The 60,948-nt window shown below is 37.7% G+C and overlaps 2 protein-coding genes across 2 annotated transcripts; both read left to right on the forward strand.

Annotated features, from left to right (window-relative positions):
• The first annotated feature begins 26,599 nt into the window (after positions 1–26,599).
• On the forward strand, positions 26,600–42,566 carry LOC140142283 (E-selectin-like). The gene is made up of 11 exons (XM_072164252.1): positions 26,600–26,822; positions 28,503–28,541; positions 29,729–29,911; positions 32,234–32,328; positions 33,265–33,421; positions 34,829–35,029; positions 36,853–37,044; positions 37,914–38,017; positions 39,971–40,148; positions 41,103–41,306; positions 42,346–42,566. Exons 1-11 carry the CDS (start codon positions 26,729–26,731, stop codon positions 42,564–42,566), a joined length of 1,668 nt encoding a protein of 555 aa, XP_072020353.1. The 5' UTR covers positions 26,600–26,728.
• A 265-nt stretch (positions 42,567–42,831) lies between these two features.
• LOC140142681 (CUB and sushi domain-containing protein 3-like) lies at positions 42,832–59,835 on the forward strand. The gene is made up of 19 exons (XM_072164676.1): positions 42,832–42,927; positions 43,074–43,242; positions 43,736–43,948; positions 44,485–44,685; positions 44,823–44,923; positions 45,258–45,432; positions 45,952–46,152; positions 47,242–47,439; positions 48,956–49,141; positions 49,358–49,588; positions 50,014–50,244; positions 50,516–50,716; positions 51,941–52,141; positions 54,852–55,109; positions 55,630–55,866; positions 56,365–56,532; positions 56,686–57,162; positions 58,594–58,736; positions 59,538–59,835. The coding sequence occupies exons 1-18, from the start codon at positions 42,925–42,927 to the stop codon at positions 58,710–58,712; spliced, it is 3,570 nt and encodes a 1,189-aa protein (XP_072020777.1). The 5' UTR covers positions 42,832–42,924; the 3' UTR covers positions 58,713–58,736; positions 59,538–59,835.
• The last annotated feature ends 1,113 nt before the right edge of the window (positions 59,836–60,948 follow it).

Consider the following 60,948-nt stretch of genomic DNA (forward strand, 5'->3'; position numbering starts at 1 on the left):
TGATAGGATATACAGCTTATAGAACATGGATAACCTCTATTCCTGTCCCATATAAATCAATGGTTAAGAAGAAACTTGGCGATTATTTGACCCGTGATTCGGGCTGAAATGTTCTTTTTCAAGTTCTTCACTTTGTAGGTTGCGCACATTATACAGGGTTTTTTTTGGGGGGAGGTGGCCATCGTTTCATTTTATCATTAGGCCTCAGTTATTATTATTTGTTTTACAATAATATAAAAATGTATGACGCCGCTATTTTGCATGCTTCGAATAAACTAGGAATTCAAGAAGTTACCCGCCAACAGACGAAGGGAGTTACAAGTTTTCGCCAGCCCATTCGGGGCTGGTACCTGTTTCAGGTTTGGGGTCAGTTTACTCAAGAGATTATATTTTAGTGGTATTGGAATGATTTTTTTTTTACTTTTTGTGGTTAAATTTTTAAAAAAATATTTTAATTCGATTTGTTAGGAAAAGTAAGTATGTTTTGCCGTTTCAACGAACAAAAACGAGTGAGTATTACTAAAGTTATGTTTGAACTAATTAATTATGACTTTAAAAGTTTAAAGGCCTAAATGTAACAATAATAGTTAATATATATAGCATCATATGGTCAGCAGAAGAAAATCTGACATCACCTATGATGTCATATCAGTGTCCTTGACCGGGGTCCTTACTCCTTGACCACTGAACAGCGTGATATCATGTTGATAACAGATCTATCGAATCAAAATATTCATCCTATCCCCGGATCATATCACAGATTCTCAACAATCTGTGATCATATGGACCATATTGATGTGAAAGTAGTTATCTATCATATCCTGTGTCGTTTTATGGATAAAAATGACTCAAAATGTTATTGATGAAATGGTTGCTATCATAAACATCAGTTTTGTCTTTTCAACAGGAAAAATCCGATGCAAAATAAAGTTTTTAGGGCCTAGCTATAATATGGGCATAATTTATGCATATAGTATTGAACAATGTACCCCATTTGACATGCACTTATAGATAAATAAATTGTCTTACTTTATTAATTTAATAACTTCTTTATTATAAATAAAATGACACATAACTATTTGATTCATAAAATTACATTCAACAAAATGATTGAAGAGAAAACACACAAGGCACTAGGCAGACTGTTATAGAATGGAGTATGTAAGATGCCATGTCCATAGCTTCGCAGGAGTTTCCGACTAGCAATCAACATGATCAGCACATTCAGAAAAACACAGTTTAAGAGTGAAGATTGTAGTGAGTAACCAGTCCTTTATAAATGTGCTGGCCACTATCTATTATAATATAGTAGGCTTAAACTATACATTGCGAATTAATTAAGTTATTTTAAAATAAAATGTACATGTAAGTTAACTCAAACCGGCAGTGTATAATATCGAAAGCAGTGAAATCGGACATTCCTAAGCGAAGATATTGAGTTCGTAAGTTCTGGTATATACAAAATTGGAAATTGAGATATCGTGGGTAAAAAGCTGAAAAGACAAAAAAAACCAACGACAACAACAACAACAACAACAACAAAACAAACAGACCAGAACAATTTGGAGTACATGTAATGAATTAAAAGAGTTGACATGAGATTAGGAATTAATGTTTTCTGCTGTTTCAGTGTGCATGTTCTCATCGTTGATGGTTTGGTGGACTGTCATGTAGATGTAAGCGTGATCCTAAAAATGCCTTTCACATTGACCAAAACTAATTACAAGACCTCTTCTACATTGAGGCTGGCTTTCCCTTTTAAAGGGAATTTTTATTTACATGGACATGGTTTTCGACAGGATATGGAAAGAGCTTTATTTTCCAGTCAGCGCCAATTTGTGTTAAGTTTCTTTAAAATGTCGACATCGCCATAAAATGTAGTCATTTACTTGATTTGCAGTTTAGTCCTATTCCTATTAAAGTGAAGTAGGCCTATTCACTTTCTTTACTAACACAATATTTCAAGAGTTTGTTTGCATTAGTTCAATAGCTGCCTTGTGTAACATTTTGCTGGATGGAATATTTTTACATTCTAAAGTTTAAATGACATTTAACGATTGGAATGGATATGTTTGCACATCTGGCTTTTTCTCTTTCAATAATAGATTTGTCCCCTAAAATTGTCCAATCCAAGGTTTTAAAATGGCCGCCATTGCACTTGATGCATTTTTCTTCTTCGTACGTGGGAAGTTAAAGAGATTTGCAATTATTTGCCAAAATTGTTATAACTATATATTCTACTACGCCAATGTTATTAGAGTGGCAAGGTTACTGCTACTCAATATTTTCAAATAAAAAATCCCACAAAACAGTCTTTGGACTTAATGCCTTTTTGGAACCAAACTCTTCATTTAATGATGTTCAAATATTCTCCATTATTTTAGGACCCTGGAATAAGGCAATAAAAAAGAACATCGCTTAATTCAATACATTTAATTTATGGGTAAAAACGGCACTTTTTGGTGATTTTTGTTCAGTTTTGATCAAAAGAACAAATTTTTATATGGGAATTTTTTTGAAAATTGACATATACATCTTGCAAAGTGTATCAGTTTACTAAGATGGATGTTTGGATCAAAAACGTCAATCATAACATTTTTCTGCGACCTATGGTTTTTGATCTATGACCCCTTGGAATTCATAAGTAGGCCTAAAACGGGTGTTTTTAGGGATTTGGGTGTGGGGTAAAAAAAATTTTGGTGTATACAAAAAATGGTCCAAAAAGTTTTGAATCCATAAAAAAAAAGTGGTTCTAAAAGTTTAACATACAGACAGGGGGGTCAAAAAAGTTTTGACATACCAAAATCAAAATTTTCCAGCCCCCAAGTATTGATGAACGTTCCCTTAGCTCTTTAAGTACTGTATCTCTACCAAATATGGCAAATTAGGCTGACAGACGGCTGACAAAAATTGAAAAACGATGAAAGCAGTGCACTTTTTAAAATTTTGTCTTGTTTGTAACTTTGAAATAAAACAAAGACCAGGAAAGGATTACTATCAACGGAGCGGAGAGCCGTTGCCTCAGCTCCGTCCGTGAATGACGTAGTTAAAAGTGGTGAATCCCATGCCCCTCGGTTAAAACGAGAAGACCATGTTGTTTTTTAAAGATTTGATATTTAAAAAGTTTAAATCAAAACCCTAAATTCAAATAGTAATCACAGGCCCTTTCATGCCTTCGGGATTAAAGAAATATAGGCCTACTGTGATTTTTCCGTTCCTTTTTTTTTCACATGCATTTGAAATATCAACAGTGCTTGCTGTTCAATTTAGAGAATAAAGCCCGGGGGGGCACTCACATGTTAAGGTGGTACAGGTATGTGCGGCGCTCAAGGGTCCCTTTTTCATGCTCTCCGGCAGTTCCTTAAGCCCCACATTTGGATCTGCTCCAGTTCTTTGAGCCTCAAACTCTGACAATTGTAGCTCTTTAAGCTCAAATTTGGAAATAATTTAGAAATTTTCAGCTCAACAGCCTATAATTTGGCCCTAATTTCAGTTCTTCAAGACCCTATTTTGCCCGAAAATCAGTTCTTAGTTCCCAAAGTTCGGCGCTCCGCGCCGCACACCCGTACCAAAATTTAAGTTGAGTGCCCCCCCCCGGGGAATAAAGGTATTGTTTTTAACCACTGTCGTGCAACTATCATCTCATATAACATGGAGAACATCATTATTTTATTATCATCGTAAAACAACTTATAGCAGATGCTAACAATACCTTTATTCTCATTCAATTAAAATATTTATTATAAGTATATCAAATTAAATCCTACATACCAAAAATTATCATCTATTCCAGTTCCAGTGACACCTCGTTAATTTCCCTGGACCTTTGGATGCAGTGAACTAGGTATTTTACTTTGAAATATCAATACAAAAGGACTGCAGTGTTAGTTTTCATGCCCCTCCAGCTCCAGTGAACATATGCCTAATCCTACCCAAGAAAACCCGGGGGGGGGGGGCACTCCAACTTTGGAGGTGACGCGTATGTAGGGCTGTTAAGACCCCCTTTTCAGCATCGCTGTCACCCAAAGACCCCATTTTTTTTTCAACCACTGCTCCGCGATCTGTCACCCGAAGACCCCCTATTTTTCCATTTGATCTGTCACCCAAAGACCCTTACAAGTTCAATTTGAACATCAACTTTCATTTATCACTGATTTTGTTACTTATTTTGAAAAAATAAAGAAATTTGAAGCCATTTAGAAATAGAAATTCGATTTTCGAGGTTTTTGTGGCGCTGTTTTGGTTCTCACCCAAAGATTCCATTTAAAAAAAGGTCATGTTCTCACCCAATGACCCCATATTTTTTACATTTTGCTCTCACCGAATGCCAAAAATCATGCTCTCACCCAATGACCCCATATTTTTTACATGTTGCTCTCACCGAATGCCCCTTAGTGCGAAAGCGCCAGCCCTACACCTATATCCATTTCAAATTGAAGTGTCCCCCCGGAAGAAAACGTGCATGACATGTCACTGGAATTGGAACAGAATCAACAGATACTACCTGGGGCTTGGAATCAATCTGTCCCGTCACTGCTATGAGGCTCCGATTGGTTCAAATACTGTGTACGCGTATGGTGTCGACATGCATGAGCCGAACCATGTTATATCGTGTCATATAACTTGGCTAAGAACCAATATTATAAGATTGCAGGAACTTTCGCAAGTGATTAAGAATTGTTAATATCATTTATATGAGATGTGTCCATATCATGATGTCTCAAGATTAAATTAAATTTTAAAATAAATTAACGGCGCTTTCTATTTTGCCTCTTTTAGGTGAACCTCATTGAAAATAAAGTTATATATCAATGGAAAGCTTATGATGTCAGGATATTAAAATTATTTTTTCCGATTTTTTTGATGGCCAATAAAGCTGAAAAATTAAAAAAATTATTGAATTTTTGGTCTTTTTTAAGGCGCCCAAAAAGCACCCAAATCAATCGTCTATGACCTTGGGAATGCTCGTGACGTAAGCTCAGGGTTCGCAGTCACGTGATCTTACTCGGAAACGTGTAAACAAGACTTGCTTCCTGTACTTTGGAAGCTGCCCGGCAAGTCTGATTTTCACAATAAAGCTTGAAATTAGAGGAATCTTCAAGTTGCTGGTTCCTTCTATTATATGTACCAAAAACGTTTCAAAACGTAAAAAGCGGCCAAAGTTTAAAAATCTTTCCTGTGTGGCTTTTCACCCTTTTTAAACTTGGTCCCATTTATGAAAGTTTTAAAGACCCATACGAAGTCATCTATAGGCTACTTGTTGGTTTTCTTACTTGTCAATGTTTATTTTGTAGAGCAAATGAATTAATGTTCGTGCGTAATTGAAGTTTTGTTCCGTATAGACGTTATAATGTATTTTGTAGCAAATACTCACTTTGTTAAATTCTTCATCGTCATGTGCGATTCTGCGCCTTATGTACAGATGTAGGGCCTGTATGTAGCAGGTTGACACACAGTCAATTTGCTAAGTATATATAATACTCTACTACTCTTTATGATCACGCAATATAATAAAACATAAACCTTGAAATGTTTTTGATAATACATACGGTAGCCTACGTCATATTGCACCGCTTTCGAACAGTCTTAAACCTATAAGAGTACATTGTTGCATGTAAAAATTAGGACTCATTCTTCATGTTAATACTACTTTACTAAATGGGACCAAGTTTAAAAAAGGGTGAAAAGCCACACAGGAAAGATTTTTTAAACTTTGGCCGCTTTTTACGTTTTGAAACGTTTTTGGTACATATTAATTCTTTTTTGAGGTAAAAAAATATTGCGCGCTAAGTGGTTCTTTGTAGCCATGCGAGGTGAACTAGTTGGATATCCATATTTCGCGGTTAGCGGTTCTTTGTAGCCCTGCGGGGCAAACTAGTTGGATATCCATATTTCGCGGTTAGTGGTTTTAACGACCCGTAAACACCCCAATCAGCTGCATACCGCATCCAGCTATTTTATTTATCAAAATACTAGTTTTTTAATGCTATGGGGTTAACAGAATTAAAAAAAAATTAATAGCTGAACCCAATAGTTCAGCCAAGGACTGGAAACGACATATTGATGACTTTATATAGAGTGTATTCAATAAACCCAAGGCGGAACGAGAGTTGCTAAGTAACCGCTATCCGAACCATAAACACACATGCATGATCAGACAACGAGTATTCAATTTCCTCATAGCATCCCACGTTGTTCACACGTCAGTCGAATTTGGCGGTGTTGGTTTGTTAGCCCTCCAAGTTATAACATCGTTCACTTTGTGTTGAACATTGTATGTGAGCCTCGCTGTAATAACATAAAGATCAGTCTGATCAGTGTGATATCACAGAGCAGACCCTTGAGAGGGCACTTGGCTCATTTGCATGGCAGTCGGACTCTCCATTGTATTTGATCATTTGTGTATGGAGTGCAATGGCGACCCGTCATTGTATTTGTTCATGTGTGTATGGAGAGCCACTCTTGGAGCCCATGGGACTTAGGCTAGGTCCTCAGGTAGAGTCAGACGCTGTATGTACTAGAAACGCCCATTCTTGATTCTGCGTTCATTCAATGTTAGCATTAAATTTGTATTGCCCGGCGGCCCCGCGTAATGGAAAAACCTGAATTTGTTACATAAAAAGAAATGAAAATTAAAAAGGCAAGGTTCCACCTGAGTACATATTAAATGGGTTTAGAATTTTTTTTCAAATATATATATGAATTTAGACAAACATACGGGATATAATGAACCTTTGACATGACGCCATGATGACATGATTTTATTAGTCGTTTTATATATCACCTATACCGTGTATCATAATACCAGTATTTGTAATTTTATATTATATAGAACTAATATTTTGCATCATAAATGCGCAGTTCATATGCACAGACGATTACTAATCTTCACGACTTCAAAATAACATGTTACAAAGCAGGTAATAGGTGCTGGCCTTGTCCTATTGTACTTGTTCATTTGTGTATGGAAAGCTCACTGACCTGTTAATAGAGGTCAATATGGAATAGCTTCTTTATGGGGCACCTCTCCATCGGTTTCAGGGCGCAGTTCATTGAACTCAGCGGGATTCTATTGCAAGTGCTTTTATATTATTACAAAACGGATCGTGGTTATTGCCTTGACAAACCGAATAAATAATTCATACCAGGGATGAATAAATCCAGGGGTGCGGACATTTCATTGGTCGCAAACCACCGGGATTCGATACAAGTTTGCGTTGTAAATGAATGCTTGAATAAGAGTGTCATCCCCTTGGCGCGATATTTGATTTCTGAATATACTCAAGTTGCCGTTGAAAATGCCTAAAAATCATCAAGATATTGCAATACTGTCTAAAGTGATGTAAAATTGTGGCAAATTTGTATGATTTATCGCACATAATTTCTGCGTAGCGTGGAGAATCATTTACATAGGATTTTGGAGAAAAAATGTGATAATTTTAGGGAAATATAGAATGGCGGAAGAAAGAAATAAAACATTTTCCTGGAATGTGTAGACCATACTCTTTCTGTTCCTATTGATTTCTATACTGAAATAATTCTTAAAATGAAGTTGTTGGATGATTTTAGTTGGCATTTCTAGAACGTAAACATGTAGGCAGATAGTAGAGAGGGCACTCTATTCACGAGATTTCTTTTCCAACGCCAAAATAGCACGAATTTTGGTGGGTTGCGAGTGAAGAGTGTCCGCACTATCGATGGACTATGTAACTGGTTTTTTTTGTGTAAATGAGCTAGTATTAGTGGGTAAGCTGTACATCTCTTTTGCATTGTTAAGATAACCACGCTAGGTTTTTCGATCAACGTACTATGCGTGTTTGGTCAAGCGAGGATAATTTGTAAAGCAGCAAGTAATGGTGAGGATGTTGCCCTTTTTAACTACTTATGACTTTTGATTTAGCCCAAAATGAATCAATAAAATCGTGTATAAGATATTTGTGGGGATATTTGGGCGCTATTACAACAATTTAAATAAATGGGCACTTCTGGGTTGGATATATTATAGACTCTATAGAATTTAAGTATGATATATTTTCGATGGTAAATATATTTTCACTTTCAAAGTTTGTAGTTTTCATAATTGCAATTTCTTAATATTATATAAAAGGTGAGAATAAGACTATAAATGTAAGAGTATGGGATAATTTTGATTGTTAATAAATGCGAAACGCCGGCGGTAGACATCAGCAATATCAGGGATTGCCGCGATTCTTGCAGTAGCTTTTATGAATAGAATACAATAGTGGATACAATAGCGAATACAATAGCGGAACAATAGAGCTCTCTTACGGGCAAATAAACCTCGTCGCGTTTTGCTAAATTTCACTTCTTCTTTTTCATGAACTAACCGTTATTTTTTTAAACTTGTGGCAAAACTTCGACCGAAGTTTTTAATTCTATATATATTAGAAATAATAGAATTATTGTCAACACATAAATTGTCCGTAAATTTTTGACAAAATCAGTCATCACTGGCTGGGTATAACTGGGTAATTGAGTTTGAATTTCGCGCTGGGATCAGTCCCATGCGCAAATGCTTGCTGCTACCGTTCATGTCATGGACTGAATAAACATGATCGAATAACAAACTAAATACTTGTTTGTGACATTCCCTATATATTCTTGATTCATTGTAAAATGTCTGATTAAAAAAATATCTTCTTGCAGTAATCCAAAAATAAATGAAAAACCGCCAATTTCATCAAATCCAGTCCATATAAAGGTTTTCATATTTAGCGTATTGCGGTAATACATTCTTTCCACACAATCGCGATTGAAAGAAACAGATACTCGGGCAGATACTTTATTATAAAATAAATACAATTTAGGCTTAGTAGACCCTTATTTTATGGAATTCTGAAATCTGAATAAAATTAAAATATTGTCACTTGTGTCATGATTCTTTAATGATAGTACAATCAGTGTACGGTACTGAAAAAGTGAAACATTCATGTTTTATGGATTACCGAACACGATGCGTAAATTGCTGCTGAAGTGCAGGGACGGATATGCACAAACACAGCGACTCGCATCGGGGCTTCGTCCTCCGTGTTTCATGGGGTGTTTCAGCAAATTTGATCAATCGTTCCCTTATATTTGAAACATTTACAGGAATAAATTTTGCTGATGAAGTAGCAATAAGTTGGAAATATCAGAATGTGAATATCAAATTGGTCATTTTGTCTGCAAGTACAGTACAGTCGCGGATACTGAACACTCGGCGTAGTGAGACTCAGTCAGTCACTGAGCTCATCCAGTATGTATCTATATACGAGTTCGCCTATCATACATGACCGGTTGTAAAGCTAAGAAATAATTAAAAAAATCCTGTACATGTACCTTATTCTATTCCTTCATTTTCTCATTGTGATAAGTTCATCTCAACTTGGTGTGACGATCTGAACTGGTAGCACTAGCAGTTATTTTTTTGTAATCTGTTTTCATTCCGGTTCTTCGGCGAATCTTCGCTCTTCGTGCTTTACTGTAATATTCCCTATGCATATCGTGGATGGCTTGGCCTATCCCAAATCACCCCGGCCAGCACTTTTCCCATTTTTAAATCCACACACTTTATTCAGGAACTTCATTCTTAATTTGATCATGATATTTCCTTCATTTTATTGAAGATATTTTTCATGTAAATTAAGTTGACAATGACGGAATTCGTGCATTGGCCCCATGCATGCCACAGTAATACACGGACATTGTGTTTACAATCAAACCCGGAAGTAACTGTGTGTCCCTGGGCTGACGTCATCAACGAAAGCGCCCAATTTGAACGATTTCGTTTTGTAATTTAGGGGGTGCCAATATCCAATCTTTGCATGGAGATTATGTCTAGCCTGGTACGCTATGCAAATAAAAAATATTCTTTTCTGCTTCCTGACATCATAAGCTTTCCATTGATATATAACTTTATTTTCAATGAGGTTCACCTTTAATTTAATTGGGCTATTCCAGTTAGAATCCATACACCCCCTATGAAAGACATGACCTTAATCGTCTACACAATGAGTGTGAATTTCTATTGGAGTCACCGTATAATGGGCAACTCCTTTTTGAAATATACACTCCCTTGGGCAGGATGAGATTAAGGTCATGTCTTCTATATGGGGTGTACAAAGTACATGTACTTTGGATTTCAACTAGAATACCGTAGTGCATTGCCAGAACCCAAAATTTCTTGTCAAATCCTACTCAAATCATCAGAAACTTTTGTGGATACTTTTGGGGGAAATATTTGGGTACTTTAATAACCAAATAAAAACTAAATAGTGACGTGGTTGAATAATAAAACATCTATCACATACTTTTTTAAATTTTGACAATTGACCGCTCCATTTGGGCTATTCCAGAAAATAAGTGCACACCCCCTATAGAGGAGTAAATTTTCAATCAAAGAAATGTCTGGATTTCCAAGTCTGCTCTCTGAAAACGACTGAAATTCCAGTTGCCAATGTCACTTGAAAAAGCTTGGAAATCCAATTAAATGAAAGAAAAATCACGGAAATGTCCAAAATGAGGTCTCAAATTGAGGATTTCTGATTATGAACTATTTTTCTGCCAGATTTTTTTGCCTTTAGACACTTTAAAAGTCTGGATTTCCAACAGTCATGATTGGACAAAAAGTCCGGAAATCCGAACTCCTCTATAGGGGGTGTGCATCTATTTTCTGGAATAGCCCTTTTTCTTGAAATATAAGAATTGTATGAAAATGCCTCATTTTGAATCTGCTCCAAGGATTCAAATATGACAAAAGATGCCTGATGCGGATTGACTGGTACTCAAGTTTGATATGCAGGCCATTGATTAACATTTGAATCTTTAGAACGGTTTAAAACTGAGGCATTATAACATTTTTGTATTTCAAGAACGGAGTGATCAAATGTCAAAATTCAAAATGGAATAGCTGTTTTATTCCTCAATCAGAACTATTTAATTTTGTTTGTTTCGTGCATTAAAATACCCAAAACTGACAGTTTCCGACGATATAGTTCTATCAGGGACACCCTTAATATTATCAAAGATGAGTAGTTCAATTTTATCACATGATGTTCTCTACCTTACCGTCACCAAGACATTCTTATTCTCCAGTTTGGATATAAGAAGCAACTAGAGCGGTTACCGCGCCACAGCTGAACCATGGTGCTTTAACAGTATGGTATACCACTGTCACCCGGGGTCGTACATTCGTGGAAAATCTAAATATGAAAAGGACCCAAAATAGGAATATTAACCCGAGTCTTATGAGGAGTGTCTCCCCTGGTAATTATTTTTATTATATTCTTTCTTTTTTCACTTTCATTTGACGCCACTCGGGTGGGGGTCATACCTTCTTGCTTCTTGACATTTTAAGATAGGAAAAGGACCCAAAATAGGAATATTGTCCCGCATCTTATGAGGAGTGTCACCCCCGGTGTGGAAAATAATTTTAATACATTCTTTACTTCTTTAGCTCTTTCATTTGAAACTACTCTGGAGGTTATACATTGTACCTTCTTGGCATTTCGAGATATGAAAAGGACCCAAAATATGAATATTGACCCAGGTCTTAAAAGGAGTGTCACCCCCAGTGGGGAAAATAATTTTAATACATTCTTAGGGGCTATGTAATAATTAGGATCCCCCGGGGGTAAAATTTCCAAACGGCTCGCCAAAAATCGCTTGCCCCCCATCTCGGCCCGCCAAAATCGCTTTCCCCCCTCTTGGCCCGCCAAAAATGCTTTGCCCCCCCCCCCCTTGTGCGTGCCAAATTTGCATATTTAAACGTTTCCGTACTGTTTTCCTATTCCTTTTAGAGCGTTTTATTTAAAAGGCGACCCATGAATGTGTGCCAGAAATCGTTTGCCCCCCCCTCTCGGCTTGCCAAAATTGCTTGCCCCCCCTTTTTGGCTTTCTTGGCACCCCCCCCCTTTTTATTTTCCCCAGGGCTCATAATTATTGCACAGCCCCTTAACTTCTTGCTGTTTCATTTGACACCACTCGGGGCTCATACCTCCTTGGCATTTCGAGATATGAAAACCACCTAGGTGCAATGCGGAGTGTTACCCTCGGTGGGAAAATAATTTGTATTATATTTTATTACTTTACTCTCTTTTATTTGATGCCACTTGGGGTCATACCTTCTTGACATTTTGAGATATGACAAGGACCATATGAATTTTGACCCAGGTCTTATGATCAGTCCCACCCCGGGTGGGGAAATATTTTTATTATATTCTTTACTTTTTTCTCTTTAATTTGACACCACTCGGGGGTCATACCTTTGTGGCATTTCGAGATATGTCCATTTTAGACCAAAAGGTTAGTCAGTCTGTAAGGAAGTAAGATACAAAATCCTTGTCACAGAATTGGAGAAGTGATCCTAGTGGTAGTCCATATCTCAATTTTTAGATATTCGTTATTTCGCAGAATTTCGATCTATAAACCGCTTTTCTACACCGATCACGTGTCCTTGAGTCAGGGGCTATTTTAGCGTGTCTCCTGGCACGTTCGTGTAGTGAGATTAAAAATCCGTGCAGTGACAATTAAAAATCCGTGCTTAAAATATGTAGTTGAGATGCTTGGCCTTTCTTACGATTACCAATGGTTAATTACTGCCAGGCAAAATGTTAATTTTCCGCGCACTTTGAGCGCACTTAACACTTCAGCATCCCTTTCCTTATAAACCTCATTTCATTGAAACCTCATTTCATTGGGATCGATGTATATAGAAAAAATAAAAGAAGAAGAAGACAAAAACGGTGAAAATGGGAAAGGAGACAGATAATAGAAAAGGGTATCCAGGTTTTTGAAATGGGGAGCAGGGTGACATATAACAGGTAAACTGGATGGGCAAAATAAATCATTTTGCCCACCCAGTAATTAAATACCTTCACACTGCCCCAAGAGTATGCACCCAGTAAATAATTGTGACCAAGCAAATATTGGCACCATAAGATAATCATTAAATTATAGTATATATATCATTATGATCTCTTGAAATCAACTGTTGCTGTTATCTTTTCATAACATTTGCCATATTTATTTCAACTTCGAAGCAAGGATAAACACGGTACCCAATGGTTAGGAGGCTAGAATTATTCAAATTATTTTGAGAAATTTCCACACAATACCTGTAAAAATTCATGGAACCTATAACTATTGCTTTAATATCTAAAATGAAGTCCTTTAGTGAAAAGCAAGTACAAGAAACGTATGTTTTGCCTTATATTATCAGAAATTAAGTCCGGTTCAGAGAACATCTTATATGACGCAGGTAGCTACGAAATTAAATATTAAATTTAATACTGTTATACACTATACAGATAAAAGCTAGAGTTTGATTCTTTCTTCAATGGAAACCCAGTACAAATAAATAATTTGGCTAAATTTTGCCTATATTATCTGAAATTAAGTCCAGTTCAGAGCACATCTTACGGCTCATCCCGGGGGCTCATCTCATGTAGCTATAAAATTAATATAATTTTGCAATTGTTACCTTTACAGATAAAGCTTTTAGAGCTAATTGGTTCCTTCTTTAGTGAAACATGAACTAAACATCGTCATGTGCGAATGACAATAACGTATCCCTATCCGCATACAACCATATACACCTTCTGGAAGTTCTGGTATAATTATAATCATTTATATGAAAATCCTGTTTTGTGAGTGTATACAAGTTAAAAGTTAGGGGGGTAAATTTTTAATATAGCGTTCTGAAAGAAACCATCTTGTGTGAGGCATATTGTAAGAGTTTCTTCATAATGATAATGTTATGTGAGCCCTATCCTAGAATATAATCATGATTTTTCTGTCTTAAATATTCATTTTAAAAGGCTAAGCTATAATGAAGAACCTTGATTAAAATTTAGGTGCGTAAAAAATAGGTATTATATACAAAATGGAAGCTAAAGCTCGATATGAATGTTTTATTTTATATCACAAAAATAAATTATGTTCATGGAATTCATCTGATATACTTTACTGGTGCTAAATATATATCTCAAAATTCATGAGATTGTCCATCAAGCGATCAATATTGATGAATTTTAATCACAAATTTCTTGACGTATAAAAGATTTGTGCATACCTTGTGTAAAGTGCTTAAAAATACTACATGTAATTTTTAAGATCGGCATTTCTTAAAGGTGTCAATTTTTGTAATTCAGACTCTGTGGCGCAAGCGCGAAGACATGGTCGCCCTAGATCCGCCCTGTCCACCCCCCCCCCCCACCCACCCACAACGCTTTGCTAACGACAGCGTTTACAAAGTCTGCCGGAAGCTTTCCATTTGCTGGCGTGCAGTGACTTTTCATGCGCGTATTTTTTTTGGGGGGGGGGGCTTTGGGGCGCCAGCCCCCCGGGGTCACCCAGACAAACAAGTACAAGTATGTCTATGCGGGGTCAAAGCAGGGGCCGGCAAAATCGATGGGGCGGCGGGAAGAAGAAGGGCGGCAAAAAGAGGGGCGGCGGAAGAAGAAGGGGCGTCAAAAAAATTAGTAAAGAAAAAAGGGCGGAAAATGTGAAAAAAATGGTACTGTGCAGGGTTATCACTGGTTATGAGTTAGGTACCAAGTAAGGGGTGATCGGGGTAAAGATTAGGATTACGGGTTCGGGTATGAGTAGGCCTATGGGCTGGCCCCGGTACATCAAAATTAGCGGGAACATAATTATTATTATCATAACCAGATGAGGAGGCATGAAGACATTCAAGGTGGAAGTTACAGATTTTAAATTCAGGAACTATTTTAAAATAAAATGTTATCATAGAGAGTGAATTATAGGTAAGCATTGGAATGTGGGGGTGGGGGTGTGGGGTGGTGTGGGGTGTATTTGCAGTTTAGTATGGAGTTTGTGTATCTGTTGGTATATTAATTAACATGTTACTTGCTTAACTTATATTTTATAATGCTCATTGTATGTATAGAGGAAATAAGTTAAATTTGGCGGCCATTTTGAATTTTTGGCGGCCATTTTGAATATCGTTAATAAAATTAAATCGTCAATATTAGTGCATACATGTCATAAATAATATCCAAGGCCTAAAACAATTGCTATTGTATCAATAAATTCACAATGGGATGGGTCAGTTTGAAATATATTGGAAAATTATTGAAAAAATGGCCGCCATTTTGAAAAACAAGATGGCCACCATCTGCTGCATTTAGCCTGAGTCCCTCGGCCCCGACCTCGAAACAATTCAAAATGGCGGAATAAAATGGCAGTTTCTCGTTCTCCCTCATGCATCGTACCGTCAGGTGCAGGCATTATACTTGCCGTAGTCTACGGCTACGCATACACACATTAGTCTAAGACTGGGCCTATATGTACATTGTATCGTTATGTATGGTGTTACACGTGCTGTAGTGTAGTCTACAGCCGTGGGCCTACTCCTATCCTACTGTTATTAGGACGTAAGTTGCGTAACATTGTGACGTAAGTTGCGTAACATTGTGAGTTGCGTAACATTGTGTGACGTATGTTGCGTGACGTAACTTACATTACGCAACGTAAATTGTGCAACATAAGTTGACGCAATGTAAGTTACGCAATGTAAGTTATGTTGGGTAACTTAACGCAATGCAACTTATGTTACGCAACGTAAGTTGTGCAAAGCAACGTAAGTTACGTTGCGTAACATAAGTTATGTTGCGTAAATTAACAATGCAACGCAACGTAAGTTACGCAACGTAACGTAAGTTACGTTGCATAAATTAACAACGCAATGCAACGTAAGTTGCGCAAAGCAATGCAAGTTACGTTGCGCAACGTAAGTTACGTTGCGTAAATTAACAATGCAACGTAAGTTACGCAACGAAACGTAAGTTACGTTGCATAAATTAACAACGCAACGTAAGTTACGTTGCGTAACTTAACAACGCAATGCAACGTAAGTTACGCAACGTAAGTTACGCAACATAAGTTGCGCAAAGCAATGTAAGTTACGTTGCGTAATGTAAGTTATGTTGCGTAAATTAACAATGCAATGCAACGTAAGTTACGTAATGTTAGTTACGTCACATAAGTTGTGTGACGTAAGTTGCGTAACATTGTGACTACCGTACCGTAACACTATACTGACTACCAATCCCGTACCGTAGTCCTAGGCCAACTTTGTTAGGCCCCCCTATCGCAGGCTTACTTTTTTCCGGCCCCCCCCCCCTTAGGGGCTGTGCAATAATTATGACCCGGGGGGGGGGTAAATTTCCAAATGGCTCGCCAAAATTCGCTTCCCACCCCCCTCTCGGCCCTCCAAAAAATCTTTGCCCCCTCCCTTGAACATGCCAAAATTTTGGGATCCCAATTTGCAAACCTTAAATGGACTAGATGTATGTTGCGAGCGCAGCAAGCAGGAAAATTTGCATAATTATTTAAGCGTTTCCGTGCTGTTTTCCTAAGCCTTTTTAGAGCGTTTTATTAAAAAGGCGCCCCATGAATGTGTGCCAAAAATTGCTTGCCCCCCTCTCGGCTTGCCAAAATTTTTTCCCCACCCCTTTTTGGCTTGCCAAAAAATTCTTGCCCCCCCCCCAAATTTTACCCTCCCCCAGGGCTCATAATTATTGCACAGCCCCTTTTCTCGAGTCGAAAAGTTTTATGACAATGCATATTTTGCGAGTCAAAGAGCATGGGGAGACGAGTGACAACTCAAAAATGCCTGGAAAACGGGCTGGAAAATGATGTGAAATTAGAATTAATAAATATTCAGGCAGTACAATTTTTTTTTATTTATAATTTCATGTCAAATGTCATGATTGTATAAACATGTAGTAAAAATGCAAATATTTCATTCATAATAAAGTATTACATCCTTAAAAGGAGATGCTGTGACCACGTGATAAGAACTAATTAATTATTCATGAGCTTATAAATGCTCCAATTTTCGAACGCAATCGTTACCAGTCCTCACCTGCAAGCACAACCCGATGACCGTGCGTAAGCAGTTGAAGGACTGGTGGATCAAGTCTACTACTGCATCTGGATTTTTGTAAACATGTATAAATATGTAACTTGGGACCCAAACAACATGTTAGGATAGATGGTACATTGTCTTCAAAAAAAGGCCACGGAATTTAGTTTGCTGCTTGACTAAGCCAAGCCACTAAGCAGTCAAAGTTTCAGCATCACCCGATAATGAGGGCCGATTGTTCCATGAAATGCGACAGGCAAAACGGTTACGCACTTACCGCGTATTTTTACGGTCTTTCGCGTAAACGCGAAGACACGCAAAGCTCTATCGCGTATACGCGAAGGCACACAACGCTGGCGTGATTGTTGATCGAATGATCGGCCCTCATGAATATGCGAGCATTCACAGCATACAATGCACGTAGACTATAGTAGTCTGTGAGATTAAGTACACTGTAGCGTTAAGCGTAATCATTGAATTAGCACAGTTTTCGGACTTTATTCTCCCTAGTACAAACATCCTCGTAGTTACCATTCTCCCAAAACTTTATTGGTTTACAACGCGGTTAGCGCTGATTGTTATTCTCGCTACAAACATCCTCGTACAAACAACGCTGCTCTTGAAACAATTAGTTTAGTTACCGTTAGGGTAATAAGTTTTCTGACTTTTTCTCCGGAGCTTCAAACATCCTCGTACTTTATTCATTCTCCAATTCTCCAAAATCAAAAGTTGCAATTTAAACGAGTTTCAATGCATGCGCGTATTTTGGGTGGCTTTGGGGGCGCCGGCCCCCGGGGAAAAGTAGGGGCGGCAAAAACGAAGGGGTGGCGGAAGGCGAAGGGGCGGCAAACGAAGGGGCGGCGGAAGAAGAAGGGGCGGCAAAAAGAATTAGTAAAGAAAAAGGGCGGAAAAATTTGAAACAAATTGTACTATACATCAAAATATGTTGCTTTTTTAGGGCGCTAGCGCCTATAATCCTTTTTTTTTGCTCTTCACTTTTTCAAACCACCAAAAAAGAAAATTGGGTCAACCTTTTCGGGCTGTTGAGGAAGGGGCGGCAAAATTGAATTTTCTTTAGCCTCCCCCCCCCAGGGTAGGAGCGGCCACGGTCATGACGGTACGCCACTGCATTGGAACGCATATCGCTGTATTGCACACAAGCACCACGGCCAATCACAGGTTTGGAGGCGCATATCTTGGTCAATCCTTGCTCGATTTTCACGAACAGGGTGTCAAATGAGAAAGCAAAGTCCAATTAACCAAATGAATATATGAATACAAAAGCCACCTAAGTCCATACTTTGGCCAAATTGAGTTAAGCATGGGAAATTGTTGCTATACATAGGCCTGTTATATGCATGAAAGAACAACTCAAATTCATCCTCTGTGTCTATTGGGCATGTGAAAAATAGCATGTAATGAAAGAATCACCCAATTCCATGATTTGAGTCTTGTAACACATTGATTGAAATCCAGTATGTATAAAAGTCCACTTGTAACACATTCATTGCTGGAGAATGACTTTTGAACAAAAAATGGGTTTAATAAAGGAAAGTGTGTGGTTTATATTACATGGCAGAATGCTTATCAACATTATACATACCTGTGTGCTTTATTTTGTATTATCTTACTAGTGGTAATCTCATTCTAACATTGTTGTCTTTGTATATGATTCAAAAAATTAAAATTTAAAATGAACCCCACGAAGTCCCTGAAATGCTAATCGTCATACCTAATACAGGTTAATCCACTCATTTGCACGTAAAACTTACCATATTGACCAGGTAAATCTAACTGAAGGAATTAAAATGATACACAGGTTTTTCTTTCAAAATAACTTCGCATGGACTTAGGTGGCTTTTGTATTCATGTATTCAAATGTATATTTCAGAATAATCCAAAATTATCAGGTTGTTGAACAGCAATTCCCAACTGACGAGTTTGATTTTGTGCCTGGTGTACATCTCATCTATATTTTCACATCAAATTGGTTTCGAATTCCATGTTCACAAAACAGTATCTTTCGATAAGCGTCTTTAAAATGTGCGTTCATCAAGCCGTATATGACAGAATTTAACGCGCTATTGGTGTGAGCAAGTACTCCTGCTAAACGGTAAACATGGTCAGGAACGTCGTCATCAAAATCGACAACAATCAACAGTGTATACAGTGTCCAACAAAAAACAAAAGTGGCGAACATTATGAATGCCATTTTGAGAAGTTTAATTTCTTGTTTGCTAACGAGTTCTTTCTTATCAAACGAAAAGCTGCCAGCATTTCTGAGTCTCAAAGAACTTTGTCGCAATTTCCACAATATTGCGGCGTAGCAAACAACGATCAAGATCATCGGCATCGAAATAAAGACAATCACCGTGAACAAAACATGGCTATAACTTGCCAATCTATCGTAAGAACACGCGACCAATTTTGGGTCAAAAGAATGTCCGCCCCATCTGAAAAAGTTGCTTAAGTCTGCAAGGACGCAAATAATCCAAATTGTTACAGCATAAGCGACCGTTTTCCGCCAAGTGAAAATGGTTTTATAATATTCATGCTTACATATGAAAACATAGCGATTGATCGTTATGGCTCCAATGTTCCAAAGAGAACAAGTACAACTTATGAAACACATACTAGCAATTGTAGAACACAATCCTGGTCTTTTGGAGTACAGTTTCCAGTCTACCAAAATCGCATAAGCAGATACGGGCTCATGAAATGCCGTAATGCATATATCAGCAAAGGCGAGAGACAGAACAAATGTATTTGCAGGAGTGTGAAGATTTCTCGTCGTTAACACAGTAATAATGACCAATGCGTTACCAGTGCTACCAGCAAAGCCGACAACCGCTCTGTAGATACCAAACACAGTTAATAGCAACGCATCTTCTTTGCTTGATGCAAATATGTGGTGAGACGACTTGGTACCATTGGTATCCTCCATGTTTAACAGTAAAACTGCAAGTATTTTTGATCATGTACACATCAAAGAATGCATGAAGAAATGGTGCTAAACTGTGACTGATAGAAATACAGTATGCGCGACTAGTGAACGATTTAAAGTCTAAGGTTATTCAATGGGGTTTTCAGGTGCTTGATTCCAGAGGGGCGTTGCTAATAACAGAAACAGCGTGCAGAAAAGATTGAACTCGGAACGTACATATCAAACCACTAGTAGATAGGTGACCATTAGATTTAAATGTGATCAGAAAAAAATTACGTCGGCATTTTTTGTTACAGCTTGGTAACCCCGCAAAACTTTATCCACATAATATCACTCTGTATGAAATGGGGCATTGTTAAAAACAAAAATTTAATTTTGTATAGTTTTTGGGGGCATTTTGCCCCAGAATTATGATTTTTACACATCTTTTACAAAAGAAGCATTGCAGTATACTTATGACATATTTATTTTCAACTAAATTTTGGAATTAATTGAAAACGCTTGATAGAAACTGGCTACATTCAACAAATGTGACCAGAAATACTCAAATGTGGTTGTTACTTGATATTTCTTCCTTGAAAAAGCCAAATGTTGCTCATTTTTGTACAAACTTAAAGTTTTATTATACTATTGTATTGTATACTATAGAAATAAATCAATATTATTTCTTCTACTTAAAAGTGCTAAATTCTTAATTGAAAACTTGACAAACGTATTTAAAATGCGATCTTGCGCTGCTTATTTTTTCTGAAAAATATCACAATTTGAGAATTTTGGCGCATATTCCATTTTATCGTATAGTGCAATTTTGTTTTACACAAATTGCTTGTTTATTCAAGCTGGCAAGCTTTCAAAGTGAGAATACATGTACCACTTGATACAAAGTAATAGGCATGTGTTACTTACAAAACAATGTGATTTTGGGTAGTTTTGGGTAACTTTTTCCAAAAGTCTAGACTTTACATACTGTGGCGAATTTATTCACTTTCTGTACCATTTTTCACCAGTTTAGCTTCAATATGGCAAAATTTTTCGCGCGCATTTGTAACATTAACTAATTTTGTCGCCAAAAGGTGCCCCCTTAAAATTTGTCTTGCCCCCCTTTGCCCCCACCCCCCTCTGAAATAGTGCTGGCTACGCCACTGAAAGGGTATCACTGGGGGAGCGTACAAGTCACTTCAAAAGCCGCAAAATCCAGGTAAATGAGATACCTTGTAGCACGATCTGTCAGCACTGCTACATGCACTTGCCAAAGTATATAACGGCTCATTAAATATCCCACCACAAAATTGAAGGTTCTGACAATTTTATCTAAGGACATCAAAATGCCATTGTCAAAGGACAATTTTCTAATTCAACATGTATGCTTTTACCTGAAATTAACGTTTTTACTTCCTGTTTTTTTAACGAACCGGACAATAACAAGCATTAATTTGCTTTTAGACTTAAAAGCCAAGTTTCCTGTAGGTGGCCTGAGACCCGGGGAGGGTTCCTAGTGGAAGTGAGGGTACGAGGATGATTCGGGGTGCATTTTCAGCCATTTAGAGTCGGGGTATTTTTATTCTCAAAAAAATGTAAATTTGTGATAGTTTTTTTTTAGCCAAAGTTGAAAAAACATTTCCAAAATTGGTATAATTTCGGGCCACCTTTTCGTCAAATTTTGGTTTAAAGTCGGGTCATTTGTCAGAGTTCCAGTGGCACATTAAATGAAAGTTGAGAAACCCACGGGCCTGAAATCCAAAATGCGTGTTTATTTATTTATTTTTATATTTAGGATTTATGGTAACGTGTGCCTCAAATCACAAATATTTATCGTTAAATCAGTCCAGAGCAGGTTTATATGAAAATTATGAGTTTTGGGGAAATTATAAGTTGATTTCCATAGGATTTACCGGTATCCATCAAACACAAAACGTTTTTAAAACGTTTTATACAGAGTATATTTTGGGTTCTGGTAAAAATTATTTACTAACATTAAATGTCGGGTTATATATAGGTCATGAAAACGATTTAAACGTTTGTATGAAAACACACTACAAGTGTTATTGTAAAATATATTTTTTGCAAACATTTTTTGCCAAATATTTTGTGAACACTTAAATAACATTATGTAAGAATATTTGCAGTAAGTTATCAAAAAATGTTTTTGAATATTATGAAAACGTTTTATACCCTTAATATTCCCTTTATATAACCCGACATTTAAATGTTTTCTGGCAATCTTTTCTAACTTTTTGCGAATGATGTTGAAAACGTTTTGTTCTTACTGTTGTAAAGAGAATGATGGACACACATCAGGTACTGCAAAAGGTAACAAGAGTGGTCAACCAACAGACAGTGCAAGTGATACATGTAGCAAAGTGGATGATGGTCATCTATACAAGAGTGGTGGTCAACCATCAGACAGTGCAAATGATACGTGTAGTAAAGAGAAAAGTGGTCACACATCAGGTACTGCAAGTGATGGTTACGAGAGTGGTGGTATACATACAGACAGTACAAGGGACACAAATAGTAAAGAGAATGATGGTCATCCACCGGGCACTGCAAGCGATGGTAACGTGAATGGTGGTCATCGCTGGCCAAAAACGACAAAACCCTTGGTCCAGGTACATGCAAGTGACACATATAGTAAAGAGAATGATGGACACAATCAGGTACTGCAAGTAACTGTAATATAATTATGAGAGATTGCAACTTTACCTGACCCTAGTATCGAGACGGGGTGTTTGTATGAAGGTACGGCGTGTGGGTCGAGGGTGGGGTGTGTGGGAGTGTCTTTTGGTTTTGTTTCAACTTAAATGTTTGGTATTAAAATCATATTTAATTGTTGTACCTGTGCAACAAATTAGAGAGAAATGTGCACATTCCTGGTACTGTATTACCACAATATTGTATTGATAATGCCTTAGCTGCAATTGAAGAGTGTCTTATAACAGATATTACTACTTTAACCGTACCTATCATCGAAACACGTGGTGTGTGTGTGGGGGGGGGGTTGGGAGGGGTGTGCATGGGAGTGGTGGTATGTGGGGTTCTTTTGCTTTTGTTTTAACTTTTATGTTTGGCATTAATATCATTATTTAATTGAGCAATTGTACATGAACAACAAATATTATTAGGGAGTAATGAACACTTTCCTGACATTGGATTACCACAATGTTGTATCAACAATGCCTTAGCTGCAATAGAAGAGTGTCTTATAACAGATATTACTACTTTAACCATACCTATCATCGAAACACGTGGTGTGTGTGTGGGGGGAGGGTGTGCATGGGAGTGGTGGTGGTATGTGGGGTTCTTTTGCTTTTGTTTTAACTTTTATGTTTGGCATTAATATCATATTTAATTGAGCAATTGTACATGAACAACAAATTAGAGAGTAATGTGTACTTTCCTGGTGCCGGGTTACCATAATGTGAACATACCGTAACTGCAATAGAATTGGGATGTAACAGAGATTGCAACTTAAACCATACCTAGTGGGGTGTGTGCGGGCTCTTTTGCTTTTGTTTTAACTTCTAAGTTTGGCATTAATATCATATTTAATTGAGCAATTGTACATGAACAACAAATATTATTAGGGAGTAATGAACACTTTCCTGACATTGGATTACCACAATGTTGTATCAACAATGCCTTAGCTGCAATAGAAGAGTGTCTTATAACAGATATTACTACTTTAACCATACCTATCATCGAAACACGTGGTGTGTGTGTGGGGGGGGGGGTTGGGAGGGGTGTGCATGGGAGTGGTGGTATGTGGGGTTCTTTTGCTTTTGTTTTAACTTTTATGTTTGGCATTAATATCATTATTTAATTAGCATCAACTGTGCATTTCTTTACCTCCGTATAAAATCAATAATTCATGCTGGGAGCCAAGTAACATTCTGTCTGATTAGTGCAGATTGGTATTTTATTTTACTTGAGAGCATAAATAGAAACACATAAGACGAATAAGGCGCCATGATCAGGTCGGCATCAAAGGTTATTGTAACTTCAAATACTACTTGTATTCATACCTTACCTCTGTCACGTATTTCCTTCATATTATTGACAGCAAGTCCTAATTTTGACATTGCTATTGCAAAATGTCATTTCATATCAAATTAGTAGACTTTCTTTGAAAAAACATATCACTGGTGCACACCGACATCGCCCGGTTAATAATTACATTATACAACCAGAGACACTGAAATGAATACACGGGATCGATACACGTAAATGTGCTATGCACGATTGATATTCAGACGATAAATCTTTGGATACCGGGGTAGAAAATGATGAATATCTCCCGTAAATGATTTCGTATAAAGAAACCAGATCTGGTTCCTTGCACTTGAACATATATGTTCAACAGATATTATCGTCGTTAGCTAGCGTCTTGAGAAACTAGCGTGCGTCTTGAGGTGAAAAAGTGACCAAAATTCAGATTTTAAATAGCGCAGCGTAGACCCTCGTGGAGGTAGTCTCGGGCCAGACTGTATGTGGCTATCACGAACATACAGGATCGACGAGTGTCAGACCGACTGACACAAACTGGCTGTGTAGGAGACTATCGTAGAGGCAGTCTAAAAGCAATTGACCATGGCGTATGTATGCTCGCTGACCGTACAAAGGTCAGTCACAGGCTAATGTCATTAGCCTTAGTCGGATGTCCTTCAGCCCATTATGCGTTTAAAAACTATTAAACAGGTGGGAACACAATGGCCATGCGTGGCTGTGGATTCAACCTACCATGGCATTTTCTGCCATGAAGATATCGGGGCGATGACACTGTGTGGTGCCTGATGGGAAATACCTGTCAGCCATTTCATAAACTGGATCGTTTTCACCTGGTTTGTGCCCAGATGTATTGAGGGCGCGCTATGCTCTCATTGAACAGGCAAAGTTCGCAAAACTAACAACGTTGTTATTTGCCAATCTCAATTAACATGATCCAAAGGATCGAACATGAATTATTCATAACGGATCGATAACTGGCCTCATTTTCTATCTAGTAAACCAGCGAAATTTTTCATAGGTTTTGCGTTGCTAATAGAACAACCGTGAATTTTGTGTCACCCCCTTGGCTCAACACTCACACTTTGGACACCTTATGAAAGGAAGCGAATTAGAGGACGCCAACGGAAGCGATGGAGGGACGAGCTGGCAAACTAGGCCTACATACAAAAAAGTCTAGGTTCGGGCCTATTTTTAGGGTCGGTCGGGTTACGCCAATCAAACAATTTTTTGGCCCTACTGGGGAGAAGTGAACTGGTACCAACAAGCACAAAACAGAGACACATGGAGACATCATGCTGAGGCCTTCATTCTGCAGTGGATTGATAATGGCTGAAAAAGTAAAAGTAAGTCGCTGCGATAGAATAGTATGTAACAGAGATTACAACTTTATCTGACCCTAGAATCGAGATGGTGTGTAGTGTGTGTGTGGGGGTGTGTAGGGGTGTGTTTGTAGTGTGGGTGTGTTGGGCATTAACGTTCTTTTTGTTTTATTTCAATTTTAATGCTTGGCACTAATATCATATTTAATTCAGCAATTTCAAATTACAGCAAATTAGAGAGTAGTGATGACTTTCCTGGAACTGGATTTCAACATACTTTATTAACAATGCTTTAAAGCCATATTATAACATTTTCAAACAAAATAGATTAGCATTTCTTTGCCATAAAATGTTAGCTTTTACTGTCAGATATATCCCTTTTATTTTTGAGCCGAACAACTACGGCAAAGCAAAGAAAATTGGAATTTACTACCAGCGCACATGTCGCCAATACGTACCACTCCTTCGGCCATGTTGTGGTACGACCCTTTGTTGTGTATCACCGTCCCGCACGCCGTGTATACGTACTGTGTGTTATGAACATCGTGTATGCGTTCGATTAATAATTCCATCGTAATAATAAAGCACCGGTTCCGGTGTTTTATTCAAAATCTCGGATTTTGACAAAACTACAGCACCTAGAGTCTTGATTTTTGCAGGGTATATTGGTTTAATAAAGTACAATTTAATCGTGTAAAAAAGGAATTTTAAAAATTCAGTGAGGGCGTCTTCCTCAGCAAATGTTATAATATGGCTTTAACTTCATTAGAATTATGACTCATAAAACACAGATTGCATCTTTAATAACAGTTCTAGGAATTCCCCACCACTACAATACCTAAGACCAAGTATTTTGCAACTTCTATTTGATTTGATTTGATATCTGTTACTTTTTCCGGAGTGGAGGGGTGTACACGTGTCTCTTGATTCGTCCTATAAATATCTAATATGCTCTAATTAATGACATTCTCATACTTTTAGAAGTGAAAAATGTCACATCTTAAGATAAGTATCGGTGACAATATAATCTATCACTTTCCTAATAAAGAAATTTCCATTTTTTCTGTTTTGATTTCTCATTCTGAGAGCTGCAACTAATATCCCCTACAACTTCCACTCTCACGCAAACTCAAATTAAATGAAAAGAATATAATTATTCTGTACATGTTTCACGCATGGATTCATTTCACTGAACTGCCAATACCAGGTCTAATTATTGCGAGGGAAATCGGCACCAACTGGGTCTGTTTGCTGAACTTGACAATGATCTAGTATTGTTATTATATTTTATTACGACATATAGCGCATGTACCTGTTGTCAACATACAGGTACTTGCTGGGAAATTTTAAATTTTTACTGTAGTCTCGCTGTTCGATCTTCCGCAGTAATTCAATCTGATTGCTTTCATACAAGCCCTGTGAGTCGTTCGTGCCGGGCGTTCGTGACGGTAAAACTGCCATTTATAGTGTCATTTTGTTGATATTTGAATTGAATTTTTACGCTGATTGAAAGAACTTATATTATTTTTGCGTGGAGAGCCTGGCGGTGCATAGTGGGCCCAGCAACCAACCATGTGGATGGCGTGCAGCACATCGCAATGTGTTGGATTTACACGACTACGGTTAACCCTAATGGTGGTGTGCTTCTTGGTGTCAACTATTCCAGGTAAACATCAACAACAACAAAAACAAGCACGGCAAAATAGCAACAATATACACTGTTAAAATACATGTTAAAAGTTTTAACCAACACGGGTAACCAGGTGAACCACAAAATTGTTGGTTAAAAGTGTAAACAGCCATTTTACATTTTTTATAACGCACGTCATCAGAAGTTTAAATAATTGTTTGGTTCACTTGGTAATCCGTGTTGGTTTCAATAAATTTTAACATGTGTCCTATAACAGTGTAGTTACACCAAGACAACAACAAACAAAAAAACACTACACAACAAACACAACAACAATAACAACCAGGACTAAACACAAACAATATAGCAACACAACAATAACAACAACCGTCCATGACAAACAACAATAGTGGCGACATCAGCAACAACAATTACACAAACGAACAAAGAAACGCATCAATCAAACAACAACTAATACTACAATATATTCCATGTATGTTTATTTTATTAAATATAGGAGACAACAGCAATATCTATAGGATATTGAGTGGAACTTAAACGAAATGACTAAACCGGTTGGTATTTCGTCAATGGACAGTGTGCATCCAAATTATTGGTACCCATAATATTAGTTTTGGTGCTTATTGAAAAGCCAACTTCTTTGAAATGGAACCTTTACAGCAGGATTCGCTTGAAATTACCCCTGAAATAAAAGAATGTATTATTTCGTAACATTGATCTGCAAAAGTTTTAACAATTATACATGTATCAATATGTGTGATATCAATGTACATTTTAAAGTGTTAATAAAAGGGTTAAAAACCTTTATAAATGTGCTGCAAATAAGTTCATCAGGATTGTCAATAAAACAGATAATTGAAAGATTCTTGTGAACAAATGTAATAAAACTACATAAGTTGGGACCCTCTTTAGTGACATGCTATTTTCATAGGTGAAAACATCAGTTTTTATATAAATGGTTATAACTTTTTATGTACCAATTACAAGTATGTAAAAGTACACTTTGTTTGAAAGCTGAGAACACAGATAATAATGACCTAAACTTGAAATCAATAGTCTGGGTGTTTGAAAAGCCCACCAGAAAATATATAGTTTGTATAATTATGCGCATTTGTATTTGTGCAATGCTTGCTTATATGTATATACAGGGTGATCAAAATTGTCTTCATTATTATACCTAATTAGTTATTCAAAATCTTAATTAATGCTAATTAGCCGCTTACAATACTTTCAATAACTAGTTTAAGTCACAAATAATCATAACAACCCAGAAAGAGTGCAAATTATCTCTTCATTTGACACTTTCGGACTTACAAGCAACTGTACAGAGGAGTCTATGGGAAAAACCGCTCGTTAGTCTAATTAATGAAATGAAAATACACAAACTACTTGATTATTTATTATTTAATTGCTATATATGATTGCTATCAACCTTGGTACTAAATAATCAACAGAAACATGGATGTTATCAAACTGTGCTGGACCCTTTCCATACAGTTTGTATATGGATCCATGTCCACACATCCGTGTCCACACCTCCTCCAACCATTGTTAGTCAAACTTTGTAGTACTCCAATGTCAGGAAAGTGCACATTGCTCTCTAATTTGTTGTGCAGTTACAATTGCTCAATTTACCACAATCTACAACAAAAAGTTATTATATCGAATTGACCAGCATTTTCGTTTCATTCGCAGGTATATTTAGCAGCTCCTCATCTGAGCCAGATGCAGAAGGTACGTGACAGCGATTGTTTTTAATAGCTAATGATTGGTTCCAGGGCATCACAATTGTCTAGAATCTGTTACTCTCTAAATATAAAAGGGTGAATTTCTACTCTTTCAAGGAGTTGAACGAAGGACAACCCGTTTTTGAGTGTATAACACTCTAAAATGAAAGAAAGTTCATTTTCTTTAGGCAATATTCAGGTGGTGAGCGCCGTGCATTCTCTAAATTCAGTACATTTCCGTTGTCAACCGTGTAATTGAATGGGATTATTTTGAAATTTTAAACCGCTTAGAATATCACAAACAAGTAGGTCTATGTTAATAAATAATATTAATACAAACTAAAATCGTTGGGGTTCGATGAACCCCACAAAACTACCGAGTGTATGGAAAATGCCATACGGCTGAGCGGTTTTGTCGGCTCTCTCCGACCATCATGCCACTCGCCGCCTGGCAATATTCACTCTTTTGAGAGTATACAGACTATACTTTTTTCAATCCTTTTAGAGTGAAATTGTTCCACTCAAAAAGGGTCCTCCATTTTACTCTCTCACTATTTTTCCCACTATTTCTACTCGGTGTATAGAGAGTAGACTCCCGATCTTAAGAAAAATGCCACAGTTCAAAATCATTTAGTGCTCAGGCACTATTGGTGTTTTGTCTGGTCTCTTAGCCGAATTGTTATAAGAAAAAATAAAACAAAATAAAACAATATCCAGGGATCAATCTCAGATCCACATCTTTTAATCTTCACTTGATTCTGAACAAATTTAGATTTATCATCACGTCCCAGATCTTTGATATGAAAATGATACAGCAAATAAAAAAAATGCAGTAGTAAGTGAAAAAAAGCTTAGGTACATTGAACTATTTCCTAGAGAATAAAAGATTATCATTCTCCATTACTAAATTTTAACAGCGTAAAAATATTAAAGTATGTAGCTGTATCCCGAGCTGTATACGATGTGCAACACATCCTAGTACCACTGACGTAGCCAGAGGAAAGGGGGCAGCCCCCTAAGAAGTCTTGCCCCTCATCCCCGGGTGCTTACTACTAAAATGTTTATCCCTTTTTTGTACTTTTTAAACATATATGTTACCATTTTCATTCAATTTTCCCCCTTGTTGTCTTGCCCTCGCCCCTTCCCCCTTTTGATTACGCATCATACTAACTAACAAACATTATTTGTGAACAGCATCCTGTGACGTTTTAAGCAATACACAGCACTACAATTTTCAATGTACCAATCAAAATAACCACATGAGTGAATGTGACTTCAGGTGCACACGGTCTGGTTTTAGTGTCTGTCCTGGGACAACAAGTAGCTGGAAATGCAACAATGGCGACTGGGGTGGAGATGTCATGCCGTCATGTTGTGGTAAGGCAAACAAACAAAGGAACAAGGAAACTAATCATTGGTCACAAATAAAATATTTATTAACTTGTTTATGTGTCTTAAGGCATAGGATATTAACGTTTGCAACTTTGCAAAGTATTTTTGTGGAAGCTGAGAGTACACCAGACATATCGAATTGCATTCTGAATACGAAGAATGTCCTTCTGATATCAAATAATTTGGATTTTTTTGAATTCGCGATATAGGTCTAATACAAATTTTATGACAAAATATTAAAATTTGTAAGTAAACTTTATCAATCTAATGATATGTACTTAAAGTGTATGTAGCTGGAATGAAAAGCCGACGATCAATTAAAAATGTTGACCTTTCATATTGAAGATATACATTTTTTCCCAAAAGGACCTAAATTATTTTTGTGCTTTGGGGAAAAATCCATATCTTCAAGAAATGAATATAATTCTAAATCCTTAAGTTAATTTCACGGTATGTCCTTGATGGTATTTTTTGGCTGCTTCGACCACACACAAAGCATATACCACCAGTATTCCAGGAAATTATTATGAAACATGATCTTCATCTCTGGCGTTGTCTTTTTAAAGACAGTTCTTGTTAACTCGTAAAATGGATTTTAAAAGAGGTGTGATTTTCATATTGTCAGGAACGGAGAGGACAATTTTTAAACACTTTTATGTTTTGATTTATTATGACATTAAAATACTAAATCAAATCAACAAGACAGCTCCTTCGGAGATACCCTGTATTTTATTATGAAGGTTGATTTAATCTTTCTTTCTGATTTTAATCAATTAAAATTCTTTCTTTAATGTATTCATAACTACTCATTACAATGAGCCATTGAACACAATGGTTAAGAAAAACATGATATCTGACTACAATAATCATGATAATGGGCTATTCCAGTTGAAATCCACACTACCCCTGTGGAAGATATAGTTTAAAGTCCTCAAACAGAGGGAGTATGAGTTTTAAATAAAATAGACAGTTGGGTAACATCAGTCCATTTGAAATACTCACTCCAGCTGTGGAACATATAGGTAAAGCCATAACACAGGGGGAGTATGGGTTTCAAAATGATTAACCCTCACCAATTACATTTGGAAAACATACCCCCTTTGAAAGATATTTCCTAAATCTTCCACAGGGGTAGTGTGGATTTTAAATGGAATAGCCCAATTATCGACATGCCGTGACACAAAACAACCACCGCAGAGTGCTTAAAGTAATTAATTATGCATGGAACATAAACAATACAAACAAACCAATAATAAATAACCTTTACTCTCATATACAAAACGTAAGAAATGTAGATAGTGTGTTTACGTATCATAGCAAATATATATAATTATGTTACGTCCTATGTACAATTAGATTATTAAGTACAAAACACAGTCAAAACTTTATTCAACTTATGAAGTTATGATAACAACCTTTACTCTGTTGGTTAGATTTTTGTTTGTCAAATCTAATAAATATATACCTACTGACTAGAGCTTTCGCCATATACCTACTGACTTGAGCTTTCGCCAGGCTGATGGCTTGATCACAAGTGGTCTAGTCCACTGCATTTCCTGCGGTGTTTGAATGCAATCTCACTCCTCAGGATCAAAGTTTGTTTTAGCAGTTAGAAATGCAGTGGACCAGATCACTTGTGATCAAGCCATCAGCCTGGATGACGAAAGCTTTAGTCAGTGAGTATATATTTATTGGATTTGGCAAACAAAAATCTAACCAATATTATCTACTATAGTATATATACAATCCAACTGATGCATCTGTTTACGAAACCTTTACCATGACTCTGAGCTATCAGGATTTTTATGTATCATGCCAAGTCCTTTTGTTACACCCTTTATCTTTAATTTGATATATAGAGGTGTACAAAAACTAACCAAACCTTTATTATATTCAACTCACAATAAACAACCTGCAGAGGGTGTATCAAAAAAGATTGGTGCCCATCGATATCCAGTGAGTAGGCCTATACACAAGATTGTCACATGCAGTTATAACGTCCACTTTATATGTAGATTTATGTAATAAAAGGGCATAAAACTATAAATTGTAGTCATTTCAAGAGGATCTAACATTGAATTCGGAAGAAGCAGGCGTTTCATTATAGACAACAAAGGTGATGGGTACCAATCATTTTTATACACCCTATACCGGTACTCGGGCTATACTCTCATGATAAAACGTATGAAATATACACATGATTTTTACGTATCATGCCAAGTACTTTTGTTATGCCCTTAATCTTATTTTTTAAATTGTACAGAAACTAGTCAAAACTTGATTCGAATATTTGTATTTTTGAAACAGATACTCAGAATCCATCGATCTCATGCCCGTTATCAATCACGTTAGATGCTCCACGAAACACCGTGTCCGCTGGGGTGTCTTGGAATTCCCCACAGGTTTGTAATGTTTGGGTTATTCCAGTATCCATACACACCCCCTTTGGAAGACATGACCATAATCTTCTCCCAATAAAGTTTCCTGGGACAGTTTCTGATGACGATTTCTTTATGGCCAACCTTTTAGTTTTTGTGTTTTTTAGTCACCGTCGATCCTGTTGAATTCTACATACTAAAACTAATCAAACTAAAACCATAAAGTATGTAACCATGTTCGGGACATCCTCCTTTGCAAATCAAGTAACTCACTTGCTACAAACAGATGCAAAGATCAGTGGCGGCACCAAAAAAGGGCAATGGAAAGACAAATTGGATTTCAGGGGAGATGGCAAAAATCAACTAATTTTGCGTCAATTTCTCGCAGAAAGTGGAAATTTAAATTGATTGTGGGTGTTTACTGAGGTCATCTGCGTGGGAGCAAGAGTTCTGACTGCATGGACTGGGTGGGGGAATTTCACCACCGCCACTGGAAAATATGGTATGATATGCCATGATAAATGATATGATATGATATCATATCATATCATATCATATCATATCATATCATATATCATATCATATCATATCATATCATATCATATATCATATCATATCATATCATATCATATGACATGACATGACATGACATGACATAACATGACATGACATGACATGTCATGACATGACATGACATGACATGACATGACATGACATGACATGATATGATGTCATGTCATATCACATGACATGATATGATATGGTATGATGTGATATGGTATGATCATAATGATACCCCCGGTATGACATGACATGACATGATATGAAGATAAATGACATGACATGACATGACATGACATGACATGACATGACATGACATGACATGACATGACATGACATGACATAGATAATCTGCATTGCTCTACTTTCTCTTTACACCAATCCTTATTATTTCCTAAGGTTTCTGACAATTCAGGCTCCAATAACGTTAACCTACGACGCGTCTCAGATCAAGCTCCTGGATCATCTTTTCCAGAAGGAAGACATGTCATTAAATACGAAGCTGAGGATACAGCCGGAAACAAAGCTTCGTGCGAATTTACTGTAACAGTCACAGGTATCTATCTTTTTAAATGCCAATCATATCTAGGTATTAACCGCTAACATGGGGATAACGCTGACGAAACTTTAAACAGGCCAGGTGACTTACATGCTTAAATTGGCCGCCGTAGATATTGGGTCAGGATATTTTAATTGGGCGTTAACCTGATCGGAACTGACAGCAACGAGGTCTTTATCATGGGTCATCTGCAGGTTTTCCCAGATCAATCACAAGGAGAGCGGATTGGATTGGATTTTGTTTGTCCTGTGGAGATTTGAACCCAGGACCTCTCACACTAAAGGCAATGACCTGAACCAGTGTGCCACATAGCTCCCTTGCTTTGCAATAACAGCAGCGGAAATAGAAGCAGCAACAATAACAAGCTAATTTAAACAATTATAGCAATAACAACCGAACAAAAATAAAAGCAAAAACAACAGCAGCAGTAGCAACAACAACAACAGAACAATTATCAATTACAATAGCAAGTTAAGTAGACTTTCCTTATCCGGTTATCCTCACAAAATAACTCACACACACACAAATAAAACCTATGAATATTTGCTTGACAAAGATAATAACAGAACATAATTTACCATAACATTACAAAAGAGTATGATCAAAATCAACTACAGAAGGACAGCAACACAAAATTTAATACTTACAATTTAAATTTGGTCATGAATCCATCATTTTGTAAAACTTTACTACAAGCACCTGATTGAGATATTGATCGTTTTATTAGTTTCCTCGTATATCTATTATCGTATCATTTTAAGACCATTTTAAAGACTATTATGCGTATTATAGAATGGATGGAGCTTCTTTTGACTGTCTTTCGCTGCTATAGTGCGTGTCCATATCATCAAAATATCAACTTGCTGTGTACTCGTAAAAGAAGTATATTGCAAACATCTGTTTCGATGAATACGCATACGGTTGTTGTTTGATGGCATATAAAACTACGTCATTTTAAAGAAAAAGTGAAGACTGATGGGGCTATTTATCTTAAATCGTGTTTTCATCTTTACAAGATGTAGACACTGGTATAGTGGCATTACACTACACCAGAAAAGGAGTAACAATTAGTCGGGCAATTAGCAAAGGAATTTTCAAAAACTTTTTTTTTTTTCATGAAATGTGAGGAATAACTTAAAATATATGTAAATATCGCCCTCATTTTGAACACACACATATATCCAGTTTATAGAATTAAAATTACTACAAAAAAGCAGAAAAAGATGAAAATGCTAAAATAGCTTAAAATATATGTATATATTAGTGGGATAGCTGTTGGTATTGTCCAGGTCATTATTAATGTTTTGAAAATTTAATAAATGATCACATCAAACAACCGTATGGATGTCTTATGTCCTTCCTCAAAAAACAGCCAGATAATCACTTTTCCTAATTGCTTTGCAGTTAACAGGTGCAACAGTTTTACAGTGCCGGATAACCAGCAGGTGTCTTGTAGTAATACACAAAATATCTACGGTACCAGGTGTTCATTCACCTGTAGTAGCGGATGGTGCTTAGATGGAGAGAGGTGGATAACGTGTGAGAACCAAGGAAGTTCCTCATCACCTGATTATGATTGGAATGGACAACGGCCAACCTGCAAAGGTATGTTGTGTCCCATTATATATGCAATGTGTGTACTAGGGATACTGTTGTCCAGAAGACCGAATAATCAGCATATCATGTATGTTTAACATGGGATGGGATACTATAATTGGGAAATAATTTGCCTGTTTAGAATATTATGAATTATTCGAAAGTTAAAACAACTTTGGATATATATTAGGCAATTTACCCTGTTACGTCATCAGGTACCATCGTTCTTCTTCAGTCGGTGACTCCGCGTGGATCGTATCGTAGTCAAGTTGTGAGAAATTGTGTTATATGATATTTCATATTAAAAAAAAAAACTTGTGGCAGAACATTCCTCACTAATATATATGTGACCGTCCACGTCGAAACGCTCGTATAAAGTCGGCCCTGGTCAATTTTGTTTTCTTCCGTGTTTAGAAAATAATTTATATATCATATCATTTGACTTCAAACAATATCCAGAAGCGGAGTTATGGCTTGTTAAACTTTGCTCCTTCAGTAAAAGAGTACTTTATTTTGGTGCTTCATTATTTCTCTTTTTCCACATCGCTGGTATTACATATCAAATTGTCATAATTGGCGGTCACTTCAAATCATCCCAAGTCAACGAGGTTCAGGAATGTCCTCTCATTGTTGATTGTTAGTTAACCCACCACTTGAACAGGATTTGGCCAAAGCAAACAAAGACTAGATTAACTAACTCTATACATAAGTATAAGCTTATTATCCTCTTCAACAATAGGATTAAAGATTGGCGTTTGACTGACACTAAAATGAGAAACATGTAGGACAAACATTAGGTAAATACGAATACAACCTTTATGCACATTTTGCACTGTAACTCGAAATACAATTTGCCGACTTTACGAGCGGTATGAGATGGATGTTCACATATGTATAATATTTATGCAAGGAACCGCATAAATATTTCCAAGACATAAATACGAACACCTTACGCCCAAACAGCGTAGCCCTGTGTCTTATAGCAATGCATTCCCAGCAAACACAAACCGTTTTCGACATCATTCGCAAAAGGTTGTCAGAAAACGTTTAAATGTCGGGTTATATAAAGGGTACATTAATGGTATAAAACGATTTCATAACATTAAATAACATTTGTTGGTAATTTACTGCACAGCAAACACAAATGTTTTACAGAAAACATTTAAATGTTGGGTTATATAAAGGGTATAAAAACGTTTTAATAACATTCCAAAAAGATTTTTGAAAACTTGGTACAAATCATTCTAAACAGAATGTTATTTTGGGGTTGAAAAAATAATTTGCAAAAAATGTTTGCCCAAAATATTTGCAATAACGTTTTACAAATGTTTTCACGACCTTTATATATCCCGGCATTTAAATGTTATTAAAATGTTTTAAAAACATTTTAAGAACATTTCTGTGTTTGCTGGGTGCAAATATTTTAACATAATGTTATTTAAGTGTTGACAAAATATTTGGCCAAAATGTTTGCAAAAATAGTTTACAATGACATTTCGAAAACATTTTAAAAATATTGTTGTAGTGTGTTTTCATACAAAACGTTTTAAAACGATTTCATGACCTTCATATAACCCGACATTTTAATGTTATTAAAACGTTTTTACCTAAACCAAAACCGAAAATATAACTTATTTAAAACGTTTTTGTGTTTGCTGGGTTTTCATATTAGCGAAATAAAAGTTAGTAAAGAACTTGTATTACCTTTTTCAGAAATCCATTTATGAATAGCCGTTACAAATATCATTGTACAGCTGCTGCAAGTAAAATAATGATTCTCTATAGGATATTTTCATATTGTACTCATAGTTGTTGTTTCCCCATTATTTTAGCTGTTACGTGCCCATCGATCAATCCTCCTTCTAATGGACGTTTTGTTCGTTCGTGTACGAATACATCTGGCAGTGTATGTGAGGTCGAGTGTGACTCAAGCTATGAGGTGGTCGGTGATAACAGTTTGGAATGTACGGCAAGGGGTTCATCTTGTACCGGGAGTTGGAGTGTTCAACTACCAGTGTGTCAGGGTAAGATAATATACAAAAACTTGACAGAGCCTTTACATCTGGAGATTCTTCAAAACGCTACAATGCTGCTTGAAAACTGGCACCGTATGGCTTATCGATTGATTACCTGACGCAATCGTGATCACTGTGATTACCTATATCTTTCTCAACCTTGCATCCCTGGACATAATCATAAACACAATTTTACAAATGTAGGCTACACAGTCATTGAAAACAGCTCAACTATGTTACATCAGATCTTCTCTGGTTAAATCCACACACACATGTGTCTGTTTTACCTGTAATGAGCAATGAGCTGGTATTCTAGTTTCAGTTGGGTGAACGATTATAAAGCAAACGCAAGGTAACAATTACTGTGTGGCCTTTGTTCACGAAATGAGACAATACTGTGCATATTGTTAACCACATTCATGAAAATGAGAAACATAATGGCTGTGGGCCGTAACACGGTTTGGAAACAATTTCTTCATATTTTTGGTGTTATCTGTCGTTTACATATCCTTCCTAAAACACCAAAGTGCGAATATTTCCAAACACCTAAATTAGCTAAAAATTTAGGACATGTTACAAAACTATATTTTCTAGAATTTCAGAAGAGTACTTTAAATATTTGCCAGTTATTTTTCACACAGTGACGTTAACTAGGCAATGTACTATTACCTATAACATACACTAAAACACCAAAGTGCGAATATTGCCAAACATCAAATTAGCTAAAATTTAGGACATGTTACAAAACTATATTTTCTAGAATTTTAGAAGAGTACTTCTTTTAGAAGAGTACCTTCTTGGAAATTACCCACGTATTGTTTTTGATCCATTTTAACCAGTTCCCCTTATAGTTTATTAATATTTTCTTTTCTACATAGAAACCGATCCTCCTGTGTTTGAGAACCAACCAACCCGTGTGGTGATATATGCACAAGAAAGAAGCTATGAAGCTTTGCTTGACTACCACTGGGAACCAGTCAAGGTATATGTTATTCCTCGGTTACCACCTGAAAATCGAATTTGTCGGCTTTGTGATCTTAATGCCGTAGAAGATTTAGTTTCATTTTATAATGAAATGCACTGCTTACAATAACATTCGTCTCGATCTTATGTCTAAAATTAATGATGCACTTGTTACCAATAATTTTTCTGATGTGGATTATTTTATAAATATTATCATGGGTGCAAGTGATTTAGATATTCTGACAGTAGTTGCGAACTATGTTAGAGAAGCTTTTGATGTTCGTGCAACTTTGATGCTTGCTTCGTAAGTTTGCTCATGCTGGAATGTTGTACACATTGCGTTTCTACTTATTTTGGTCTGTATGCTAATTACTAGGTCACATGACATGTATATGATCATTATGATGTACATAACCCGGAAGTGCTTTTCAATCGACTAGTCCGAGAAAGTATTTTTATTTTTTAGTATAAATTTTGTACTTTTATGCTTTTGTGTGTGCTTTTGTTTGACAATAACCTGTTTGTTTGGTAATAGCCAATAGTGATTCCTATCTGGAAAAAGAAAGGAAGCAAGAGAGACTGTGAAAAATACAGAGTCATCTCACTGAGTAACGCCGGCAAGGTATTTGCGAAGATCATAGAGAGAAGAATTCGACCGGCCATAGTGGAGCTGCAACTAAGTGAGACGCAATTTGGTTTCAGAAAAAAAACAGGGGAGGGCTATGGTATCTAGATCAACTGATAGACAATGTCAGAGCTCAATATAAAGACAGTAAATGCATGGTGAGAACCAGAGGTGGTGAGTCAAAGTGGTTCACATACATCGGGGGTACGCCAAGGTTGTGTGCTATCACCACTACTCTTCTTGATTTATATGGAAAGATCGCCAAGGAAGCAAATCCATGTGGAGAAATAAATGAGCATCTCTTTGCTGATGACCAGAGCCTTATCCACAAGGACCCTGCAGGACTTCAAGACCATACCAACAAACTAAATGCAGCATGCATGTGAGAAATATGGCATGAAAGTCATCATAGCAAAAACAGAGACTATGGTGGTTAGCCGATTACCCAAGGATATTGACATCACCATTAACAACAGCAAGCATGGGAAGTATCTTCTCTGAGGATGGAAGTGTCAACAGAGAAATAGAGGCACGATGTCAAAAGACCAATAATATCATTTACCAACTAGGGCCACTTCTTACACATCCTGCAATACCGATACCAAAGCAAAACTCATCAATGTCATTATTTTTCCCAACACTCTGCTACCAGTGCCAAACATGGACTCTCAACAAAATTAAGAACAACCCAAAAGCTCATCACCTGTGAAATGAGATGCCTAAAGAAGAGCGGCTAATAAGTCAAGGAGGGATAAAAATCAGGAATGAGGATATCAGACCAATCACAGAACATGCAGAATATGTTGCAAAACAACAATTTAGATGTTTCGGTCACCTTATGCGAATGGCCCCTAGCCAAGCTGTAGCAAGAACTTATAACAGCAAAACAGCAGGAACTAGGAACATGCCTCGTAAGACATGGGATTACCATGAGTGAAGCTACCCGACTCGCCCAGGAAAGAAGGTTACATTTCCCCACGACGCGATGCTATGAAAGGCAAAAGTAAAAAATAAAGATTTTGTAACATGTTTTGAGTGTGTAGAAATTTGATGTATAATGCATTCTCCTTGAAGTGCTCATAAATTGAGACGCTGTTTAAACGGAATTAGATATTTTACTCTGAATACCACCTTTAAACATCTGTTGTTATGAACAAATTCTATGAACTGTTTGTTATTAAAATGCATGTCATTCACAGCTTTTGCGGGGGAATGTATGATTTTGTCGTAACAGGGCTGATGATGTAACATTCTTTTTAATCATACGTTTCCCGGACGAACTTAAAATTGCGATTTAATTGGTCGCATAAGAGAATAAGGTGCATCGTTTATGATTCTATTTTGAAGGCCAATGATGTTGTATCTGGTGAGCTTCAAGCAGCCCTCATTGCTGTAGATGGTCTTGATGTAAGCTCACAGAATCCAAGACCAACCACATTTAATGAAGGTGTTCATTCGCTTACCTATGAAGCTGTGGACGAAGCTGGTAACAAGGCGTCACTCACTTTGGAGTTTGTCGTTGAAGGTTAGAGTTTTAAAATTATTATTTTTGTTTTCAAATCAAAATGTCTATTCTAATTTCGCAAGCATAAAAACACTTAGTGGAACTCTAACATGTGAGATGAGGTGAGGTGATGTGATCAGATTGAGATGATGCATAGGCTTGGAAGTAAAGATAATTCGGTCTTGAGAGGACCTCAAATATATATATCGAGACAATTTCCAATGCTGAGATTTGCGATTTGCTGTTGCCGTTTTAACTGGAAAGTGAAAATCTTTGAATATCAATCTTGATTTCAACATATCATAATGTTGCCGGCGTTGGTGACAGGTCCTAAATGGCGTTAGTACCCATTACCCAGTCAGCGACTTACCGGGCGGAATTTCCAAGGATACAAGCTTGCAAAGTTGACCCGCTCCCCTAATAATCCCAATTGGCATTGTAACTTCCGGTTTTTGAGAGCAGTTTTGGGACACTTTGACCTCTGACATATCGGGGAAAATGCTGTAATTATTATTAATTAATTTATCATTGTAATAATGCTATCATTAAAAACATTTAAATAATTAATTTATAAAATAAATATGTTTCTTTTTTTTTCATTCTTGTAAAATGTTTAAATTATATTTTGTATGAACAAAAACCAATTTTTCTGAATTTTCCCGATAGGTCAGACGGCAAAGTCTCCCAAAACTGCAAAAACTTACCCACAATGCATTGCAAACTTCCAATGCCGATTTGGTTTATTGGCTCCATGAACAAATTCGAAGCGTACGAAAGTATGCATGTGTCATGTGAGAATGGTTTCAAATTGGGTTATTTTTGGTTTGAATAGCCCCGGAAATAGCCCATAAGGAATGTGCTACAACATATCGTCAACCTTTGTGATTTTCAAGACTGAGGGATTCGTAGCTTTTAGTTTAAGACATAAAAGATCATTGGTTATGACAACATGCATAATACCATATATTTTTTCAGTACTTAGATGCGACATTTCAGCTAACATAGAGGGTACATCAATGATATGTGCACATGCCAATCTTTTTGGATCTTCATGCCTCTTGTCCTGTCAGCAGGGACAATGTGTCATAGGAGACACCATGGTAAGATGTGCGAATGTTGGCAACAGAACACACCCGGATGCTCAATGGACGTGGGGTGGTGAACAGCCTTCCTGTCAAGGTGAGTAATCTATATTCATGACAAATACATACTAGTTCTAGTACAATTAGTTATTTTTTAGCGAATTCGCCTTCGGACAAGTTCGGAGTCAATGAAACTTCTACCATCAATAGAAATGACGGCAAAGACATCAGCCATATGTGGCGCCCTCTATTTTCAAACAACCAATCACAGCGCCGCTAATCTCTACCACGTCCGCAATGAAGTGATATAAAATCATTGCGCATCCACTCAGGAATAACGTCACGATTAAAAAAATGTATAGGTCTAGACAATACATGCAATAAGGGCCATTAGTATATCGGCCATGTATTAAGTCCAGCATTGTTGTAACCGATCGACCCGACATTGCCCTTATGAACTCTCACCCTCCTGATCCACTCGTCAAATGATCACCTGACGTCAGTCTGTATTACAATATCACTGATCACTGACCCCATAGACCAGGGGCACCCCATATATTGATAATCACACAAAGAGGTACAGGGCAACCTACTTTCTTGCAAACTCCTTGCAGTTGCATCAGCAGATATATTAGACAAAGTCCGCTTGTTCTCTGTTGACAAGGAGTAGTCTTCTGTGTACGGCTCTTTTCAGAGCCACCAAACCTTTTTACATTAGCAGGTAAGCGAGGTCTGCTTGTTCTCTGTTGACACGGGGCGGTCTTCAATGATTGGCTCTTTTCAAAGCCACCAAAAACGTTTACATTAGTAGATAGGCGATGTCTGCTTGTTCACTGTTCACAAGGGGCAGTCTTCAGTGAACGGCTCTTTTCAGAGCCATCGTTAGGCAAGGCCGCCTACATGTCTTATACTTAGGTTTTTTGTCCTGAAGAAGTCAGAACTACTCCTGACGAAAGCTTGACAGGAGTGTGAATTTCAAATGGGGTTACCTGAATGGGTGGCTCCATTTGAAATCTACACCACCTGCGTAAAAGATTAAGGCCATGTCGTCCATATAAGGTGTATGGATTTCACCTGGAATAGCCCATTTTTTCTCCGTATTATGGTAGAAATAAGCAATGATTTTGTATTTACAGATATCCAATGCCCACAATTGCCACCTCCAATAAATGGCTTCTTCATCGATGGGAATTGTGCGACAAGCTATGGTGACCAATGTGACATGGGTTGTGACACAGGGTATACTCTCGTGGACGGACACAACCTACGACAATGCGAAGTACTGCCTGGGGACGGTTGTGACGATGGTTATTGGACTGGAGACCATCCGCAATGTGTTGGTAGGTTGTTGATGTGAAGAAGTGTTAGAAATTCAATTGATGGATCATGATGATATTTTGCAATGAAGGTGCGAATAAATAACAACAAACTCAGTATTAAAGAAAATCTTATTCTATGGGATCGTGGGGGAATGCCTTTGCCTGCACTTTCCCTATAATTATCTTTCTTCAGAGTTATTGAAGGACAACATACCATTTTATGCAGACTTTCATGAACACTCATTTTTACAAATCCTATGATACAAAAAAGAATCGAGTCCTCATTATCTTTCTGCAGACATTGAGCCACCTACATTTCCGCCCACAAGAACCATTTCAGTACTTGCAGAAAGTGGAACTACAGAAGCGAACGTGGATTACAGTTGGGAGCCAATAATGGCAAGTACTATCATAATTAATGTATATCTTTATGTACTCGTAGTTCGCTTTATCTTAAGCTGCTTCTATTGTTTTTTAATTCATTTTACTACATGTATGGTATTTGTCTTTACCTTTTCTTCTCCATCCGTCTCTTGCTTACTCAGGCAACTGACAGCGTTTCGGGTTCAATTGATGCAACCTTCGTCAGCATAAACTCATCTCCACGTGAATTTAGGCCCAACTACTACAATGAAGGACAATATACACTGGGATATGAGGCTGAAGATGAAGCTGGAAACAAAGCTACCTATGATCTAATATTAGTTGTCAAAGGTTATATAACTTTGTGTGTCTTTCATACCGAATATTTGCAAAAACAACGCAGTGATTTCGTAGCTTGTTCGACACGATAATCAAGTCTTTGCAGCTCTTGAGCCAATCAACAACACAGACCGGATTAGTTATTCTCTGAAATACATGTAAAATTGTCAATTTTAATATATATAATATATGCATTCCTATACCTCAATGGCAGCCATTGAAGTGGGCCATCCTACCTGAAATGTGAAATGATGCAGACTTTGCGGGAATTTTAAACTGTGTTCTATCACCCGTGTGACAAAAGGATACTGAAAGTTTACAATGCAATACAATATAAGATTGATTTTGAAGCAGAGCTTTTCCACCAAATTGGGCAGTTACAACACCAGTTTGGTGCGGATGGCTCTCAGTAATGGCGGAATGAATTCTGACCATCACTTGGCTCGTCGGATTAGTGTATAAGCGTTATTCTAATTACAAAAAGATGCCGTTTTATATTTTTTAGTTCCCAGATGTCCGATGCCAATTGTAGCTCCAAACATGCAGTTTTGGTGTGGTGATAACGTTAACTATAGAAGTAACATCGCTGGTATAACATGCAACGCTAGGTGTGGACCTGGACATTGTCTAATTGGCAGCAGTACATTGGACTGCATAAACATTGGAACACTTGAAGAACCCCAAGGACAATGGAGTAATACAATACCAACATGCGAGCGTGAGCGTCATTACTTTATTTTTTATCATCTTCATCGTCATCATCGTCATCGTCGTCATCATCACCGTCATCATCATCCCAAGAAGCAGCAACGTGTAGACTTACATGTATCTGGTTATCCCCATCATAAACATTAGATATAGAAATTAACTAAATATTGACTGGATAACCGAATTATATTATAGTCGTCATTTTTGAAGAAATTCATCAGGATAGTTCATGTAGATTAGCAAAGAAAATGTTCTTGAAAAATATCCTGTAAGCAGATTTTATGGAGCTACGACGTTTCGGGACCCAACTGATTTGGTCTCTTGATCGGTCCATCATCTAGAAACACCAGCAGTGCTCTGGAATCATACGTGATCAAAATATCAGACCAGTTGGGTCTCGAAATGTCGTAGCTCAATAAAATGTAAGTGCTGGATATGTTTCAAGATTTTTTTTTCTCTTTGTTAAGCATTGTTCTCCTGACATTTATTACTCCCTGATTGTACAATGTCCTGTTTAGAGCAATACATCTATTTTGTTCTACACAGCCATAAGATGTCCAGACTTTGTAGCTCCTATAAATGGATATCTAGTAGCAGGCTCGTGTCCCACTACCAATGGGTCTAGATGTGACGTAGCCTGTAACCCAGGCTATCAATTACAACAAACCTCGCAGAATATAGAGTGTTTAGTAGATGACGACGCTACCTGCGGTGAAGGTTATTGGAGCAGAGAGACGGTTTGTGAAGGTATGTTTGTTTATTTATTTGTTTCTTTATTAATATTCATTGTTCGCCCTTTATGTAACGACGTCAGCATCAATAAGATTGTTACTGTGTATCAAGTACTTCCAAATTCATGTGATTTCTCTACTGTTTTGTATCAGATAAGGAACCCCCGATCTTCAGCTCACCAGCTTCGATTGTTTTCATTGCTGAACCAAAAGAAACACGTGCGTTTGTTGATTACAGCTGGGAACCCATTCAGGTAAAACATAATCCTCCTCCTCATCATCATCGTCGTCGACGTCATCATCATCATCACCCTCAAAACCATATGCCATCTCGCGATGGTGTTGGTGAGGCTCGTAAGAGAAGTAACAACTATATAATTAGCAGCACTAATGATTAGGGAAAATATTTACATCAATATTATCATCGCCATCATCATCATCATCATCATCATCATCATCATCATCATCATTACATCAACCATCTCAAGGATGGCAATTGTGAGCTTAATAGGAGAAGCAACAGTTAGGAAATAGATCGGGTACTCTTTAATAGGAATAACATTATGACTCATGTGTGTTGTTTCTAAGGCGTTCGACACAGCATCGGGTGTGATACAAGCCAACTTAATAAGTATCGATTCTGAGGCAGTAGTTAATGGTGAAAGACCTAGCATATTTACGGAAGGTATTCACACTCTAGAGTATGAGGCCGTAGATGAACATGGCAACAGAGCAGTGATGATACTTCAACTGATTGGATCAGGTAAACATTACGCTACAGAATGCCTTAAAAAATACGTTGTTTTTACCGCATCTCAAAGCCAAAACGATGGTTTTAACAGTTACTCATACCATCAAGTAGTGCCCCAAGCATAAAGATGTGTAACTGACTAAATTTCTGTAAACTTCATCTGATCAAACTTCATCTGGACATGTTACTCCTTCATGACATTTCAACTGATCATATCACATAATGTAACCTGCTACCACTAAATGAGCGATAAGTCGCAAATTGGTAGTTTCGAGACATCCTGGCTGCTGCATTGGTGTTCTTTGTTTCACACGCACCTGTTCAATCCAGTAGTATGTCTGTATGTTCTTTGTGAATTGGGCACAATGGGCCATTCACGAAGGACATACTGCTCGTTTTACAGGTGCGCGGCAAACAAAGAACATCAACTCAGCCAGGATGTCTCAAAACTACCAACTTGAGACTTAACGCTCATTTCGTGGTAGCAGGTCACAGGTCACTTTAAAAACATACCATTTCGTTTGTTCGTAGTCATCAGATGTCCAAGTCCCATAGACTCGACCTCAAATGGTGAATTCTTTTGTGATACATCCGACTATATCCTCGGTACCACCTGCATCCTTGTATGTAACAATGGCTATTGTTATGAGGGTGTCTATACAATGACGTGTTTGCCAAAAATTGGTAGCAGCGAATTGGGACAATGGAGCAATACAGATCTTACATGCAATCGTAAGTATCTGTAACTTAGGAGACTACCTTTATTCAAGATAGGACGCCATCCAATTGTTTTGCTTATGATCTTTTTATTATATAACTAGACTATGCCATAGTCGAATTTTGATTTAAAAAATATGTTATTATTATTATTTAATCATGATGAACGCATTCCGTTGAACTCAAAATTATACTGATGTTTATTAAACATGTTAAAATTAAAGTGTTCAATAGTAATATTGTCATAAAGAGTTTATATAATTAGATGATTAGTGACAATATAGGTTATCGAATTCAACATATCTTGCATAATTATAATGGCTCACTTCATTACTAAACAATTCTGATTTTGGAACCAGTTTATTGATCGCGAAAGCCCGAGTAAAAAATCCGACTATCTAGTTTGACTTTTAAGCAGAACTTCCCCGGGACTTTGGTCTCTAAAACACACTGTCAATCATACTTGTTTATCAATCCAAATTAACCGCAAGTACTAAGCATGGTGGTACATGACGCGCTAAATGTATGTCCAATGTACCACTGAGAGTTTAACTTTCGCGCCACCACAAACGTGCCGCAAATGTTGTGTACGATGTAGTTAATGGTAATGGCACGTACCCGGAGGATTTAAACAATAGCGAGATCTGGGCGACCAATCACAAGCCAGATCCATTTTAAGATGCATTACATCATGGCCAATTTTAGTTAGGCCAGAAATTGGCCTAACTCTCCATTGAGTCCCGTGTTAAGAATGTTAACCGCAAGTCAAAGTAAGTAGTCCACTTGGGAAGCTAACAAACAGAGGGAGTATGGTGACCGTAAATATCAGATGTGAAAATCTATCAATTGCACACAAATTAATACAAAATAGCGTTTTATGCTTAAATGTAATAGCCAGAGTATGTAAAATGGGCAAGTGGACTACGGAGAAGTCTATTATATAACGAGCTCAATTTCTAATTATAATTGAAAGGATAATAATGTGCTTTGAATACTGTCGTCTTTCTTGAAAACTATTTCGAAATTGTCCAAAACTCAATCAATTCAAAGTTGATTTTTGTATCCAACACCTCGTTTCATTGTTTTGCTGATTATCATATATAGAACCACAGTGTCCAAATCTCATCCCTCCTAGCAACGGTCATGTGCTGTCTGGTGCAGAATCATGTTCTGGGTCAGAATGTGAGATGGCATGTGACGCTACTTATGAGACCATTGGTGACGCTGTCAGGCATTGCAATATACACCCTGGTGCAGCATGTTCAGATGCCTTCTGGAGCGGCCAACAACTGCAGTGTCGAGGTAAGTTATTAAAAAAGAGTAAAAGTCATGCCAAACAATGTTCGCAGGCCGAAGTGCCGCTTTTCCTTGGCGTTTGGGCCAGACCACTGACCTATGGATAGCGGGCTCGCACGTAATAGGATAGTCGCCGATTGAAACCACTGACTATGGCTGTTTGCCCTCACCAATAATGATAGAAGGTCAGTGAGTACAATTTCGGCGCCTTCGGAGGCGATTTTTTTTTTCAATTTTAATTTTAATTTCAATTTTCATGTACCTTTATACAGAGTTGGGCGCAGGATTCTTTTTTTTTTACTCATCAGTGAGGTGAAATTTGTTTTGCCCTCACCAATATGGCAGCCAAGTGGTTTCACTTTTTCGGTCGCCGCCCGTTATCCATATATAGAGGTCAGTGGGCCAGACCACCTCAATTAGCCTTTTTGAAGTATGGCGGGCACAAAAGGAGAGGGCGTACTTTGGTGTGGGTAATCTTTTGTACATGCTTCTCAGCTGACAAAAGATTACCCAAATCAAAGTACGCCCTCTCCTTTACTCAAAAAGGCTTATTACTTTGCTGTGAATGTTCGTCAATCCTCCCGTACAACAAGTATGTGGTACCTTTCCAGGTACCAATTTATACACTTGGGTGGAGAAAGACAATATGAGGTTAAGAGTCTTGTCTAAGGATACACCACGATAGCACCACTAAAACCACACAGCCCACTAATTATATGTCCGGGCCCGTGTCGTTAGAACACCGTGGAACCTCAGTGTCGAGGTACTTTCTATCGAGGAATCGCAATAATTATTATTAACGGACGAATATGTAAATCTCTACCGTGGAGTGTTAAACTAACTTCAATCATGTAAAAAAAAGGATTACTTCAATACTCTACTCTAAGCACATGTCAGTAACCAAGCAGTTGTCCAACTGACATAACAGCAAATTGCACCGACATGGAACAGCTTCCTGGACCACATTCACAGCCCAATAAATGGCACTCACAAGAAATATGTGAGCAAGTGGAATAGTGTATAGAACAAGACCTGTTTCTTGAAGAAAGTGGGTGAAAAGCAGAAATCAGCCCCGTTCCACACTATTCCACTTACTCTTTGGAAATTGGCACCTGTGTAAGGATCTTATACCCATTCTCACAGATTTCTTATGCTGGGTGCCAATGCTGTGTTGTGAATGTTGACCATGAAGCTGTTCAATGTCAGTGCAATTTGCTGTTGTTTCAGTTGCACAATTGCTTGGTTACTGACATGTGTTTAGAGCAGAGTATCGAAGTAATCCTGTGTGTTATTGTGGTTCATATTGATGCACAGGATTTCAAGATATGACCTTGTGACAAATTATAAGTTTCTTTTTTGGCTTAGTGTAAGTATAAAAGCTTGAAAAAATAGTATGCTAATGTTTTTACTATCTCACTGTGGTCAGACATTCTGAAAATATTATCGACAAAATGAACCTGTATTATACTAACAACATTCAGCATATGACACTGACTTATCATTTTTCTAAATCATTGCTCAGCTACTACCTGTCCAGCGATTGAAGATAATTCACCCGCTTTCAGCTCAGGATGTCAATCTGATACAGCAGTGCCCATTGGTACTATATGCCAGTGGTATTGTCCTTCTGGGTATCAAGGTGCTGGTTCCAGTATTTCCACCTGTTTACTTGGTGGTACCTGGGACAACACAGATTTCACATGTGAAGGTAATTGTATGCCGTGTAGATTAGGTCGTGTATATTTGAGTGTGTAAGGATGGGGAGTTTGTATTTGAGGGCGGGGTGGGTTGGTGTGTGTAATGCCTTATAACTATTAGAGCAAATTGTTTTGTGCAACGCTGCATGGTATCAGCGACTTCATTTAATGACGCATACCTTCATTAATTACTTTCTATATCGTGTTATTGTTTTTACTGAACACAGAGATATTATGTCCGCCCGTGAGTATGACACCTGGCTCTGAATTTACCCCAGCAAGTTGTGGGTTACAACCTAGCACAACTGGCACAGTCTGTGACCAAAGCTGCACCACACCGGGTTTCTGGCTCGGAGATACAACCGGTAGCACGTTTCCAAATGATTACGTAATATGCACTGGTACTGGAGATTGGTTGTCCATTTTCGGGCTTGATCTCAACGAAGTTGAATGTATTGGTAAGGTTAATCAAGAACAGTATTGGTAGACAAGAACAAATTTTAATCCTTACCCAGAGCAGCCAGCGAACATAAACGTTAAAAAAAACAGTGCATCTGGCCGGATTCGAACCGACGACCTTCGTATTACTAGCACGACGCTCCGCCAATTGAGCCACAGAGGCACACTGGAGAAGAGTGGAAGATTTTAAACTATAGGTATTAGTAGTTTTAATTTATAGGTATTAGTAAATACCTATTATACCGGGCAGTGAGTGTGTGGAAGATAGACATTGTGGCAACACTATTATGATTCTCTTATTTTCCAGCTACTCATGTAGTATGCGCATTGTAGTGAGAAGAACATATGAATTAGATGATTGCAGTTCACAGATAGTGTGTTATTTGAGAAGTCTGATACCAACATTGACATTTTAAAATTTCAGATATCGAAAGTCCTCGATTTACTGATTGCCTACCAACCAAGACCATCTACGCTGAGAAATATTTCGAGGTCGCCTACTTGTCAATGAATGCAGTCGATAACTCGGGTTTATCCCCTGAAGTAACGTGTGACCAAGATGGTTTAGTTCCAGCAGGAGTGTACAGCGTATCTTGTACGGCCACTGATGACGCCAATAATCAGGCAACATGTGCTTCTTTAGTGACGGTTACAGGTACATATATATAGATATATATTTAGGTGACAGTTCGTGGCAGCAACATCGAAACGCGATGATCATTGTATAAGAGTAATAAGATAAAAATTCATGTCCATTGAAAGCATTATAAATTGATCATGATTGTATCATAAACATTGCTTTGAGATCATTAATGTTAAGCTCAGATGTTTTTCTCAATCATATTTGTTCATCATATTTTACAATGTAATAATCCTTTGGATTAATTCCTCTCGGTAATTCCTACGATATAATTCTCTTGTCAAAGTTCGTCGTTGTCAACCACTTATTCTACCCAATCATGGAGTTCTGGACTCAAATGAGACATGCGCAAATCACTATGGTGGAGAGTGTGGTATCACGTGTGAAGATGGCTACGTCTTGCACGGAAGCAGCAGGGCAATGTGTGAATATGATCAGAGCCAAACCTACTGGGCGTGGACAGAACAGCCTTCGTGTCAAGTTGCAGGTAGTGTTTCTTTAATTCAAATGGTCTAGATGCATGGCATGAGTTAATGTTGAGTATAGCTGTCAATATGATCCCGGTAATGGGTGTTCACATTACCAGCTATTACCTAAGGGTTTATACGTTTTATAAGTGTGGTATACCCGGGTGGTATATGTAATATTAGCGAATGAAGGTACACGGCGACGCATATAAATATGATATAAATATCAGAACGTCAGTTTGGATTTATTCATCTCTGGCGACTATCTCCAATCTGCCCCGAGTGTTGCCAGTTGGTGTACACGAGTGTTGCTGTTGCCAAGTTGATCTAGATTCAGAGGATATTACAGTATCTATCGTGAAAGGTTCATCTCGAGTGTTCTGACCACGAATGGCGATGGTGAAATTGAATTCGCAAACATTTTTCAAGACATTCAAACAAGAAAAACCCGAAACCGGACTTATTTCTCATTGATCACGAAAATATGAAGTGGTTCATTTTGGAAGTAAGTTTGTTCTTTCGAAGCTTATATTGAGGAAAGATTTGACACAAAGTTCCAAAAGTATACTCCCCTTTGTAATTTGTTCACACTATTTGATTACAAAATCCTTGTCTTTGTGATTGGGTCACTCGGTCATGTTCATTACCGTCTGGATTGAAGAAACTTGGCTTCTCAAAAAACGTGTTGCCAAGGCTGTTGACAAGTATGCCTCTGTTAGTTAGTTAGTGCAATTGGGAACAACATCATTTGGAGACTGCGAAGCAGGTTCACCAAAGTCACTTAATTCATCCTTTTAATGTTGCATACTATGTTGTTTGTATTTTTCATGTAATGATTAATGCCGCTTCTGCAATCCGCGAAATTAATAGTTGGCACACTTGCACTAAACAATTGAAATGCGTGCCCTACCAAAATTGGAGAGGCGAGTGAAACATATATACATGCAGTATATGTAGTACAGACTACCCCCTATATCTCACCACTCCCCATCTTTCAATGTTGGAGGGTCTCACGGGCCTGTTGACAACATGGCTTGGTCCAACATTGAATTGGGGGAGCGGGGGCAGAGATATACCAAAAGACAGGCAAAGTATGCCAACCTTTTTTTCCTGGATTGTGGATCACCAAATGTATTTGTTCATAATTGAATAAAAGTTTGGAATACTTCTGCGGCTGGATGAACGTGTGTTGGCATTGCTTAATGGTCAAACACATTTTTTCCTCTAAAATGCTTCTGTTTCAGCTACTCCATGCTCTTTGCTCGAGGCACAGCTGCCTTCTGATATAAGTCTTCAATGCTCGGCGTCCAACAACATTGGTAGTGCCTGTACATTATTATGCACACGTGATGGATATGTACTCACCGGTATTACGGAACAGATAGTTTGCGGATCAGATGGATCGTGGAATATGGATGTGCTAACATTGAATCTAAGTTGCCAGGGTAAGAGTTGTTTATTTGTGCAAATTTCAAATTGGCAAAACAAAAATATGATGGTTATTTTTTTCGGGTGCAATAATTTTATCTTGCAACATGATAAGAGGGAAGCGATTGCATCATAGCATTCCAAAATATTCTTAAACACTGGAAAACATTCTTGCAATCTTATTGGTTTTTACCCGTGTGATATGACACGATATCACATACTTTAGCGTGTGGGCGTCGACGCGATACTCGTACTCGCTATTTGAACCAATCGGAGGTGCATAGCAACAACAGGACGATTCTAAGCCCTAGGTAATTCCTTGTAAAATGTAGGATTTAATTTGATTACAAATTTTAATAATTTGTCATAAAATTTGTATTATATCGTGAATTTCATAAAATGAAAATTATTTTATATCAGAAAGATATTCTTCGTATTCAGAATGCAATTCGATAGGTCTGATGTGCTCTTATGTCCCATAAAAAATGTTGCCGAAACGCTCAAAACGCTCATTCCAGTTCCCTTAAGGGGGTACTACACCCATTGCATTTTTTATGCATTTTTTTGCATTTTGTGAAGAAATGAGAAAAAGAAATTGGACAAAGTGGTATGCAAAATGAAGGGGCAAATCTTCTCGTTCAATTGGTGGCATCAGTATCAATGACGCGTACATACTTCTAAAGGTATAAGCCAAAAAGTGGTACATCACTGATGTTTTAAATTCACTTCATTTTGGAAAGCTTACTATCAACGGATTTCGTTAAAATTTTGGATATGTGTTGCTAACACATTAGGGAAATAATGTTGATATGTAAAATGGGAATAAGTGGTCCCTGATTTCTTTTATGACTTCATGAACTTCGTGCTCCACAACTATCAAAAAACGAACCAGTTAAAATGCTTCTATTTTCAATGTTGAGCTATATTTTGTATTTTTAACTTGCGACACTATTTCACTGAAACTTAATTAAGCCATAGGTAACAGGTTACCACAATCACACTACAGCAATGTTGAAAAAGATTGTATTTTTTGTCATCTATACCATCATATTAGGTAGTTTTCCGTAAGCTTCATTTTTGTGATGTTGGTAACTATTTTATATTTATTTGCCCAATCCATCTCAACTAGGCAATCTAAATTGTACTCACCATTTACATCCCAAGGTATTTTAGTATATCCACCTCACAAATTTCCATTATATATCCAGTAACAGACAAAATATCAAAATTGATGCCTCATTATGACATGTATGCAGGGGCGTAACCAGACCTGACCTTCGGGGGGGCAAGATTGAAAAATTTCCCAATTTTTGACCAAAAGTTGTATTATTTATGTGCGCATCGCGAGCGGCTTGCCGCGAAGTGATAAACAGGTGGGGTCCAGGGGCCCGCCATAGGGCCCCTGGTGGGGTCCAGGGCCAAAGCCCCGGCGGGGGTCAAGGGGGCGGAGCCCCCTGAAGCTCATGGTTTTTGGCATATTAGAAGCTAAAAATCCAGTGTTCAGAGTACAAAATTTCACAATGAAAGTAGTATAGATCTTCTTCCCTCTTTCTTTCCTTTCTCTTCTCCTTCCCTTTTCTCTTCTCCTTCCCTTTTTTCTTCCCTCTTTTTCTTTTCTTCTTTCCCTTTCTCTTCTTCCTCTTTTTCCCTTTTTCTCTTCTCCTTCCCTTTTTCTTCCCTCTTTCTCTCCTTCCCCTTTTCCCCTTCCCAATTTTTTTGCTCTTCTTCCCAGTTTTTGTGTCCGGGGGGGCAGCTTGCCCCCGGTCCCCCACTGGTTACGCCACTGCATGTATGATATCACAGACTATCACATGTATTCCAAATGGATGCCTGAATTTGACCTGACCCAATTGACCTATAACCTGACCGCTGATGACCTTATAGCCTTTTTAATCTCTTTTCCTAACAACACATTATACAAGATACATACATGGTGTAGTATTAAGTTGTGTATGTGGAAGAGATTAGGCGTATTTAATTTATTCAGTGTTATAATCAGTGAGTACATTTCTATAGATAGTATAACAAAGGATTTAATGTATTCTATTCATGTATTCTACTTGGACATGTTCAATAGAATAAATTATGGTTTGTTATGAAACATACATCTCAGTTACTAGGTTACAGTAAACAAAAAATATATAGGGCTAAAATGGCTTACTAAAATGGTTTAAAAACAGTTTGTATGTAGATATATTTTATAAGTTCATGACATGAGGTGATGAACATATATATGTACTTTATAAATTTGCAAGAAAAAAAAGAAGAGGGGTACTGATGAAAATGAGGGTGTTATTCCCCCTTAAGTCCACAAACACATGTTTCTGCAATGTGTTGTGATGCTATAGGTATTATAATTTCAGTTGCATGCACCATTACAAATCAAACAGGGGATGGATTCACAATAACAATACTGTGTGAGGCCTTTGGTTCCCAAATGAGAACAATAGTCTACATATTGTTATGCAGCATTGTTATGGTAAATAATGGCTTGTTGATGGTACAACTCATTGTTGAATGTCAAACTTGTCAAAGTAATTATGATTGTATCACACAAGTAAATGAGAAACAGGTGGTTGTGGACTTAACACGGTTTGGAAATAAGCTCTTAATTCAAATATAACATCTTGTCATCAAATCGTACCCAGTAAGTGTAATTTATTGAATAAAAAAGGAAACGTATGGTTGAAACATCACGTTTTTTCTTTACATCCTACACCTCTACAGATATTGAGCCACCAACAATAGATTCTTGTCCAAGTCGTCCAATACATGGAGAGCTTACAAATACATCACCACCGTTAGCAGAAATCTATTTCGATACACCACAAGCCAGTGATAATTCTCAGGCGCCATTACGCGTGGAGATCACGCCTCAGGATGTTACATCACCGTATTTCGTACAAACTGATACATTGATTACGTATCAATTTTACGATGAGGCGGGAAATAGTGCGATATGCAGCTTCCAAGTAACAGTGATAAGTAATTATCTATTTATTTGATTTTTTGTTTTGTCTGAGAAAAAAATTCCAGCGTCATCTCTCAGAATAATCCTGAAAAGACTGCAATCATTAAACTTACATTTACGCAAAATGTATGCACACATAAACATACGAAAATACACCTACGTCTCCTCATTCAGGCCCACACATCCATCCCATCCCCACGATACGCAGGGTCGCACACGATATGACGCACACGATAACCAATTTGGCAATGTAGACTTTTCACTTCTCATCGAGTTTTGATAAAGGCAACAGTGTTTACTGAAACGTAAACAAGTAGGCCTGAGTGCAATTACTGGATCAGAAACAAAAACCTTGTTTACCAACATTCCTTCTCTATCAACAAATCATATATATGATTTTATAGTTGACACACCCAAAGATAAAATGTTATTATGCCTATTGCAGTGAATACGGAATTTCTAATTGTTTTTTTTAACTCTATAGTGACTGAGTTCTAAATCTGTATAATAATCATCCAAATACTTTAAACATAGATAATTTACCACCGGCCATCCAACAGTGTCCAGTTGCATTGAACTTTGACTCTACGAATGATGTTACCTGGGATGTACCTCTCTTCACAAACCCTGTTACGGAGGCGCCCATTGTCCCTGTGTGTGATCGTCAACCTGGCGATGCTTTTCTGTCTGGTGACCACACCATTACTTGTACAGCTATCAACCCGGACAATGGAGCCACTAACATATGTGCCTTCGTTATTACAGTTGCGGGTATGTATAACCAGTGGTATATAACAAATGACAAAAGCCTTTAAAATTTAGAAAACGCACATACAGCATATGACTTCAGGGGTTGCGACCAAGCTTCCATCTAGGCGTGCCCATTCCGTAAAACAGTATCCTATAACACCACGACACGTCAATCCTATCACGAGTGAATGCATCTATGAACCCATGACCATGCGACTATGAGTCGAAGGCAATTGTCAAGTAGTTTGGAACCCACCACCTCGTGATTTTCCACTGCCATCGTTACAGTCTCTATACTACTACTACTACCTAACCCTGGACCCTAACCCTAATCCGAACCCTAAAGGTTATAGGTATTGCGACCCATTGTGTTTGCAGCCAGGGTTGCAGCCGCGACCCATTGTGTTTGCAGCCAGGGTTGCAGCCTCCAGGCTCGGGCTACTACCACTCCTCTAAATGTTTGCAAACCTAACCAATGATAACCGCATCTAAACATATTTGTCTCAATCTTGATGATAGGTTGCCAAGACCTTCCTCCTCCTGTCAACGGAATCTGGAGTTGCTCGGAAAATGCTTGTCAACTCGTGTGTAATAATGGTTACGGAGTGCGACATGGGCTACCGAAGACGTTCACGTGTGGTGATAGTGGATGGCAGCCACCTGCGTCTCTGGTGCCTGAATGCAAACGTAAGCTATCGGATACTAGGCCTAGTATAAGAATAATAGATTTAAGAAGGTTGATTACTGCCAGTTGCCAACTGCGACACTCGTAGTTAAATAATCTTAATACTTATCACTTCTCACATGTTTTCTGTACATTATGTTCACGTATCGAAACAGAAATCGGACCGCCTATCATCATTCAAACAAGTGATGCATTCTTCGGCACCGATGTGGACTGTAATAACGACGACGTCAAACAAGGAATAGAAAGCGACTTCAGAGGATTTGTGGAGCGCTCAGCAGTTGGCAGTCCCTGCTCTGGCGTATGTGATGTTTTAGATGCCCAAGTCAGTTGCGAGACAACTTCATCCCGACGTAGAAGGAGCAACAACTTTGTGATGTCTCTCTGTTACACTTTAGTATCCAACTTGGAGGCGGGAACATCTATGGCCGCTAGCAATGCTAAGCGGGCGGCTTTGGAGGCATTAAGTCGTAAGATGGCAAAGAAGATTACCGACAATGATTTCCACCCGAGTAACAATGTGACGATGCAACCGATGAGTGGCGATAATGGGACGGGGGTAGAGGTTGAAAGCGTTCTTGTGGATTGCCTTGATGACGGATGTGTATTGGTGGAAGGCGAACTATCGTGTGGTAGGCTAATATATTTATTATTAGGTTTATTATTAGGCTATATAACATTTCTACAAATTAGGCCGCCACCCTCCCCCTTTTCTTAAACCATGAACCCCGCTCCTGCAATGTGTGTTGCCGCAACGGCTACGCAAAAATGGCCAAATCTAAATGCTTAGATATATCATGTATATAAATGAAACTGATGAAAGACGGAGATTCGCGTCTGAATTTCTGACAACTAGACAGAAAATGCCGTACTGCGCAGGTGGGCAACCAATCACCAGTGGCGTAACTACCGGGGGGCAGAGGGGGGCAACGTGCCCCGGGCGCTACCCTTAGGGGGGCGCCAAATTGACCAATTCAGCATCGATTCTGCGCCCCTCCAAGCATTTCAGCACGACATCAATTGAAAGAACATTTAAAGACCGATATTAAACTTCTAGTAACCAAAATTAATTAGTGGTAGGCTTTATTTGTCCAAAATTTCTCGCGCTCCGCGCGCAATTGTTTCAAGAATTGCCCATGTCTAAGATATTCTCGGGGGGGGTGTAGGGGCGCAAATTTTGTTTCTTGCCCCGGGCGCTACCAACCCTAGTTACGCCACTGCCAATCACGTCTCGCCTTTGCCCTGACGTCGGACGCGATTTAGTCTTTTTATTCTGTCTTTTTTTTTTTTTTTTGCCATAGTGTTTTTCCGCAGCGACAAACGGCAAGACGTAGAACAAAAATTAATTAGTCACTTGAGCGGAAAATTACAGCAGAGAACCAAGAATCGGAACGAACCGAAATCGTGGCGGTGAACCAAAAACGCGACATCTGTCGAAGCAATAAACACAGTGGCGTAACTAGGGGCGCCCAATTGACCAATTCAGCATCGATTCTGCGCCCCTCCAAGCGATGAAAGTCAAAATCTTCGCGCGCATTTCAGCACAAAATCAGTTGAAAGGACAAGATCGATAACCAAAATTAATTAGTGGTAGGCCTTATTTGTCCACAATGTCGCGCGCAATTGTTTCAAGAATTGGGGGGGGGGGGGCATTATGTATAGACCTGGGCGCCACAATCCCTAGCTACGCCACTCCCCGCGTCTATAAGATATTCTCGGGTGGGGGTAGGGGCGCCAATTTTGTTTCTTGCCCCGGGCGCTACCAACCCTAGTTACGCCACTGGATAAACTATAAACTGGTCTTTAGTATAATAGCTTATAACCCAGCAAACACAGAACGTTTAATTTACAGAAAACGTTTAAATGTCGGGGTTTACAAAGGGTATAAAATGATATTTTTTTAATAGCATTCAAACATTGACATTTTGTGGTTTGCTGAGAATGGCCTTGTTGGGTTTTTTTTTTTTTCGTGTGGTTAGTTAATTGGTCGATTGGTTGTCATTGCTGTTTCATAAATCACATTTTGTTTGATATTTTTGTGCTTGTTCTTTATAAATCTCTAGTGCCTTGTGAGGTAAATACTTATGAAAGTGACGGCGAGTGTCTTGCATGTCCAGCGGGGGCAGAGCAGCCAGAGGAAGGCCAAACGTCCTGCATAGATATGATGGAGACAGAAAAGTAGTAAAATTAAATACAACTAAAATAGGTGAATTAATTATTATATGATTATACAATGAATAAATGTTAATAAATTAATTATTCATTCATTTATTCGTTCGTTCATACATTCAATCGTTCATTCATTCGTTCATTCATTCATTCATTCATTCTTTCTTTGTTTCTTTCTTTCATTGGTATGTCTTCCAGCACATTATATTTTTCGTGTGAAGCCTTTTTACCTTTGTGGTTCTAAAAACTGGATTTATGTATAAATTATGATGTGTTTCGCAAGGCACTGTCTTCAGAAGCCTGTGTGTCTTTAGGAAAGACATGTTCTTATTCTGTTTTTTTTGTTTTGTTTTTTTTTGTTAAAAAAAAATTGTTACCTGCTGTTTTAAAGATAATTTTTTTTAAATACAAAATGCTACCTGTAAGATGGAATTGGGCTGTTCCGGTTTATATCCATACACCCTCTATAATCTCCTACACAGGGGTGATTCAAATGGAAACACCCATTCAGGGGTAATCCTGTTTGAAATTCAACCCCCCGTATGTGAGGTTAAGGTCCCATTCTGGGTGTATTGAATTCACCTGGAAGACTCCTGGAATATGTCATATCGTTTTTACAGTAGCAGTGTATCGATATCGTATTAAAGATAAAAATTATTAAAATTATGTCATAATAATTCTATCGTGGAAAGATATGGCCAAATATGTCTGTTCTTGAGCTCCAGCTAATATGTAGAATGATTTATTTATGATCAATCCATTTCAAACTAATTTTCTAACAAAATAAGTTATTTATTCATGTTTAACTTCTTAATCTGTATTTTTATTTTTATTTCAGAGAATATGAGAAGAGGAAGAGGTGGAAATTATTTATTCAGAATTAATAATACTCACAATTCCGGGGCTTGAAGATAATGACATACCCATAACGGTTTTTATTATTAGAATTATATATTTTGTATATTCAGCATGAAGATATTAATACATGTGTGGTTTTTGTTTTTGTTTTTATACCGGGTTTGATGTGGAGGATGGGACAACATCATCCGAACAAAATTGATATTTTGGTATAAATGGAAACCCCATCATGTTTATCTCATTGACCTTGTGAAACAACTGAGTCCCAACTACATCTCAGCATGATGCAGTCATGTCTACAGTAGAATTCATCTCGACCTTTGCAGGACTTAACCCCATTAAAAGCTATTAAACCAAGATAACACTCATTGAAACAGCTCAACTGATTAAATCGGATCTTCTCTGGCTGTGCACATGTGACTGTTTTCATGTGCGATATCGCAATAAAGTTTGTATTATAGCTTCAGTTGGGTAACCGATTATAAAGGAAACGAAAGGAAACAATGGTATGTGTACCATTGTTCACGAAATGAGACAATGGCGTGCTTTTTGTAAACCAGCATTCTTGAAAATGAGCAACATAATGATTGTTGACTTAACACGGTTTGGAAATAATTTCTTCATATTTTTGGTGTTATCTGTCGTTTACATATCCTTCCTAAAACACAAAAGTACGACCCTCTCCAAACACCTAAATTAGCTAAAAATTTAGGACATGTTACAAAACTATATTGTCTAGAATTTTAGAAGAGTACTTTTAATATTGGCCGGTTATTTTTCACACAGCGACGTTAACTAGGCAATGTACTATTACCTATAACATTAACTAAAACACCAAAGTACGAATATTTCCAAACATCTAAATTAGCTAAAAATTTAGGACATGTTAAAAACTATATTTTCTAGAACTTTAGAAGAGTACTTTTAATATTGGCCGGTTATTTTTTACACAGCGACGTTAACTAGTCATATCCCCATACTTTCAACGTAGGGCTATTTGTAGAGGTCACGCGTCAATGGGAAAGAGCACTGTGTATTGTGTATAGGAAAACGGACAGTAACTGCAGTATGGACTACTTTACCGTTTATGTTCCTCCTCGTACCTTGCGATCGTCTTCTGACACTAACCGGCTTGTTATTCCAAGACGCAGCCACAGAATGACTGGCGAAAACAGATTTCACCTTGCAGCCGCTACGGCATGGAATTCACTACCCGTGGACATAAAATCTGCTGCGACTACATCCGCGTTCAAGTCTATGCTAAAGACTCATTTGTTTTCTTGAACTGTTCTCTTGTTATTTGACTTTTTGTGTATATTTTTGTAAGCGCCATGGTATCTTTGTGAATGGCGCCATAAATGCCTGTAAATGTAATGTAAATGTAAATGAAA

This window comes from Amphiura filiformis, chromosome 20 (assembly GCF_039555335.1).
Source record: "Amphiura filiformis chromosome 20, Afil_fr2py, whole genome shotgun sequence".
NCBI classification, from domain to species: Eukaryota; Metazoa; Echinodermata; class Ophiuroidea; order Amphilepidida; family Amphiuridae; genus Amphiura; species Amphiura filiformis.

Coding starts and splice junctions, on each gene's coding strand:
- LOC140142283 (XM_072164252.1), top strand. CDS start 26,729: ATGTGGATGGCGTGCAGCACATCGCAATGTGTTGGATTTACACGACTA. Junction 33,422..34,828: donor ATTTACTGTAACAGTCACAG/GTATCTATCTTT, acceptor ATTGCTTTGCAG/TTAACAGGTGCAACAGTTTT. Junction 41,307..42,345: donor TGAACAGCCTTCCTGTCAAG/GTGAGTAATCTA, acceptor TTGTATTTACAG/ATATCCAATGCCCACAATTG.
- LOC140142681 (XM_072164676.1), top strand. Junction 55,110..55,629: donor CTTCCAAGTAACAGTGATAA/GTAATTATCTAT, acceptor CTTTAAACATAG/ATAATTTACCACCGGCCATC. Junction 57,163..58,593: donor GGAAGGCGAACTATCGTGTG/GTAGGCTAATAT, acceptor ATAAATCTCTAG/TGCCTTGTGAGGTAAATACT.